Genomic DNA, 69204 nt, shown 5'->3' on the forward strand with positions numbered 1-69204 from the left:
TACCCCTACATTGTTACACTGACACCCCAAAGGGAAAGGAGACCCCCTCAGTGCCGGGCTCAGTCCAACAGGTACCCCTACATTGTTACACTGACACCCCAAAGGGAAAGGAGACCCCCTCAGTGCCGGGCTCAGTCCAACAGGTACCCCTACATTGTTACACTGACACCCCAAAGGGAAAGGAGACCCCCTCAGTGCCGGGCTCAGTCCAACAGGTACCCCTACATTGTTACATTGACACCCCAAAGAGAAAGAGCCCCCCTCAGTGCCAGGCTCAGTCCAACAGGTACATTGTTACATTGACACATTGATAACCTCAGTGCCAAGTCTTTGCTCAGTTACCCCACTGGCACCCCTATATATGCACATTGATACCCTCAGTGCCAAGTCTTTGCTCAGTTACCCCACTGGCACCCCTATATATGCACATTGATAACCTCAGTGCCAAGTCTTTGCTCAGTTACCCCACTGGCACATTGATACCCTGAGTGTGGGGGTGACTCTCAGGAGCGCAGCACTGCTGGCCGGAGCAGCCTGTGAGGGTGCAGGGGTGCCTGGATGGGGGTATTGGGGTGATTTACCTGTAGTGTAGGAAGCCTCTGTATTGGACATAAATTCCTCCCGCTGGTACTTAGAGCGAATCCACTGTTCCTTTAATACGCTGAGAATAAAGATAAAAGCACCGTGACTTACTGCAGTGCTGCGCTCTCCCCTATGGAACCCCCTCTGCCCCAAACAGCCCCAAGGTACCTATAACCATATGGCTGCTGTCCCTAGTGGGGTGACTAGATGGTAAAGGGTCACTCAGGCCCCCCCTAAATTCAGGGACGGGGGGACTGGATTTCCCATAAAGACAAACTGGAAATGATTATTAATGTGTCACTGGCCCCCAGCGGCCATGGGGCCCGCGTCCCCTATAGATATAAGCCCCCCCTACATGCAATAGTGGGCGGAGCTGGACTCACTCGCAGTCGCCGGCGCGGGGCCGATAGTAGAACGGAGGGACAAAAGCTTCATATTTCCTCTTTGCCTCCAGGTTTCCATTTCTTCTCATGAACTGCAATGAGAAAACAGGTCAGGGAACAGACCCACCCCCATTTCCTACTGTAACCATAGCAACTGCACCCACCCACTTCATCAGGTGCCAGACCAGTAACATAAACTGGTCTCAGTAGGAAGAGCTTGCAATCCATTCCCATCTAAGCTACGGGAAAACTGAAATATCCCCCCCAAAGTGAAAATATCCCAATCCGACCCTCAAACCGCGCCCCGCGTTACCTGCACCAGGCGCTCGTCTTCCCAGTTATCCAACTGTATCGACTTGACTTTCCCACTCTCCGTGAAACTGCGGTGCACCCCTGAGCACTGCAAGCAAATGAACACTCCCACTTTGCACGAGGCCCAATCAGGATCTGAGAATAAGGGAAAAGATTGGTCAGGTCATTTCTAGGATATTGAGTGGCTCTTAGCATAAGAATATAGGTTACTGTGTGCCCAGAGCATTCCTTCTCTGTATATTTGTATTTATACATATGGGTAGGGGGTGCCATAGTGTTTCCCTTAGACAGTACAGTATGGGGGTACAGCTTATTGTGTGCCCAGAACATTCCCTCTCTGTATATTTGTATTTATACATATGGGTAGGGGGTGCCATAGTGTTTCCCTTAGACAGTACAGTATGGGGGTACAGCTTATTGTGTGCCCAGAACATTCCCTCTCTGTATATTTGTATTTATACATATGGGTAGGGGGTGCCATAGTGTTTCCCTTAGACAGTACAGTATGGGGGTACAGCTTATTGTGTGCCCAGAACATTCCTTCTCTGTATATTTGTATTTATACATATGGGTAGGAGGTGCCATAGTGTTTCCCTTAGACAGTACAGTATGGGGATACAGCTTATTGTGTGCCCAGAACATTCCTTCTCTGTATATTTGTATTTATACATATGGGTAGGGGGTGCCATAGTGTTTCCCTTAGACAGTACAGTATGGGGGTACAGCTTATTGTGTGCCCAGAACATTCCCTCTCTGTATATTTGTATTTATACATATGGGTAGGGGGTGCCATAGTGTTTCCCTTAGACAGTACAGTATGGGGGTACAGCTTATTGTGTGCCCAGAACATTCCCTCTCTGTATATTTGTATTTATACATATGGGTAGGGGGTGCCATAGTGTTTCCCTTAGACAGTACAGTATGGGGATACAGCTTATTGTGTGCCCAGAACATTCCCTCTCTGTATATTTGTATTTATACATATGGGTAGGGGGTGCCATAGTGTTTCCCTTAGACAGTACAGTATGGGGGTACAGCTTATTGTGTGCCCAGAACATTCCCTCTCTGTATATTTGTATTTATACATATGGGTAGGGGGTGCCATAGTGTTTCCCTTAGACAGTACAGTATGGGGGTACAGCTTATTGTGTGCCCAGAACATTCCCTCTCTGTATATTTGTATTTATACATATGGGTAGGGGGTGCCATAGTGTTTCCCTTAGACAGTACAGTATGGGGGTACAGCTTATTGTGTGCCCAGAACATTCCCTCTCTGTATATTTGTATTTATACATATGGGTAGGGGGTGCCATAGTGTTTCCCTTAGACAGTACAGTATGGGGGTACAGCTTATTGTGTGCCCAGAACATTCCCTCTCTGTATATTTGTATTTATACATATGGGTAGGGGGTGCCATAGTGTTTCCCTTAGACAGTACAGTATGGGGGTACAGCTTATTGTGTGCCCAGAACATTCCCTCTCTGTATATTTGTATTTATACATATGGGAGGGAGGTGCCATAGTGTTTCCCTTAGACAGTACAGTATGGGGGTACAGCTTATTGTGTGCCCAGAACATTCCCTCTCTGTATATTTGTATTTATACATATGGGAGGGAGGTGCCATAGTGTTTCCCTTAGACAGTACAGTATGGGGGTACAGCTTATTGTGTGCCCAGAACATTCCTTCTCTGTATATTTGTATTTATACATATGGGTAGGGGGTGCCATAGTGTTTCCCTTAGACAGTACAGTATGGGGGTACAGCTTATTGTGTGCCCAGAACATTCCCTCTCTGTATATTTGTATTTATACATATGGGTAGGGGGTGCCATAGTGTTTCCCTTAGACAGTACAGTATGGGGGTACAGCTTATTGTGTGCCCAGAACATTCCTTCTCTGTATATTTGTATTTATACATATGGGTAGGGGGTGCCATAGTGTTTCCCTTAGACAGTACAGTATGGGGGTACAGCTTATTGTGTGCCCAGAACATTCCTTCTCTGTATATTTGTATTTATACATATGGGAGGGGGTGCCAGGGTGGGGTGTCGGAGCAGTCGGGGGACAGACTGACACTGGGATGATGTTGCTCTTGTGCAATATGAGAGTTTTTCCCCTTTCTGTCCCATCAGCAGTTTCCTGTTCTATTTCTGCGCTGGTTTCCCCTGCACAAATGCCCCAGTCCTGTAAGGGGGAAGCTCAGAGCAGCGCACAGGAAGTGGAGCAATCGCTGGCAGGGTTGGGGGACTGTATAAGATGAGAGTAAAGCCAAGATACCCTGCTGCTGTAATATAAATGCCCCACTGACAGTCGGCACAAACACATGGACTCTGCCCTAGCCCACAGCAGTCACAGTTAATGAGTATATATATATATATACATACTGGACCCGGGGGGGGGGGTACATTAGTCACAGGAATAGGAGAATCCTGGTTCCATCCTATAATATGGAGCTGAGGCTTCTGGGAAAGGGGAAGGCTGCACAGGTCTAAGGCCGGACCCCTGCAGCAGCTGGTCGGATCCTGTGCAACTATAACACTCACATGGAACCTGAGGGCAGGAGGCCTGTGCCCCCTGGCAATGCCAATCTCACACAGACCCTGGGAAAGGAGTCACGGGGAGAGAGGAAGCGGCACAGGAAGCCATTTCTGCTGATATCAGTGCATTATTGGGGAAGAAACGCACGTGGGGAGGGGACTGGGGACAAACATCACTTATAGGGAGACATTAACCAAGTGCCGCGGGGCTCATTTACTAACACGGGAACAATGAAACTCCCAGATGCCTTGTGCCCCAATGCAGCGTCGCCTCCCACAATTCCCGGAGCATAACTGCGCGTGGGGTTGGCACTCACTGTGGTACATTGCATTCATGCTGTGTGAGGGGAGAGGAACGGGCACAGAGGCACGGGCACACAGGCATGGGCACAGGAACAGAGGCACGGGCACACAGGCACGGGCACAGCACACAGGCACTTGGCCGGCCAGACCCCCAGGCTGTCAGTGAAATGGTTAAAGACATTCCTTACCTGGCAGCCCACAATCCGCACACTGGGAATTCCCGGGCAGCTTCAGGGTGTCCAACAGTCGGTTATTCCTCTCTCTATTCACCATTGTCTCACATCAGATTCCTGCCCATCCTAGTACAGCTGCAGTGGGGTGCAGATACTCTCTGCTTCCAGCCCCCCAAAAGCCTGAAAGTGTTCAGTCCCCTTAATCAAGCTACTTGCCCTGCCTGGGAGCTCTGCTGCCTGCTACTTGCCCTGCCTGGCAGCTTTGCTGCCTGCTACTTGCCCTGCCTGGCAGCTCTGCTGCCTGCTACTTGCCCTGCCTGGGAGCTCTGCTGCCTGCTACTTGCCCTGCCTGGCAGCTCTGCTGCCTGCTACTTGCCCTGCCTGGGAGCTCTGCTGCCTGCTACTTGCCCTGCCTGGGAGCTCTGCTGCCTGCTACTTGCCCTGCCTGGGAGCTCTGCTGCCTGCTACTTGCCCTGCCTGGGAGCTCTGCTGCCTGCTACTTGCCCTGCCTGGGAGCTCTGCTGCCTGCTACTTGCCCTGCCTGGGAGCTCTGCTGCCTGCTACTTGCCCTGCCTGGGAGCTCTGCTGCCTGCTACTTGCCCTGCCTGGCAGCTCTGCTGCCTGCTACTTGCCCTGCCTGGCAGCTCTGCTGCCTGCTACTTGCCCTGCCTGGCAGCTCTGCTGCCTGCTACTTGCCCTGCCTGGCAGCTCTGCTGCCTGCTACTTGCCCTGCCTGGCAGCTCTGCTGCCTGCTACTTGCCCTGCCTGGCAGCTCTGCTGCCTGCTACTTGCCCTGCCTGGCAGCTCTGCTGCCTGCTACTTGCCCTGCCTGGGAGCTCTGCTGCCTGCTACTTGCCCTGCCTGGCAGCTCTGCTGCCTGCTACTTGCCCTGCCTGGGAGCTCTGCTGCCTGCTACCTGCCCTGGAGCTCTGCTGCCTGCTACTTGCCCTCCCTGGGAGTTCTGCTGCCTGCTAGTTGCCCCCCCTGGGAGCTCTGCTACCTGCTAGTTGCCCTCCCTGGGAGCTGTGCTGCCTGCTAGTTGCCCTCCCTGGGAGCTGTGCTGCCTGCTAGTTGCCCTCCCTGGGAGCTGTGCTGCCTGCTAGTTGCCCTCCCTGGGAGCTGGGCAGTAGTCGGGAGTCGCACTGACTTGTGATAAAGAAGTTGCTAAATTCTGTTTTTCCCTCTGGCCTAAACTCCTCCCGGGGGGGGGGGGGCAGTCTCAGTACGTTTGTGCAATTTCCCTTTTTTCTAGGTCACATTGTGACTCCCGGTGTCACTTACTGACTGGCGCCTCCTGCCCCCCCTGTCTGTCACTCCCAGTACCCAGAGACAAAAAAAGCACCCCCCCAGCCCAAAAAATAGTGACTGTCTGTGGCACCTTACAGCCCCCCTGGCATTCCCAGTACCCAGAGGCACAAACAGCCCCCCCAGCCCAATAAATAGTGACTGTCTGTGGCACCTTACAGCCCCCTGGCATTCCCAGTACCCAGAGGCACAAACAGCCCCCCCCCAGCCCAATAAATAGTGACTGTCTGTGGCACCTTACAGCCCCCCTGGCATTCCCAGTACCCAGAGGCACAAACAGCCCCCCCCAGCCCAATAAATAGTGACTGTCTGTGGCACCTTACAGCCCCCCTGGCATTCCCAGTACCCAGAGGCACAAACAGCCCCCCCAGCCCAATAAATAGTGACTGTCTGTGGCACCTTACAGCCCCCCTGGCATTCCCAGTACCCAGAGGCACAAACAGCCCCCCCCCCAGCCCAATAAATAGTGACTGTCTGTGGCACCTACAGCCCCCCTGGCATTCCCAGTACCCAGAGGCACAAACAGCCCCCCAGCCCAATAAATAGTGACTGTCTGTGGCACCTTACAGCCCCCCCTGGCATTCCCAGTACCCAGAGGCACAAACAGCCCCCCCCCCCAGCCCAATAAATAGTGACTGTCTGTGGCACCTTACAGCAGCCCCCCTGGCATTCCCAGTACCCAGAGGCACAAACAGCCCCCCCCAGCCCAATAAATAGTGACTGTCTGTGGCACCTTACAGCCCCCCTGGCATTCCCAGTACCCAGAGGCACAAACAGCCCCCCCAGCCCAATAAATAGTGACTGTCTGTGGCACCTTACAGCCCCCCTGGCATTCCCAGTACCCAGAGGCACAAACAGCCCCCCCAGCCCAATAAATAGTGACTGTCTGTGGCACCTTACAGCCCCCCTGGCATTCCCAGTACCCAGAGGCACAAACAACCCCCCAGCCCAATAAATAGTGACTGTCTGTGGCACCTTACAGCCCCCCTGGCATTCCCAGTACCCAGAGGCACAAACAGCCCCCCCCAGCCCAATAAATAGTGACTGTCTGTGGCACCTTACAGCCCCCCTGGCATTCCCAGTACCCAGAGGCACAAACAGCCCCCCAGCCCAATAAATAGTGACTGTCTGTGGCACCTTACAGCCCCCCTGGCATTCCCAGTACCCAGAGGCACAAACAGCCCCCCCCCAGCCCAATAAATAGTGACTGTCTGTGGCACCTTACAGCCCCCCTGGCATTCCCAGTACCCAGAGGCACAAACAGCCCCCCCAGCCCAATAAATAGTGACTGTCTGTGGCACCTTACAGCCCCCCCGGCATTCCCAGTACCCAGAGGCACAAACAGCCCCCCAGCCCAATAAATAGTGACTGTCTGTGGCACCTTACAGCCCCCCTGGCATTCCCAGTACCGAGAGGCACAAACAGCCCCCCCCCAGCCCAATAAATAGTGACTGTCTGTGGCACCTTACAGCCCCCCTGGCATTCCAGTACCCAGAGGCACAAACAACCCCCCAGCCCAATAAATAGTGACTGTCTGTGGCACCTTACAGCCCCCCTGGCATTCCCAGTACCCAGAGGCACAAACAGCCCCCCCAGCCCAATAAATAGTGACTGTCTGTGGCACCTTACAGCCCCCTGGCATTCCCAGTACCCAGAGGCACAAACAACCCCCCAGCCCAATAAATAGTGACTGTCTGTGGCACCTTACAGCCCCCCTGGCATTCCCAGTACCAGAGGCACAAACAGCCCCCCCAGCCCAATAAATAGTGACTGTCTGTGGCACCTTACAGCCCCCCTGGCATTCCCAGTACCCAGAGGCACAAACAGCCCCCCCCCAGCCCAATAAATAGTGACTGTCTGTGGCACCTTACAGCCCCCCTGGCATTCCCAGTACCCAGAGGCACAAACAGCCCCCCCCAGCCCAATAAATAGTGGACTGTCTGTGGCACCTTACAGCCCCCCTGGCATTCCCAGTACCAGAGGCACAAACAGCCCCCCCCCCCAGCCCAATAAATAGTGACTGTCTGTGGCACCTTACAGCCCCCCTGGCATTCCCAGTACCCCAGAGGCACAAACAGCCCCCCCCAGCCCAATAAATAGTGACTGTCTGTGGCACCTTACAGCCCCCCTGGCATTCCCAGTACCCAGAGGCACAAACAGCCCCCCCAGCCCAATAAATAGTGACTGTCTGTGGCACCTTACAGCCCCCCTGGCATTCCCAGTACCCAGAGGCACAAACAGCCCCCCCAGCCCAATAAATAGTGACTGTCTGTGGCACCTTACATCCCCCCTGGCATTCCCAGTACCCAGAGGCACAAACAGCCCCCCCCCCAGCCCAATAAATAGTGACTGTCTGTGGCACCTTACATCCCCCCTGGCATTCCCAGTACCCAGAGGCACAAACAGCCCCCCCCCAGCCCAATAAATAGTGACTGTCTGTGGCACCATACAGCCCCCCTGGCATTCCCAGTACCCAGAGGCACAAACAGCCCCCCCCCCAGCCCAATAAATAGTGACTGTCTGTGGCACCTTACAGCCCCCCTGGCATTCCCAGTACCCAGAGGCACAACAGCCCCCCCCCCAGCCCAATAAATAGTGACTGTCTGTGGCACCTTACAGCCCCCCTGGCATTCCCAGTACCCCAGAGGCGCAAACAGGCCCCCCCCAGCCCAATAAATAGTGACTGTCTGTGGCACCTTACAGGCCCCCTGGCATTCCCAGTACCCAGAGGCACAAACAGCCCCCCCCCCAGCCCAATAAATAGTGACTGTCTGTGGCACCTTACAGCCCCCCTGGCATTCCCAGTACCTCAGAGGCAGCAAACAGCCCCCCCAGCCCAATAAATAGTGACTGTCTGTGGCACCTTACAGCCCCCCTGGCATTCCCAGTACCCAGAGGCACAAACAGCCCCCCCCCCCCAGCCCAATAAATAGTGACTGTCTGTGGCACCTTACAGCCCCCCTGGCATTCCCAGTACCAGAGGCACAAACAGCCCCCCCCCCAGCCCAATAAATAGTGACTGTCTGTGGCACCTTACAGCCCCCCTGGCATTCCCAGTACCCAGAGGCACAAACAGCCCCCCCCAGCCCAATAAATAGTGACTGTCTGTGGCACCTTACAGCCCCCCGGCATTCCCAGTACCCAGAGGCACAAACAGCCCCCAGCCCCAGCCCAATAAATAGTGACTGTCTGTGGCACCTTACAGCCCCCCTGGCATTCCCAGTACCCAGAGGCACAAACAGCCCCCCCCCAGCCCAATAAATAGTGACTGTCTGTGGCACCTTACAGCCCCCCTGGCATTCCCAGTACCCAGAGGAACAAACAGCCCCCCCAGCCCAATAAATAGTGACTGTCTGTGGCACCTTACAGCCCCCCTGGCATTCCCAGTACCCAGAGGCACAAACAGCCCCCCCAGCCCAATAAATAGTGACTGTCTGTGGCACCTTACAGCCCCCCCTGGCATTCCCAGTACCCAGAGGCACAAACAGCCCCCCCAGCCCAATAAATAGTGACTGGTCTGTGGCACCTTACAGCCCCCCCTGGCATTCCCAGTACCCAGAGGCACAAACAGCCCCCCCCCCAGCCCAATAAATAGTGACTGTCTGTGGCACCTTACAGCCCCCCTGGCATTCCCAGTACCCAGAGGCACAAACAGCCCCCCCCCCAGCCCAATAAATAGTGACTGTCTGTGGCACCTTACAGCCCCCCTGGCATTCCCAGTAACCCAGAGGCACAAACAGCCCCCCCCCCAGCCCAATAAATTAGTGACTGTCTGTGGCACCTTACAGCCCCCCTGGCATTCCCAGTACCCAGAGGCACAAACAGCCCCCCCCAGCCCAATAAATAGTGACTGTCTGTGGCACCTTACAGCCCCACCGGCATTCCCAGTACCCAGAGGCACAAACAGCCCCCCCAGCCCAATAAATAGTGACTGTCTGTGGCACCTTACAGCCCCCCTGGCATTCCCAGTACCCAGAGGCCACAAACAGCCCCCCCCCCAGCCCAATAAATAGTGACTGTCTGTGGCACCTTACAGCCCCCTGGCATTCCAGTACCCAGAGGCACAAACAGCCCCCCCCCCCAGCCCAATAAATAGTGACTGTCTGTGGCACCTTACAGCCCCCCTGGCATTCCCAGTACCAGAGGCACAAACAGCCCCCCCCAGCCCAATAAATAGTGACTGTCTGTGGCACCTTACAGCCCCCCTGGCATTCCCAGTACCCAGAGGCACAAACAGCCCCCCCCAGCCCAATAAATAGTAACTGTCTGTGGCACCTTACAGCCCCCCGGCATTCCCAGTACCCAGAGGCACAAACAGCCCCCCCCCCCAGCCCAATAAATAGTGACTGCCTGTGGCACCTTACAGCCCCCCTGGCATTCCCAGTACCCAGAGGCACAAACAGCCCCCCCCCAGCCCAATAAATAGTGACTGTCTGTGGCACCTTACAGCCCCCCCTGGCATTCCCAGTACCAGAGGCACAAACAGCCCCCCCCAGCCCAATAAATAGTGACTGTCTGTGGCACCTTACAGCCCCCCTGGCATTCCCAGTACCCAGAGGCACAAACAGCCCCCCCCCCAGCCCAATAAATAGTGACTGTCTGTGGCACCTTACAGCCCCCCTGGCATTCCCAGTACCCAGAGGCACAAAACAGCCCCCCCAGCCCAATAAATAGTGACTGTCTGTGGCACCTTACAGCCCCCCTGGCATTCCCAGTACCCAGAGGCACAAACAGCCCCCCCCAGCCCAATAAATAGTGACTGTCTGTGGCACCTTACAGCCCCCCTGGCATTCCCAGTACCCAGAGGCACAAACAGCCCCCCCCCCAGCCCAATAAATAGTGACTGTCTGTGGCACCTTACAGCCCCCCTGGCATTCCCAGTACCCAGAGGCACAAACAGCCCCCCCCCCCCAGCCCAATAAATAGTGACTGTCTGTGGCACCTTACAGCCCCCCTGGCATTCCCGGTACCCAGAGGCACAAACAGCCCCCCCCCAGCCCAATAAATAGTGACTGTCTGTGGCACCTTACAGCCCCCCTGGCATTCCCAGTACCCAGAGGCACAAACAGCCCCCCCCAGCCCAATAAATAGTAACTGTCTGTGGCACCTTACAGCCCCCCCTGGCATTCCCAGTACCCAGAGGCACAAACAGCCCCCCCCAGCCCAATAAATAGTGACTGTCTGTGGCACCTTACAGCCCCCCTGGCATTCCCAGTACCAGAGGCACAAACAGCCCCCCCCCAGCCCAATAAATAGTGACTGTCTGTGGCACCTTACAGCCCCCCTGGCATTCCCAGTACCCAGAGGCACAAACAGCCCCCCCCCCAGCCCAATAAATAGTGACTGTCTGTGGCACCTTACAGCCCCCCTGGCATTCCCAGTACCCAGAGGCACAAACAGCCCCCCCAGCCCAATAAATAGTGACTGTCTGTGGCACCTTACAGCCCCCGGCATTCCCAGTTACCCAGAGGCACAAAAGCCCCCCCCCAGCCCAATAAATAGTGACTGTCTGTGGCACCTTACAGCCCCCCCTGGCATTCCAGTACCCAGAGGCACAAACAGCCCCCCCCAGCCCAATAAATAGTGGACTGTCTGTGGCACCTTACAGCCCCCCTGGCATTTCCCAGTACCCAGAGGCACAAACAGCCCCCCCCCAGCCCAATAAATAGTGACTGTCTGTGGCACCTTACAGCCCCCCTGGCATTCCCAGTACCCAGAGGCACAAACAGCCCCCCCCAGCCCAATAAATAGTAACTGTCTGTGGCACCTTACAGCCCCCTGGCATTCCCAGTACCCAGAGGCACAAACAGCCCCCCCCCAGCCCAATAAATAGTGACTGTCTGTGGCACCTTACAGCCCCCCCCGGCATTCCCAGTACCCAGAGGCACAAACAGCCCCCCCCAGCCAATAAATAGTGACTGTCTGTGGCCACCTTACAGCCCCCCCTGGCATTCCCAGTACCCAGAGGCACAAACAGCCCCCCCCAGCCCAATAAATAGTGACTGTCTGTGGCACCTTACAGCCCCCCTGGCATTCCCAGTACCCAGAGGCACAAACAGCCCCCCCCCCAGCCCAATAAATAGTGACTGTCTGTGGCACCTTACAGCCCCCCTGGCATTCCCAGTACCCAGAGGCACAAACAGCCCCCCCCCAGCCCAATAAATAGTGACTGTCTGTGGCACCTTACAGCCCCCCTGGCATTCCCAGTACCCAGAGGCACAAACAGCCCCCCCAGCCCAATAAATAGTGACTGTCTGTGGCACCTTACAGCCCCCCTGGCATTCCCAGTACCCAGAGGCACAAACAGCCCCCCCAGCCCAATAAATAGTGACTGTCTGTGGCACCTTACAGCCCCCCTGGCATTCCCAGTACCCAGAGGCACAAACAGCCCCCCCCCAGCCCAATAAATAGTGACTGTCTGTGGCACCTTACAGCCCCCCTGGCATTCCCAGTACCCAGAGGCACAAACAGCCCCCCCCCCAGCCCAATAAATAGTGACTGTCTGTGGCACCTTACAGCCCCCCTGGCATTCCCAGTACCAGAGGCACAAACAGCCCCCCCCCAGCCCAATAAATAGTGACTGTCTGTGGCACCTTACAGCCCCCCTGGCATTCCCAGTACCCAGAGGCACAAACAGCCCCCCCCCCCAGCCCAATAAATAGTGACTGTCTGTGGCACCTTACAGCCCCCCTGGCATTCCCAGTACCAGAGGCACAAACAGCCCCCCCCCAGCCCAATAAATAGTGACTGTCTGTGGCACCTTACAGCCCCCCTGGCATTCCCAGTACCCAGAGGCACAAACAGCCCCCCCAGCCCAATAAATAGTAACTGTCTGTGGCACCTTACAGCCCCCCCGGCATTCCCAGTACCCAGAGGCACAAACAGCCCCCCCCCCAGCCCAATAAATAGTGACTGTCTGTGGCACCTTACAGCCCCCCTGGCATTCCCAGTACCCAGAGGCACAAACAGCCCCCCCCCCCCAGCCCCAATAAATAGTGACTGTCTGTGGCACCTTACAGCCCCCCCTGGCATTCCCAGTACCCAGAGGCACAAACAGCCCCCCCCAGCCCAATAAATAGTGACTGTCTGTGGCACCTTACAGCCCCCCTGGCATTCCCAGTACCCAGAGGCACAAACAGCCCCCCCCCAGCCCAATAAATAGTGACTGTCTGTGGCACCTTACAGCCCCCCTGGCATTCCCAGTACCCAGAGGCACAAACAGCCCCCCCCCAGCCCAATAAATAGTGACTGTCTGTGGCACCTTACAGCCCCCCTGGCATTCCCAGTACCCAGAGGCACAAACAGCCCCCCCCCAGCCCAATAAATAGTGACTGTCTGTGGCACCTTACAGCCCCCCTGGCATTCCCAGTACCCAGAGGCACAAACAGCCCCCCCCCCCAGCCCAATAAATAGTGACTGTCTGTGGCACCTTACAGCCCCCCTGGCATTCCCAGTACCAGAGGCACAAACAGCCCCCCCCCAGCCCAATAAATAGTGACTGTCTGTGGCACCTTACAGCCCCCCTGGCATTCCCAGTACCCAGAGGCACAAACAGCCCCCCCAGCCCAATAAATAGTGACTGTCTGTGGCACCTTACAGCCCCCCCTGGCATTCCCAGTACCCAGAGGCACAAACAGCCCCCCCAGCCCAATAAATAGTGACTGTCTGTGGCACCTTACAGCCCCCCTGGCATTCCCAGTACCCAGAGGCACAAACAGCCCCCCCCCAGCCCAATAAATAGTGACTGTCTGTGGCACCTTACAGCCCCCCCCTGGCATTCCCAGTACCCAGAGGCACAAACAGCCCCCCCCCAGCCCAATAAATAGTGACTGTCTGTGGCACCTTACAGCCCCCCTGGCATTCCCAGTACCCAGAGGCACAAACAGCCCCCCCCCAGCCCAATAAATAGTGACTGTCTGTGGCACCTTACAGCCCCCCTGGCATTCCCAGTACCCAGAGGCACAAACAGCCCCCCCCAGCCCAATAAATAGTGACTGTCTGTGGCACCTTACAGCCCCCCTGGCATTCCCAGTACCCAGAGGCACAAACAGCCCCCCCCCCAGCCCAATAAATAGTGACTGTCTGTGGCACCTTACAGCCCCCCGGCATTCCCAGTACCCAGAGGCACAAACAGCCCCCCCCAGCCCAATAAATAGTGACTGTCTGTGGCACCTTACAGCCCCCCTGGCATTCCCAGTACCCAGAGGCACAAACAGCCCCCCCAGCCCAATAAATAGTGACTGTCTGTGGCACCTTACAGCCCCCCTGGCATTCCCAGTACCCAGAGGCACAAACAGCCCCCCCCCCCAGCCCAATAAATAGTGACTGTCTGTGGCACCTTACAGCCCCCCTGGCATTCCCAGTACCCAGAGGCACAAACAGCCCCCCCCCCCCCAGCCCAATAAATAGTGACTGTCTGTGGCACCTTACAGCCCCCCTGGCATTCCCAGTACCAGAGGCACAAACAGCCCCCCCCAGCCCAATAAATAGTGACTGTCTGTGGCACCTTACAGCCCCCCTGGCATTCCCAGTACCCAGAGGCACAAACAGCCCCCCCAGCCCAATAAATAGTGACTGTCTGTGGCACCTTACAGCCCCCCCTGGCATTCCCAGTACCCAGAGGCACAAACAGCCCCCCCAGCCCAATAAATAGTAACTGTCTGTGGCACCTTACAGCCCCCCTGGCATTCCCAGTACCCAGAGGCACAAACAGCCCCCCCCCAGCCCAATAAATAGTGACTGTCTGTGGCACCTTACAGCCCCCCCCCGGCATTCCCAGTACCCAGAGGCACAAACAGCCCCCCCCAGCCCAATAAATAGTGACTGTCTGTGGCACCTTACAGCCCCCCTGGCATTCCCAGTACCCAGAGGCACAAACAGCCCCCCCCAGCCCAATAAATAGTGACTGTCTGTGGCACCTTACAGCCCCCCTGGCATTCCCAGTACCCAGAGGCACAAACAGCCCCCCCCAGCCCAATAAATAGTGACTGTCTGTGGCACCTTACAGCCCCCCTGGCATTCCCAGTACCCAGAGGCACAAACAGCCCCCCCCCAGCCCAATAAATAGTGACTGTCTGTGGCACCTTACAGCCCCCCCGGCATTCCCAGTACCCAGAGGCACAAACAGCCCCCCCCCAGCCCAATAAATAGTGACTGTCTGTGGCACCTTACAGCCCCCCTGGCATTCCCAGTACCCAGAGGCACAAACAGCCCCCCCAGCCCAATAAATAGTGACTGTCTGTGGCACCTTACAGCCCCCCTGGCATTCCCAGTACCCAGAGGCACAAACAGCCCCCCCCCCCAGCCCAATAAATAGTGACTGTCTGTGGCACCTTACAGCCCCCCTGGCATTCCCAGTACCCAGAGGCACAAACAGCCCCCCCCCCAGCCCAATAAATAGTGACTGTCTGTGGCACCTTACAGCCCCCCTGGCATTCCCAGTACCCAGAGGCACAAACAGCCCCCCCCCCCAGCCCAATAAATAGTGACTGTCTGTGGCACCTTACAGCCCCCCTGGCATTCCCAGTACCCAGAGGCACAAACAGCCCCCCCCCAGCCCAATAAATAGTGACTGTCTGTGGCACCTTACAGCCCCCCTGGCATTCCCAGTACCAGAGGCACAAACAGCCCCCCCCCAGCCCAATAAATAGTGACTGTCTGTGGCACCTTACAGCCCCCCTGGCATTCCCAGTACCAGAGGCACAAACAGCCCCCCCCCAGCCCAATAAATAGTGACTGTCTGTGGCACCTTACAGCCCCCCCCCGGCATTCCCAGTACCCAGAGGCACAAACAGCCCCCCCCCAGCCCAATAAATAGTGACTGTCTGTGGCACCTTACAGCCCCCCCCGGCATTCCCAGTACCCAGAGGCACAAACAGCCCCCCCCCCAGCCCAATAAATAGTGACTGTCTGTGGCACCTTACAGCCCCCCTGGCATTCCCAGTACCAGAGGCACAAACAGCCCCCCCAGCCCAATAAATAGTGACTGTCTGTGGCACCTTACAGCCCCCCTGGCATTCCCAGTACCCAGAGGCACAAACAGCCCCCCCCAGCCCAATAAATAGTGACTGTCTGTGGCACCTTACAGCCCCCCCCCTGGCATTCCCAGTACCCAGAGGCACAAACAGCCCCCCCCAGCCCAATAAATAGTGACTGTCTGTGGCACCTTACAGCACCCCTGGCATTCCCAGTACCCAGAGGCACAAACAGCCCCCCCCCCAGCCCAATAAATAGTGACTGTCTGTGGTACCTTACAGCCCCCCTGGCATTCCCAGTACCCAGAGGCACAAACAGCCCCCCCAGCCCAATAAATAGTGACTGTCTGTGGCACCTTACAGCCCCCCCCTGGCATTCCCAGTACCCAGAGGCACAAACAGCCCCCCCCCAGCCCAATAAATAGTGACTGTCTGTGGCACCTTACAGCACCCCTGGCATTCCCAGTACCAGAGGCACAAACAGCCCCCCCCAGCCCAATAAATAGTGACTGTCTGTGGCACCTTACAGCCCCCCTGGCATTCCCAGTACCCAGAGGCACAAACAGCCCCCCCAGCCCAATAAATAGTGACTGTCTGTGGCACCTTACAGCCCCCCTGGCATTCCCAGTACCAGAGGCACAAACAGCCCCCCCAGCCCAATAAATAGTGACTGTCTGTGGCACCTTACAGCCCCCCTGGCATTCCCAGTACCAGAGGCACAAACAGCCCCCCCAGCCCAATAAATAGTGACTGTCTGTGGCACCTTACAGCCCCCCTGGCATTCCCAGTACCCAGAGGCACAAACAGCCCCCCCCCAGCCCAATAAATAGTGACTGTCTGTGGCACCTTACAGCCCCCCTGGCATTCCCAGTACCAGAGGCACAAACAGCCCCCCCAGCCCAATAAATAGTGACTGTCTGTGGCACCTTACAGCCCCCCTGGCATTCCCAGTACCCAGAGGCACAAACAGCCCCCCCAGCCCAATAAATAGTGACTGTCTGTGGCACCTTACAGCCCCCCCCCTGGCATTCCCAGTACCCAGAGGCACAAACAGCCCCCCCCAGCCCAATAAATAGTGACTGTCTGTGGCACCTTACAGCACCCCTGGCATTCCCAGTACCCAGAGGCACAAACAGCCCCCCCCCCCAGCCCAATAAATAGTGACTGTCTGTGGTACCTTACAGCCCCCCTGGCATTCCCAGTACCCAGAGGCACAAACAGCCCCCCAGCCCAATAAATAGTGACTGTCTGTGGCACCTTACAGCCCCCCCCCTGGCATTCCCAGTACCCAGAGGCACAAACAGCCCCCCCCCAGCCCAATAAATAGTGACTGTCTGTGGCACCTTACAGCACCCCCTGGCATTCCCAGTACCAGAGGCACAAACAGCCCCCCCCAGCCCAATAAATAGTGACTGTCTGTGGCACCTTACAGCCCCCCTGGCATTCCCAGTACCCAGAGGCACAAACAGCCCCCCCAGCCCAATAAATAGTGACTGTCTGTGGCACCTTACAGCCCCCCTGGCATTCCCAGTACCAGAGGCACAAACAGCCCCCCCAGCCCAATAAATAGTGACTGTCTGTGGCACCTTACAGCCCCCCTGGCATTCCCAGTACCAGAGGCACAAACAGCCCCCCCAGCCCAATAAATAGTGACTGTCTGTGGCACCTTACAGCACCCCTGGCATTCCCAGTACCAGAGGCACAAACAGCCCCCCCAGCCCAATAAATAGTGACTGTCTGTGGCACCTTACAGCCCCCCTGGCATTCCCAGTACCAGAGGCACAAACAGCCCCCCCCAGCCCAATAAATAGTGACTGTCTGTGGCACCTTACAGCCCCCCTGGCATTCCCAGTACCAGAGGCACACACAAGCCCCCCCCGGCATTCCCAGTACCAGAGGCACACACAAGCGCCCCCCCCCCGGCATTCCCAGTACCAGAGGCACACAAGCCCCCCCTCAGAGCAAGCTGCTGCTATACCCAGGCGGCAGTATGACTGACAGGAATGGGCTATGGAGGAAGGGAAGTGGCGGTGCAGACAGGGGGAGGGCGGAGGATCTCACACAGACACACGGAAGGTGCCCAGTGCTTATCCCGCCGGAGAGACTGGAGGTGTGTCGCAAAATGCCGCGGAAGGGGCGGTAACGTGAAGGTGACCACGCCCCCACATGCTGCTTCCGGGGGAACTGTAGAAGCGCAGCGCTTATTGCGGGCGGATGAAGGTTGTCGGACGGACCGGAAGTAAAGTGGTTGGAGGATGATCAGGTGCCTTCAGCTCCTCAGTGCAGCAGGTAATGTTGGTCCCTTCTCTGTTATTGCCCCTCATAGAGGCAAATGTGCCTTCCCATTGTGTCCCTTACCCCTACCCCTGGGTAAGCCCCGTACCGGAGATACCGGAAGAGACCATTGCCCCTGTATAATCGGCCCTTCCCTGCTGGTAGGAATGGATATGTATGTGTGTGTTCCAGGGAGAGGAGTGCTGCTCCGCAGAGGCCCGGCCCCGCCTGCCCCGCACAGACACGTACATTGCTCGGAGTGTGCGGCCCAGTGTGCGGCCCGGTTGGACACGGAGGGAAGGGCAGACGGAGCGGAGGCCGCTGAGCCGGACGGAAGCCTGAGTTACACCGAGGAGGAAGCGGACACCATTCTCCATGTGCTCAATACTGCCCCCCACAGTGAGCTGGCTGCCATCAAGCTGCTCCGGGGCAAGAGAGCCGCCAGTATTGTGCAGTACAGGGAGCAGCATGGGCCATTCCTAGACCTGCGAAGCGTTGTCTCAGTGCCGCACTTCCAGCACAAAATCACCGTGAAAGTGTTCGACTCCATCCTCAGCCCCGGGGAGAGAGACGCCCAGAAGGAGCGGCGGCCGGAGGGCAGGGGCAGGTTCATAAAGCCCGACGTCCCCACAGAGAGGCTCCAGGTGGGCGTGGCTTTGTATTGGGGCTTATTCGCTGTGGGTCCCCCACTGACCGCAAGTCTGCGGGTGTTCGTACTTCTCAGGGCTCCCTGTGTTTCTGTAGCCCCTACTGCCACCGCATTGTATTTGGCACAGGAAGCTGGGCATTGGGAGAGTAACTTTACTCCTAGGCTGCTGGTATTGGCCAGTGCCCGCGCTCTAACGGCAAGGCCCAGGGGTTGGGTATTGGCCAGTGCCCGCGCTCTAACGGCAAGGCCTAGGGGTTGGGTATTGGCCAGTGCCCGCGCTCTAACGGCAAGGCCTAGGGGTTGGGTATTGGCCAGTGCCCGCGCTCTAACGGCAAGGCCCAGGGGTTGGGTATTGGCCAGTGCCCGCGCTCTAACGGCAAGGCCCAGGGGTTGGGTATTGGCCAGTGCCCGCGCTCTAACGGCAAGGCCCAGGGGTTGGGTATTGGCCAGTGCCCGCGCTCTAACGGCAAGGCCTAGGGGTTGGGTATTGGCCAGTGCCCGCGCTCTAACGGCAAGGCCTAGGGGTTGGGTATTGGCCAGTGCCCCGCGCTCTAACGGCAAGGCCCAGGGGTTGGGTATTGGCCAGTGCCCGCGCTCTAACGGCAAGGCCCAGGGGTTGGGTATTGGCCAGTGCCCGCGCTCTACGGCAAGGCCCAGGGGTTGGGTATTGGCCAGTGCCCACGCTCTAACGGCAAGGCCCAGGGGTTGGGTATTGGCCAGTGCCCGCGCTCTAACGGCAAGGCCCAGGGGTTGGGTATTGGCCAGTGCCCACGCTCTAACGGCAAGGCCCAGGGGTTGGGTATTGGCCAGTGCCCGCGCTCTAACGGCAAGGCCCAGGGGTTGGGTATTGGCCAGTGCCCGAGCTCTAACGGCAAGGCCCAGGGGTTGGGTATTGGCCAGTGCCCGCGCTCTAACGGCAAGGCCCAGGGGTTGGGTATTGGCCAGTGCCCGCGCTCTAACGGCAAGGCCCAGGGGTTGGGTATTGGCCAGTGCCCGCGCTCTAACGGCAAGGCCCAGGGGTTGGGTATTGGCCAGTGCCCGCGCTCTAACGGCAAGGCCCAGGGGTTGGGTATTGGCCAGTGCCCGCGCTCTAACGGCAAGGCCCAGGGGTTGGGTATTGGCCAGTGCCCGCGCTCTAACGGCAAGGCCCAGGGGTTGGGTATTGGCCAGTGCCCGCGCTCTAACGGCAAGGCCCAGGGGTTGGGTATTGGCCAGTGCCCGCGCTCTAACGGCAAGGCCCAGGGGTTGGGTATTGGCCAGTGCCCGCTTACGGCAAGGCCAGGGGTTGGGTATTGGCCAGTGCCCGCGCTCTAACGGCAAGGCCTAGGGGTTGGGTATTGGCCAGTGCCCGCGCTCTAACGGCAAGGCCTAGGGGTTGGGTATTGGCCAGTGCCCGCGCTCTAACGGCAAGGCCTAGGGGTTTGGTATTGGCCAGTGCCCTCGCTCTAATGGCAAGGCCTAGGGGTTGGGTATTGGCCAGTGCCCGCGCTCTGACTAACGGCAAGGCCTAGGGGTTGGGTATTGGCCAGTGCCCTCGCTCTAATGGCAAGGCCTAGGGGTTGGGTTTGGCCAGTGCCCGCGTTGACTAACGGCAAGGCCTAGGGGTTTGGTATTGGCCAGTGCCCTCGCTCTAATGGCAAGGCCTAGGGGTTGGGTATTGGCCAGTGCCCACGCTCTGACTAACGGCAAGGCCTAGGGGTTGGGTATTGGCCAGTGCCCGTGCTCTACCGGCAAGGCCTAGGGGTTGGGTATTGGCCAGTGCCCTCGCTCTAACGGCAAGGCCTAGGGGTTGGGTATTGGCCAGTGCCCTCGCTCTAACGGCAAGGCCTAGGGGTTGGGTATTGGCCAGTGCCCGCGCTCTACCGGCAAGGCCTAGGGGTTGGGTATTGGCCAGTGCCCTCGCTCTAACGGCAAGGCCTAGGGGTTGGGTATTGGCCAGTGCCCTCGCTCTAACGGCAAGGCCTAGGGGTTGGGTATTGGCCAGTGCCCTCGCTCTAACGGCAAGGCCTAGGGGTTGGGTATTGGCCAGTGCCCGCGCTCTAATGGCAAGGCCTAGGGGTTGGGTGTTGGCCAGTGCCCGTGCTGACTAACGGCAAGGCCTAGGGGTTGGGTATTGGCCAGTGCCCTCGCTCTAACGGCAAGGCCTAGGGGTTGGGTATTGGCCAGTGCCCGCGCTCTAATGGCAAGGCCTAGGGGTTGGGTGTTGGCCAGTGCCCGTGCTGACTAACGGCAAGGCCTAGGGGTTGGGTATTTTTAGGCTTTGCCAGTAACTGAAGGGAAATTGTGGTTGTGCCCCTAGTGCGCCCCCCCTGCTCTTACAGGGACATCGCTGACAATGAGGAGGTGCAGTACAAAGCAATTGGGCGAGACCCAGTATCACATGGCAGAGAGAGAATAAGGCCAGACCTTGGGGTAGTGTGAGTGGCTGCAGTGCCTGGGAAAGGGAAAGCTAAGCCTTAAATATAAATGACCCTTCTCTCTCTAGGCTACGGAAAGCATAGTGTCTATTGTGTTTGGAATAAAGAAAATGGCGTGGGCCCACGTGGGGCGCTCCATGACTGTGTACGAGTGGCAGCAGCAGGAATGGTTCCGCTTCATGAAGGGGCCCTACTTTGCTCACGTGTACCTGGAGGATGTGAGTAGAGCTGTGGTACATAGGCCCCGCCCCCCTACATACAGCCCCTAACAGTAAGTGGCGCAATCTCTCCCCCTACAGGTCTCGGCAGCAGTTTCCCAGTTGCCGCAGGCAGATTTCTACGTTCTGGAGAAGCCGGGAATATCGATGCAGAACAGCAGCCTGTTCCCAGTAATGTTACATATGCGCACAGTGGAAGCCATGCTCTATGCCATGCTGAGTGGGCAGCGCCCAGCCGACGGAGGGCACAGGGTACTGAGCATGGCGAGAAGCAGCGTGGGCAAGCACTTTGATCTCATGGTGGGAGAATCGCGCACCAGCGGGCTGGACATTGCCAAGCAGCTACTCACTAACAGCGCGGCCCAGGAACAGCCCAGGGTTCGATTCCCCCCAGATTCCATCTTCCGATATAGGAACCACTTGCAGCCCCGGGGGCAGAACAGGAACGAGGAGCTGTGTGATGCCCTATTGCAGGCAATTGCCTTCTATGAACTGGCCGTCTTCTAGGCCTTCAACACTGGGTTATTGGTGGGGAGCGCAGCTCTGCCCCTAGGCACGGACACCCCCCCAAACACAGGATTATAGGGCACCCTGTGGGGAGCGCAGCTCTGCCCCTAGGCACGGACACCCCCCCAAACACGGGATTATAGGGCACCCTGTGGGGAGCGCAGCTCTGCCCCTAGGCACGGACACCCCCCCAAACACGGGATTATAGGGCACCCTGTGGGGAGCGCAGCTCTGCCCCTAGGCACGGACACTCCCCAAACACGGGATTATAGGGCACCCTGTGGGGAGCGCAGCTCTGCCCCTAGGCACGGACACCCCCCCAAACACGGGATTATAGGGCACCCTGTGGGGAGCGCAGCTCTGCCCCATGGCAGTAACACCCCCAAACACGGGATTATAGGGCACTCTGTGGGGAGCGCAGCTCTGCCCCTAGGCACGGACACCCCCCAAACACAGGATTATAGGGCACCCTGTGGGGAGCGCAGCTCTGCCCCATGGCAGTTACACCCCCAAACACGGGATTATAGAGCACCCTGTGGGGAGCGCAGCTCTGCCCCATGGCAGTTACACCCCCAAACACGGGATTATAGGGCACCCTGTGGGGAGCGCAGCTCTGCCCCTAGGCACGGACACCCCCCCAAACACAGGATTATAGGGCACCCTGTGGGGAGCGCAGCTCTGCCCCATGGCAGTTACACCCCCAAACACGGGATTATAGGGCACCCTGTGGGGAGCGCAACTCTGCCCCTAGGCAGTAACACCCCCAAACACGGGATTATAGGGCACCCTGTGGGGAGCGCAGCTCTGCCCCTAGGCACGGACACCCCCCAAACACGGGATTATAGGGCACCCTGTGGGGAGCGCAGCTCTGCCCCATGGCAGTTACACCCCCAAACACGGGATTATAGGGCACCCTGTGGGGAGCGCAGCTCTGCCCCTAGGCACGGACACCCCCCAAACACGGGATTATAGGGCACCCTGTGGGGAGCGCAGCTCTGCCCCTAGGCACGGACACCCCCCAAACACAGGATTATAGGGCACCCTGTGGGGAGCGCAGCTCTGCCCCTAGGCACGGACACCCCCCAAACACGGGATTATAGGGCACCCTGTGGGGAGCGCAGCTCTGCCCCATGGCAGTTACACCCCCAAACACGGGATTATAGGGCACCCTGTGGGGAGCGCAGCTCTGCCCCCTAGGCACGGACACCCCCCAAACACGGGATTATAGGGCACCCTGTGGGGAGCGCAGCTCTGCCCCTAGGCACGGACACCCCCCAAACACAGGATTATAGGGCACCCTGTGGGGAGCGCAGCTCTGCCCCATGGCAGTTACACCCCCAAACATGGGATTATAGGGCACCCTGTGGGGAGCGCAGCTCTGCCCCCTAGGCAGTAACACCCCCAAACACGGGATTATAGGGCACCCTGTGGGGAGCGCAGCTCTGCCCCCTAGGCAGTAACACCCCCAAACACTGGATTATAGGGCACCCTGTGGGGAGCGCAGCTCTGCCCCCTAGGCAGTAACACCCCCTGGAGATAGGGCAGTGAGCTGGAATATTCTATGTGCATCCCACCCCCTCCCATAGGGGCACTGACTGCCGCCCGGAGACTATTCTATGTGCATCCCACCCCCTCCCATAGGGGCACTAACTGCCGCCCGGAGACTATTCTATGTGCATCCCACCCCCTCCCATAGGGGCACTAACTGCCGCCCGGAGACTATTCTATGTGCATCCCACCCCCTCCCATAGGGGCACTAACTGCCGCCCGGAGACTATTCTATGTGCATCCCACCCCCTCCCATAGGGGCATTAACTGCCACCTGGAGAATGACACTACAAAAGGAGGTTATTTTGTAAAACATTTAATATTATTAAAAAGGCTGCACATGATTAGATAAAATGTATTTGTATGATACAGGGTTGCCCAGGCAGAGAGCCAGCAGGGAGCTGCTATAGAAACTGTACAAAGGAAATTTACATGTATACACAGTGCACTCACCTCAGTATATTAGCAGCCGGCGGGCACACAGCTCACTATAGTGTTCCAACATGGAATAGTACAGAGTATGTGCCCTGCCATATATAGGAGCCCGGCCTTGTTTGGTACTGACCCAACACTGTTATTACAATTAGTAACACGGAGGCTCCGCTCTCTCTGATACAATTCCAAAGCCACAGAGAGACCTCCCGCAATGGAGCCGCACGTTATGGCGCAATCACACACACACACGCTATTGGGCGCCGGAAGGCGCTACAGCAGTCCCACTGGGTGGCAGTTTGAGGGGAATGTGTAGCACCGACTGCCCCAGCACAGTTAAACACATTAAGGAAAGGCTGCTGCCAGGCTGCTCACTGTTGCTTTAGATAATTCTAGATGGATGCCTTCAAAATAATGGAGAAACCTGGGGGGGAAAGAATAAAAGAATTAATTCCCAGACACAGTCCTGTTTTGTTCCCATGGGTGGGGCAATTGGGCAGATTCAGGGCAGGCTGAGTATTATTAGAAGAGAAAACCCTTGCACTACAGTATAATATGGGGGGCACGATGTGTAAGTCAGACACAAATATGTAACGACTTGCAATAGTAGCATTACTTGTTCCATAAATGCTACTATTGGTTGCAGGGAAAGTTCCAGCACAATAACTACTAGAAGCCACTAGAACGGAACTTACTGCAGTGGCAATAGGAACAGTAACAGAAATAGCCACTCGTTACTAGTCAGTAACCCACTATTGGCTCACTGACAGCTACTCGGCTTTTCAATTTTCAAAGATGTTAAAGGATTTCAATGAAAGGTTGCTGTAGGTGTCCCGCCGCTGCCGCCAAGCTGTGTTTCCTGTAACCCAGGGACCCCCAATAAAAGGTTGCTGTAGGTGTCCCGCCGCTGCCGCCAAGCTGTGTTTCCTGTAACCCAGGGACCCCCAATAAAAGGTTGCTGTAGGTGTCCCGCCGCTGCCGCCAAGCTGTGTTTCCTGTAACCCAGGGACCCCCAATAAAAGGTTGCTGTAGGTGTCCCGCCACTGCCGCCAAGCTGCGTTTCCTGTAACCCAGGGACCCCCAATAAAAGGTTGCTGTAGGTGTCCCGCCGCTGCCGCCAAGCTGTGTTTCCTGTAACCCAGGGACCCCCAATAAAAGGTTGCTGTAGGTGTCCCGCCGCTGCCGCCAAGCTGTGTTTCCTGTAACCCAGGGACCCCCAATAAAGGTTGCTGTAGGTGTCCCGCCGCTGCCGCCAAGCTGTGTTTCCTGTAACCCAGGGACCCCCAATAAAAGGTTGCTGTAGGTGTCCCGCCGCTGCCGCCAAGCTGTGTTTCCTGTAACCCAGGGACCCCCAATAAAAGGTTGCTGTAGGTGTCCCGCCGCTGCCGCCAAGCTGTGTTTCCTGTAACCCAGGGACCCCCAATAAAAGGTTGCTGTAGGTGTCCCGCCGCTGCCACCAAGCTGTGTTTCCTGTAACCCAGGGACCCCCAATAAAAGGTTGCTGTAGGTGTCCCGCCGCTGCCGCCAAGCTGTGTTTCCTGTAACCCAGGGACCCCCAATAAAAGGTTGCTGTAGGTGTGCCGCTGCCGCCAAGCTGTGTTTCCTGTAACACAGGGACCCCCAATAAAAGGTTGCTGTAGGTGTCCCGCCGCTGCCGCCAAGCTGTGTTTCCTGTAACCCAGGGACCCCCAATAAAAGGTTGCTGCAGGTGTCCCGCCGCTGCCGCCAAGCTGTGTTTCCTGTAACCCAGGGACCCCCAATAAAAGGTTGCTGTAGGTGTGCCGCTGCCGCCAAGCTGTGTTTCCTGTAACCCAGGGACCCCCAATAAAAGGTTGCTGTAGGTGTCCCGCCGCTGCCGCCAAGCTGCGTTTCCTGTAACCCAGGGACCCCCAACCTTTTTGACCTGTGAGCCACATTCAGATGTAAAGAGAGTTGGGGAGCAACACATACATGAGAACTATTCCTGGGGGTGCCAAATAAGGGCTACAATGGGCTATGTGATAACCCCTATGGGTGCCGGCAGCCTACAGGAGGTTCAGTCTGGCAGTACACCTGGGTGTACTTCCCTCAAAGCCAGCAATCTAAAAATAAGCCCCAGCTTTGAGGCCACTGGGAGCAATATCCAAGGGGTTCCCCCCGAGCCGCTGGTTGTGGATCACTGCTGTAAGCAGGCTGAGTAGCACCCCCTGCAGTTTGTGAAGTGCTGTGTGAGAATAGGGCACCCACCTTCTCTTAGTTTTCTCTTGCTCTTTCAGTCGTTGGGAGCGGCACATAGAGCGCAGGGCGGGTAGGTACTCCGTTACATTGCACTGCCTGTTGCCCAGACTGAAGAAAGATCTGCTGGACAGAACTGTCCGAACCACAGCCAGACGCTTCTCTGCCACACTGCAACACAAACAGTACAATGGAGGGGCTGTTTCTCTCCAAGCTGGTTTTATTTCCCCCCACCTGCCTCGCTGTACCCTCACCATCTCCCCACGCCTGCCCCACACCCCGACGTCTCCCTACACCTGCCCCACACCCCTGCCCATGCTATACTTTTACTCATTTCAAAGGCAGTAAAATGCTTTTAGTCAGAGGAATAAGAATTACCTGGAGCTGGTTTCCCCCTGGCAGAAGCAGACATTACCCCTCTCTTCAGACACGTGCAGAGTGAGTGCCTCAGTGGGGGGGTGGCTGGATGTTGTGCAGGTTTCCGGTGATGGAGCAATGGCTGCCGACAGGTTAGACAAACACTTCTGAAAGGCAAGAGCTTCTATGGTTGCTCTGACTTCCCCAGAGCTCTGCCTGTTGCTCCAGTCCCTGGTCTCTAGCCTGAGCCCATCACACAAACCATCTTTTATCCGACTTTCAGTCCAGTTGCCATTACAAAGCTCTGCTCGGTCCATGGGATTACATGTAAAGCAGTCTATCTGGGACATATTATCCACAAAGTCTGCAAGCGAGCCCAGGCAGTGGTGCACTGAGGCCTTCTGCCCCTCCTGTCTGTGCCTTTCAGAGGCAGGGTGTGCCCCACATTCCCCTCTATCAGCTACAGGGGGGCCTTTCTGTTCTGCCTCCTTTTGGGATTGAACACCAGATACCAAGCTAAATATTTCATCCACAGAGTCACTATCAAACAAATCACTGTCGTTCAGGATTAGGAGCTTCTTTCTCTTTTTCATCTGCACCGACATTTTCATTGGGCTCTCATCAGCCGTGCCATTCTGCTGTAGCCCTGCTGGGGGGCACTCTGAGCTCTCCAGGGGCACAGCTGGTGGGCCAACATGAACTGGCAGTGGAAGAAGGAATTCCAAATTGCTTAGTGTAAAATACACATTGTTCAACTGGAACTCAGTAAGCAGCTGCTGAAGCACATTCCCTTCTTGTTTCTGGGTATTCTAAAGGGAGAAAATATATCATATGAACTGCACAACAGGAATTGCTGGATATACATACAGTTTGTTAGAGTACAGGCGGTATGTGTAATATATACGTGTATTTGTACAGATATACAGGGACTGTGGGGTGTCACCGTGCTCCCCAGGGCACAAATAAGCCCTCACCCCAAATCCCCCCCTAACTGGCCTTCAGGGTGGGCCCCCTTAGCCCATAACAAGGTTACAGATATATAGAAACATTGGGGTAACAGATAAAACACATGAAAGTTAGTGCAGACACAGCAGAAAGTTAGAGAAATGACAGAAAACCTTAGGGAATGTGATTAGTGAGTGCAGCTGGGGCTGTGAGTTGCACCACTCAGTACAGATAATACAGGGTTAATTGAAAGGCAAATCAAAGTCACTCACCTTTATAAAGGACAGAAGACCCTCTGTCGGTGAAATGATGTTATTAAGACCCATGAAACTCTCTGTGCAGCCAATGTTGCATGTTGGGAGCTCAGTGATTGGGCCGCCCTGCTGGCCTTGTACAGGAGAGAAACAGCATTAAATGGCACAACAGACATCAATGGAAAGAATCCACATGCAGCCCCAACAAAACAAACAGAACCCCAGTTTATCTAGTGCGGGATTGCCCCCCTTGGGTCACACATACATGTACATTACAGAAGAGGCGGGTAGGTACTTACGGCAGAGTTGCGGCGGTGGCTTTTCTATCAGTGCGCCCCCCCCACTACTGGCCCAAAACTGCAGATGGAGAAGGCTCTGCCTGATGTCACACTTATTGGCAGATAGAAATGTAAGAAAATCCTTTGTTTCTGTTCTGAGGTTTTCAGCCAAGCAAAGAACTTGCAAGTAAGTGGCAACATTGGTCTGTAAAAATAAGAACATTGTCCAAACCCAAACTGCCCCTGAACCCCCCATTATATGTGAACCCACCATCTGACCTTAATAGGCAACTTACCATTGAAGGGGCTTTAAAATGAATATCTTCAAAGATGCCATCAAACATGAAGCCAAATGTAGGATCTAGAAGGGGGACACAATAGGAAGGGGACACAATGAGAGAATAGTTACTTCCTGTCCAGGGAAGACTTTCTTCCCCTACTGGCTGCTATGTTTAATGGCTACTGGCTCGTGTCTAAACTACCTAAATAGTATATTTTTTAACAGAATGTATGCCTTCTACTAGTCACACCCCATTTGCAGAAGCAGCCGATTCACAAGGTACCCTGCCTTTGCACAATGTTCTATATACAAATATACAGAGTGGCCCAGTATGCAGATTCTCTGTAAGTACTAAGTATTCAGTGGATTCATTTGGCACCTTGGGCAAAAGAACAGCCGTGGGGCTGGGCTTACCGCTCGTGGTGAGAATCACCGGCCGCTTTGTGGTGCTCATGAAAGTCTTGATCGCACTCACAAATCCAACATCATCATCAAATATTACATCTACCTGCAATGATAACACAGAGGAGAGGGCAGTGTTGCCAGACCAGTCAGGAACTTGCCAGATCCCACAGAGCAGCAGGGGCCCCAGGTACCACCATTACAGGAGCCCCTGCATTAGCGCTGTGTGGGGCAACTTAGCTTTATAATGAATAAGTGAATATACCTCTTCAAATAGAATAAGTGAGGTAGCAAATTTTCTGTGTTTTTCCTCTGATCCAGATTCTTTTTCTGCAGTTGCATCTTGACTCTTATGTGGCTTAGTTTCGGCTTCCCTCAGTCTGAGCGTACCCTTGGCAACTCCTGCAAAATGCACATAGGCCTGTTAACTGCAGATATGTAACCTCATTATTACTGTTCCAAGTGCATATTGATAAGGGGACTGCATAACAGATACAGGTGGGCCCTAACCATCTCCTTACTTTAAGTAGCACAACAGATGGGCACACTGATTGGCTCTACTATTCTAAGTCCCCTAATAAGGGAGCCTGTAAGCACAGAAAGAGTGAGATACAGGTGGGCAGTACTACTCTCCTTCCTATAAGGTCACTAAGCCCAACCATAGGGCGAGGTTGCTCGGAGATGTTAGATAAAGCCAAATAACTACAATAAGGAAATGATTTGGCCTTTCACAGTAATGCCCTGGTAAAACTAGGAAAGCATCCCGCCATGTCTGACAACTGGACACTAGAGGCCATGGTTTGAGTGCAGCCCACAGATCTGTAATAGCACCCAGTTGCCACATGCCCTTTAGCCCCCGGCCCGTTGTTAGTCAGTACCTTTAGAAGCCTCTGCAGCATTGGGTTTCTCTTCGGTCCTCTTATTAGCAGGCGGTTTGAAAAAATTTGCCAGAGACTTTGGTGCCAGCCCTTTTCTAAGTCCTGTGCCTCTGGGCGAGGCCGGCGGTTTCCTTGGGGATGAAACCACATTCTTTGGAGAGTTCAGTTTTCCTTAAAGTGAAAAAGGGTAGATAACAATCTGGGACAATATGCAACTGACTCTGTATGTATTTGCCTTTCAGATCAGGCTTTAAGCTGAAATATGAAATGACTGATTGCTGTGGTCAGTGGCACCTAACGCTGAGTGAGCATAGTGCCTCGCCCAGTGGGTAGTGCCTCACTTGTTCTTCTATTCATCGCCAGTCTACTTAGTGTGATAACAGGGCCATGCACAACCTCACTTACTGGGAGACTTTGTGGAGCTGAAACTGCTAAAGAAACATGGTTTGTGGGAGTTCGCCCCTTGCTGATCCACTTGGTGAGACTGTGTGGCTTCCTTTAGCTGTGCCAAGATCTGCCTCCCACTGCGCTGGCATGATGCGTTTACTTCAAATACCTAGAGAGAGGGTTAGAAAGGCTCTCACACAGACAAATAGAAGGATACGGCACAGGCCTGGCATAGCAGCCAGTTTATTTACCTTTAAGCCAAGCTCTTGGGCACACACTGCTGCTGTTTTACCCACTCCGGGAGGGTTAGAAAGGCTCTCACACAGACAAATAGAAGGATACGGCACAGGCCTGGCATAGCAGCCAGTTTATTTACCTTTAAGCCAAGCTCTTGGGCACACACTGCTGCTGTTTTACCCACTCCGGGAGGGATAGAAAGGCTCTCACACAGACAAATAGAAGGATACGGCACAGGCCTGGCATAGCAGCCGGTTTATTTACCTTTAAGCCAAGCTCTTGGGCACACACTGCTGCTGTTTTACCCACTCCGGGAGGGATAGAAAGGCTCTCACACAGACAAATAGAAGGATACGGCACAGGCCTGGCATAGCAGCCAGTTTATTTACCTTTAAGCCAAGCTCTTGGGCACACACTGCTGCTGTTTTACCCACTCCGGGAGGGATAGAAAGGCTCTCACACAGACAAATAGAAGGATACGGCACAGGCCTGGCATAGCAGCCGGTTTATTTACCTTTAAGCCAAGCTCTTGGGCACACACTGCTGCTGTTTTACCCACTCCGGGAGGGATAGAAAGGCTCTCACACAGACAAATAGAAGGATACGGCACAGGCCTGGCATAGCAGCCGGTTTATTTACCTTTAAGCCAAGCTCTTGGGCACATGCTGCTGCTGTTTTACCCACTCCGGGAGGGATAGAAAGGCTCTCACACAGACAAATAGAAGGATACGGCACAGGCCTGGCATAGCAGCCGGTTTATTTACCTTGAAGCCAAGCTCTTGGGCACACACTGCTGCTGTTTTACCCACTCCGGGAGGGATAGAAAGGCTCTCACACAGACAAATAGAAGGATACGGCACAGGCCTGGCATAGCAGCCGGTTTATTTACCTTTAAGCCAAGCTCTTGGGCACACACTGCTGCTGTTTTACCCACTCCGGGAGGGATAGAAAGGCTCTCACACAGACAAATAGAAGGATACGGCACAGGCCTGGCATAGCAGCCGGTTTATTTACCTTGAAGCCAAGCTCTTGGGCACATGCATATACTGCTGCTGTTTTACCCACTCCGGGAGGGCCTGTGATCAGTACTGTGTTACAGAGAGACTCCTCTTCGCTATCGGAGTCCAACGTCATAAAGTCACTCTGCTCCCAGGTGTCTTTGTAACGAGAAAGAAGCACTTAAGGCCTGCACTGTTACTAATTAAACAAAAACTTGCATGTATCAGCTCCACCATATCGGACCAACCCAACTATTCCCAAATGGTGCCCACAACGTGTCTATCCTACAATGCACACAGACAAGCAACTCTAACTGTAGGAAATACCCGATTTCTCTTTCTCTGTCTTTTGCATCTGACTTCTCTCCTCCTTGTCGGCTCTGACTTTCCAGTCTTTAAGCCAGCTGTAGAAAGGCCATAGGGAGACTGGTTATCAAACAGTACCGCAATGGCTAAATACAACAACCAGAAGAATGGATCATTCCTTACCTATATAACTTCTGAATGGCTGCAGAATTGCCAATCATTTCGCTAGTATTCTGCGGCTGATACTTCTCTGTCCACAGGACATCGTCACACACAGCATCTAATGCAAAGAAGAGAATCACCAGATTTCTAATAAGGAAACAAACTGTGAATTAGTAAAATGAAAGCCTAGATTCTTCTGGCACTGCAAGGACCAGGGGGGGGGGGGGGGCTAGCCTGTCTCTGTTGTGCGTGTGTGCACAGTTTGCTGATGGGAGAAACAGAGAGAAACATATAAACCCTAACAGAGTGATTTGACAAAATTGGAAAACTGGGCAGCAAACTGGAAAATGAGGTTCAATGTTGATAAGTGCAAAGTTCTGCACTTTGGTAGAAATAATATAAACGCAAACTATCTACTGAATGGGAGTGAGTTGGGGGGATCCTTAATGGAGAAGGATCTGGGGGTTTTTGTTGATAACAAGTTGTCTAATGCCAGGCAGTGTCATTCTGTGGCTACTAAAGCAAATAAAGTGCTGTCTTGTATAAACAGGGCATTGACTCAAGGGATGAGACATAATTTTGCCCCTTTATAGGTCCCTGGTAAGGCCTCACCTTGAGTATGGGGGCAGTAACAGTGAGTATGGGGGCAGTAACAGTGAGTATGGGGGGCAGTAACAGTGAGTATGGGGGGCAGTGACAGTGAGTATGGGGGGCAGATACAGTGAGTATGGGGGGCAGTTTTGGGCTCCAGTCCTTAAGAAGGATATTAATGAGCTGGAGAGAGTGCAGAGACTGCAACTAAACTGGTTAAGGGGATGGAAGGGTTAAACTATGAGGTGAGACTGTCAGGGTTGGGGTTGTTTTCTCTGGAAAAGAGGCGCTTGCGAGGGGACATGATTACTCTGTACAAGTACATTAGAGGGGATTATAGGCAGTTGGGGATGTTCTTTTTTCCCATAAAAACAATCAGCGCACCAGAGGTCACCCCTTTAGATTAGAGGAACGGAGCTTCCATTTGAAGCAGCGTAGGTGGTTTTTCACGGTGAGGGCAGTGAGACTGTGGAATGCCCTTCCTAGTGATGGGGTAATGGCAGACTCTGTTAATGCCTTTAAGAGGGGCCTGGATGAGTTTTTGAACAAGCAGAATATCCAAGGCTATTGTGATACTAATATCTACAGTTAGTATTACTGGTTGTATATATATAGTGTATGTATGTGAGTGTATAGATTGGTTAGTATAGGTTGTGTGCTGGGTTTACTCGGATGGGTTGAACTTGATGGACAATGGTCTTTTTTCAACCCTATGTAACTATGTAACTAGTGAAGCGTATATCCACCATTGCAATATGAAGCAGTCTCCCAGTAATATAATAAAGAAGTATTAGACAGGGGCACCTGTAGAAGCAGGTTTCCTTTCCTGGGCGGGTATATAGAAACAGAGAGAAACATATAAACCCTAACACTAGGGAAGCGTGTATCCACCATTGCAATATGAAGCAGTCTCCCAGTAATAAAATAAAGTAGTATTAGACAGGGGCACCTGTAGAAGCAGGTTTCCTTTCCTGGGCGGGTATATAGAAACAGAGAGAAACATATAAACCCTAACACTAGGGAAGCGTGTATCCACCATTGCAATATGAAGCAGTCTCCCAGTAATAAAATAAAGTAGTATTAGACAGGGGCACCTGTAGAAGCAGGTTTCCTTTCTTGGGCAAGTATATCCAGCTCTAAGGTAGTTTTGTGCTCCAAACACTTTTGCCTCCTCTGAACAGGAGCGCGGGTCTCAGCTTGGGTACTAGGTTGCAAGGAAGCCTCGTCTGGAGACGACGTTAAATCACAGATTTCATTCTGCCCAGCAGCTTTCCCATCAGATCTTTTCCTTTTGGGCTTATTGCCAGGAGAATCTTTTCTTTTCCTCTTGCCCCGAGTTCCATTCTCCCAAAGAATTACTTCTGTTACTTTGCTGCCAGCGACAGAGTTCTGGGGCTGAAATCCTGGGGAGGAGGTGGAAAGTGCTGATAGTAAGGGCACACACAGTAGTCACTAATGAACCACCCCAGTCTCTGTAAGAAGAAACACAAACCTGGCTTGTGAGAGTCCAAAAGGGCAACTGAATCACTTTGCTTTTTAAGAAATATGGAGAGAAACCTCTTTACGGGAAACTGAGGATTACTAAAGCGAATTTCCTCTAAAAGTAGGTCTCTGGCTGCATCAGAAAACACCGGCCTTTTATAAACCTGAAAGATAAAGGCGAAAAAGTGCATCCCAATTCTGTCAGAACATAACGGAAGAGCTTTGAGTGGCATTATACTGTTACAGTCTAAAGGGAAGAGAGCCAGGAAAGGGTTTGGGCAGAACAGAATATCACAAACCACAACTCACCAACCCCAAACAATGCTACTCTGCCTGTATAATTGATTTGGGGTAAAATTCCACCCCCATAGGAGGCAAAACGCTTTCACCACAACCACTTCTTCCTTATACCTCTGCCTAACTGTAATTGCCCTATTCTGCCTTGGCTACTGCAGTCTCATAGACAAATCCATTTGCTGTAACCTCACTAACCAGAGGAGCAGCCACGGGGGCGGCAGGCTTGGCCTTCACACAGGTAAACTCGCCGAGGGACATGGTCAGCTTGGCAACATCAGGCACAGCAGGGCTCCGGTCCCCTAAGCCAGCAAGATGAAGGCAGGGAGGCATGTCCCACATTTGGCTATCTATACAAGAACATGGCACAGAAAACAGAAGTTAGTATGGAGTCCAATTACACATTAGAATCATGCACATTTACTCCCAATACGCTAACAAACTGTATGTATTTTTCAGAGTGACCAACCCCCCCACACACACACACATACCGTTTCTTTGCTGCACGTGTACTAGAGTCTGAAAGGAAGAGCCAGACAGAGCATAGGCCTCCATAAGTGCTGTCGTTTTTGCAATGTGCCTCTTTAAGGAGTCTGGCAAGCCACTCATGAGGAATTCCCGTTTCGCTCGGAAGTGCTCTTCATCGAGGGAGTTTTCAGAAATCTCTGGACTTTAAAAGATAACAGTGAACAGAAGAATATGAATATATCTCCATTGCGCTGTGTGAGTATAGGAATTACATGTGCATGTTTCCTCTTTCACCATGACCTGTCTCATTAACAGATGACTGATAGTAAGGAAACTTAGAAGCCTGTGTGTGTTTAAATAAATGATATATATATATATATATATTCGCCAGTCTTGCTTTAGGACACAAATAACAGATACACTTGGGGTAAGAGCAGTAGTCTCACAAGTCATTCAGTGGGATTAATTCACTTTAATCCAAAAGATCTGCTGGTTGGAGAGGCTGATTTAACAGAAGGGGTAGAGGGCAGTTTAATATAAACCCCTTAACTTTAAAATGCTTAAAGGGGAAATCTACCCAAAAAACATTTTTTGCATAACAATGGAAAACTAAGCAACTTACCAACAATAATATATTACACCAGGGCCGGAGCGAGGGGTAGGCAGAAAAGGCATGAGCCTAGGGCACAACAGTTGGGGGGTGCTGAGTACGTACCTCCTCTGTCTGCGCTCTGCTAGTTCAGGCCTTGGAAGATCTTCAGTGCCAACAGATTTCCTGCCCTCTCCGCCCCCCCAGCATACTCGTGCACGCACTCATTATGGGGGCATACAGTAGGGGGCAGGGAAATGCACTGGGTGCCTGAGGCGCCCATCAAACTTGGCCCTGGCAAATACTCCCAACAAATACATCCACAATCGGTGCTGTGCAATATATATACTTATTGGGGAAAGCTTAACCCCAGATGTCTGCACTGACAGCACAACTGTCCCTATGGGGGGAAAAGGGTTGTTAGGTGATGGCAGCAGTTTCTGTCTCTGGGGCAGACATGTCTTGTATTGTGATTGGTGTTTGCAAGGAAGGGGTTACTGCATGAATATGTAAATTTGAAGGAGGGTATCCATGGCCTGTTGAATAAGCGAGACCCAATTATCACAATGGAGACCACTGACAAACTATCCCTACTGATAGCTCATATACAACATGGTACCCAGGCAGCTCAAGAACTTGCCCCCAAGCAATGCACAAGGCAAAGAAAAGAACACAACCCACCTGTCGTCGATGACTGTGATTAAAGGGTGCTTCTTTAGTTTCTTTCCTGAACATTTACTTTGCCCTTTGAGAGAAATGAGGAGTGAGAGAGAGAGAGAGACAGTGACAATGCTGCAACCTACACATAGCTACAAAGGCTGAACAGAAACACAAATAATGGAGGAGAGTCTGGGGGGAGGGCTGTCAGCACTAGCATCACAGCCAACTCACCCCTCATCTACACTTTAAAAACATTGTATTACTATCTACAATAAGGGTACAAGGTCTGAAGACAAGCTACCCAAGCAACTAGTATTAGACCAAGCAAATCTGTAAGAAACTTGTTTGATAAAAATGTTTTACCTTGGACACAAGGACATCTAAACTGAGGTTTCATTTGGCTATGAGAAGAGCTTAACTAGGAGACAGTTGGGGAATGGATTCCTGGTCAGGGAGACAGATACACTAGATAGTACTACAATGAGAGGAGACAGATACACTAAATAGTACTACAATGAGAGGAGACAGATACACTAAATAGTACTACAATGAGAGGAGACAGATACACTAAATAGTACTACAATGAGAGGAGACAGATACACTAAATAGTACTACAATGAGAGGAGAGAGTTGGTGAAGGAGACAGATACACTAAATAGTACTACAATGAGAGGAGAGAGTTGGTGAGGGAGACAGATACACTAAATAGTACTACAATGAGAGGAGAGAGTTGGTGAAGGAGACGGATACACTAGATAGTACTACAATGAGAGGAGAGAGTTGGTGAGGGAGACAGATACACTAAATAGTACTACAATGAGAGGAGACAGATACACTAAATAGTACTACAATGAGAGGAGACAGATACACTAGATAGTACTACAATGAGAGGAGAGAGTTGGTGAGGGAGACAGATACACTAAATAGTACTACAATGAGAGGAGAGAGTTGGTGAAGGAGACAGATACACTAAATAGTACTACAATGAGAGGAGACAGATACACTAAATAGTACTACAATGAGAGGAGACAGATACACTAAATAGTACTACAATGAGAGGAGACAGATACACTAAATAGTACTACAATGAGAGGAGAGAGTTGGTGAGGGAGACAGATACACTAAATAGTACTACAATGAGAGGAGAGAGTTGGTGAGGGAGACAGATACACTAAATAGTACTACAATGAGAGGAGACAGATACACTAAATAGTACTACAATGAGAGGAGACAGATACACTAGATAGTACTACAATGAGAGGAGACAGATACACTAAATAGTACTACAATGAGAGGAGACAGATACACTAGATAGTACTACAATGAGAGGAGAGAGTTGGTGAGGGAGACAGATACACTAAATAGTACTACAATGAGAGGAGAGAGTTGGTGAAGGAGACGGATACACTAGATAGTACTACAATGAGAGGAGAGAGTTGGTGAGGGAGACAGATACACTAAATAGTACTACAATGAGAGGAGACAGATACACTAAATAGTACTACAATGAGAGGAGAGAGTTGGTGAAGGAGACGGATACACTAGATAGTACTACAATGAGAGGAGAGATTTCCAGAGATAATAGGACTAACAGGTACAGTAGGGGAGAGAGTTCAAGGGAAACTTAACCCCTGCTCTTCTAAACCATTTTACATTTGACAATCATTTTCTATTTGTAGCGGTTTCTGAGATGAGTGCATTTCAGACTGCTCATACCAGGCATTTGCCTGAATACTGAAGTGCAGAGACAGTTAGGGTTGCTCATATTTAAAGGGCGTAGTATGCACCAATTTTTTAGGGTAAGATTGTTTTCATGAAATGAATTTCTGCATAATAGTAACCAATAAGGAAATATATTTTTTTCACTTGTTACCAGTTAATATATTTGAGTTTTTTCGAATTTTCTCTCTCTTTCCCAACACATCATTAACACTCCGTAGGCTGTTTCTCCTTCCCAGTTCACGGTCCTTGCAAGATGTTTCCGGGGTCTCATCATCCTCAATCAATATGGATCCCTACATTTGAAATATATTAGATTTGGAACAAACTCATATTTCATGCCACAGCCGCTATTTCAGATGAAGGTGAGAAAAGTGCAAGCAGCACAATATCAGGCAATGAGCAGCCCAGCCCCCCTGCTGTAACGAACCTGCAAAGCTTTCTTGTCTGCAGAACGTGCTGCTTGCCTTGCCGACAGTCTCCTGGGGGTCTCGGGCTTGCCAATATTCTGCTGAATGGCTTTTGCTTTCTCGAGCAGCTTCTTTGCCTTCTTTATTTTTTTGGAACTAGCCAAAACCTGTATTAAGGAAATGGTCATTAAATCCCAACTACCGAGCTTGGAAGAGCATTTTGCTGAAATATGGGCAAGCTGAATAAACAGAACAAGACAGGTTTTCTGTGCTTATCCTTAATATTTAATACTTAACTTTAATTCATCTTACTTTAAAAATAATTCATAATATAAATACACAAAAATCACTGAATGAGATCTCAATTCATTAATCCATAACACACTATGGAATAAATTAAGGTTAAAAACACAAACATATGCTCTGTATTGTTCAGTTCAATTCAATAGTCTATCTTTACAATATAAATAATTTCAGAGCATAACTTAATAAGACAGACGCATGGGTGCCTAATTAATGTGTCCGCTCTATCTATATATATATATATATATATATATATATATATATATATATATATATATATATATATATATACACACACACGGAAAGCTAAAGCAGATTATTAGCACATGATAAGAGAAGGGTTGTTAATTCAGAATCAATTATTTCATGAGGTAGTGATATGCCAAGTTTCCCCAAACGCCTCCCCAACGATATCATGAGCCGCCAACTCCGTCCCACTTCCTAGGCTACCCTCAGCGCTACGCCGCCCACACGTGACTTCTTCAGGGGCAATCATTGGATGGATCTCATGCTTCAAAATCTATATATAGTGTCAGTGAGTAATGATGTAAGTACTTCCAAAGTGATTATTAAAGCACCCACTACTGCCTATTATGTACATTGACACCATTCATATACAAACTACATTCATTGCTCATTCTACCCCAAGTAAGGGAAAAAAAACCAAAAGTAAGTGATTCAAAAAACTAGTAGTAGTAAATAATGGTTTTACCTACAGAAAAATAATAATAAATTGACAAACAGAAAGTAAGGAAGCAAATCCCAATATCTTTGAACCTTGCAGGCATATTGGTAAGAAAAACCAACCATTTACCTGGTTACTTCTTGGGGTGAATAGATCATCTGGCCCAAAGCTTTGATTTCTTCCTCTAGCTCTGGAACTAAGGCGGGTAAATCTCATTCTGTAAGAGACACAGCCATAGATTAGATATAGATATATTAACACCAACGAACAGCAGCAGGAAAGCTTTATCTTTAGCAAAGAATTCACGTACAGTCGCTTTCTACTAGGATCCCAAACTCCCTACTGCTGCCAATGGGAAGTAACTATAAAGCAGGGGGTGCAATATCAGAAAAGGGGAGTGAAGCTTTGAGTAGGAGGCTGAAATCCTGAGCTGCATGTATAAGAGGCGAGTGTGCCGTGTTCGTATATAGATATAAAGATCCCAGCTGAGAGTAATAATGGGCTGCTGTACATTTACTTACCTGATGGGACTATCTGCCTCTGTGGATATACTAATGACCTCGGCACGGTAAATATCACTTTTCCGGCAGGGGACTCTTCCTTTTGGGGTGGACATTTGTAAAGGAAGGTCAGTCATGGAATGTCCCTTGGCTGGTGAGTTTAGAGCAGGTGTCTCACATGTGCGAAGCCTTGAACTCCTTCTCAGGTTAATGGCACTAGCCGGGCATTCGGAAGGCTCAGAAACCCTGCCACGGGGCACTTTTAGCTTTTTGCCTTTCGGTTTAGGGGCAGCACTTCCTGCAGTCTTTGAAGTAAATGCCTTAACAGCCAGGGTTTCTTCATGATCATCGGCACCCTGGTTGGTTTGATGCCCTTCAGATCCTCCCTTATTGGCCAATGCCCTCTGTTGCCCCTCATCAGGCCCATCCTGTGCAGAAACCTCAGCTGGATTCTTGTTCTTGAGAGATTTCTTGCCAGCACTTTTCCCTGCTTCCCCGGGTTGCCTGAAAGCTTTCATAAACTGCTGCCTTTCAGCCACAGTGCTCTTGTGCTTAGCGTAATTGATGTTTTCTACTTCCACCACTGATAACTCCAAGTCATCCTCCAGGATAACCACGTTTGATTTGCGTTTTTGTACCACGAGATCAGCAGGCTCTTGCTCACAAACAGGCTCGGCTGCTTTTTTATCCACCTCGGATTCTTTTTTTTTCAGGAAAATGGAGGCGATTTTTTTTGTCGCTGTTGTGGCTGAATAGGAATGGGACAGTGGAGGAGAGACATGAACCTGAGCGTGTACAGTTACAGTTTTAGGAGAAGGCTTCTGGGCCCATTTCTCGTTTCTCAGAGGGTTCTCATTTGGAACATCTTCTCCTGACAGACTGGACGTTATATCATTTCCCTCTAAAGCTGATTCTGCCTCCTTTTCCCCCTGACTTTTTATGAATTCTTCAAAAGAAACAACCAAAACACTGTCCTTTCCATGTAAGCTGTCCCCTACATTTACCTCCAGGCTTGAGTCTATAGCATCGCCGGTGCTGTCCAGAGACGTGAGCGGAGTGACGAGTGGTTTCTGTGCCTCACAGTCCTGCATCACCGGCTGGGCCTCTTTAGCTTTTGCCTGTTTGGCTTTCCGTAGCTTGGACTGAATGTTGGTATTAGATGCAGCATTATGTAGAGCATCATTTACTCCTGGGGTACTAGCAGTGGTGGAAGCCACAAGCCCATCCTGAAGGTCACATTTGTTACTGCAGATCTCAGCAAGCAATGCGGCTGTATCGCTACCCATGAAGCCAGTTTTGCCACAAACATTCTCACTCTCTGGCTCTTGGCTCTTGGCAAGGTCACACTCCGTCCTTGGCTTCACCCCACCCAGTTTCTTAGCTAAATTAGTCCTTTTCCTGCTCCTGGAAGGCCTGCCGCTTGTTCCTGTAGATTCGGTGATGGCTGCCGGAGGGGTGTCTTGCTGGCTAGCTGCCTTTTTGGCTTTTGGAGTGTGCTCCTTGTCACTGGTGGGAGAATTTCGTTTAAAGTAGTCTGCTATGTTGTTGGACCTGGGAGATGAAAGCACCTTCTCTTGGCTCTTGGACACTGGGGAGAAATAGTTTGTGATGGTTTTGATGGGAGCCGCCACCTCCTCCTCCTTCCTCGGCTTCTTGCACGGCTGGGGGAGTAAATAAAGGTTAGATGCACCCTGGGAAACACATTACCCATAAAAGCTGGAGAGAAACACCATGTATTATAGCTGTACATTGCTGCACCCTGGAGCAAAGCCACTGTGCAAGGGCTACTAATGGAGTAGCCTCAAACATTCACTTGCACAGCCGCTCCCATACAGCAACACACACAGTAAGGACAGATGAGCAGTCAGTGTTCTCTAATGGCAAAGCCCATACAGTAAATATTCTCTGCCCCTTATTGCATTAGAGGGAAGCCAGCATTCCAACTAAGTGCTAACAATCTCTAAAAGCAACTCCCATATAACTACTGCTGCCCCCAGCTGGGCCCCCCATACCAGTAGGAAAGGCACAGTACCCAGCTGCCCCCCCCCCATACAAAGCACCCCCCCCATACCAGTAGGAAAGGCACAGTACCCAGCTGCCCCCCCCCATACAAAGCACCCCCCCATACCAGTAGGAAAGGCACAGTACCCAGCTGCCCCCCCCCATACAAAGCACCCCCCCCATACCAGTAGGAAAGGCACAGTTCCAAGCTGGGCCCCCATACCAGTAGGAAAGGCACAGTTCCCAGCTGCCCCCCATACCAGTAGGGAAGGCACAGTTCCCAGCTGCCCCCCCCCCCATACCAGTAGGGAAGGCACAGTTCCCAGCTGCCCCCCCCCCCATACCAGTAGGGAAGGCACAGTTCCCAGCTGCCCCCCCCCCCCCCATACCAGTAGGGAAGGCACAGTTCCCAGCTGCCCCCCCCCCATACCAGTAGGGAAGGCACAGTTCCCAGCTGCCCCCCTCCCATACCAGTAGGGAAGGCACAGTTCCCAGTTGCCCCCCCCCCCCATACCAGTAGGGAAGGCACAGTTCCCAGTTTGCCCCCCCCCCCATACAGTAGGGAAGGCACAGTTCCCAGCTGCCCCCCCCCCATACCAGTAGGGAAGGCCACAGTTCCCAGCTGCCCCCCCCCCATACCAGTAGGGAAGGCACAGTTCCCAGCTGCCCCCCCCCCCCATACCATTAGGGAAGGCACAGTTCCCAGCTGCCCCCCCCATACCAGTAGGGAAGGCACAGTTCCCAGCTGCCCCCCCATACCAGTAGGGAAGGCACAGTTCCCAGCTGCCCCCCCCCCCCCCCCCATACCAGTAGAGAAGGCACAGTTCCCAGCTGCCCCCCCATACCAGTAGAGAAGGCACAGTTTGCCAGCTGCCCCCCCCATACCAGTAGAGAAGGCCACAGTTGGTGCCCCCAGCTGGGCCACCCCCCCCCCATACCAGTAGGGAAGGCACAGTTCCCAGCTGCCCCCCCCCATACCAGTAGGGAAGGCACAGTTCCCAGCTGCCCCCCCCCCCATACCAGTAGGGAAGGCACAGTTCCCAGCTGCCCCCCCCCCCCATACCAGTAGGGAAGGCACAGTTCCCAGCTGCCCCCCCCCCCCATACCAGTAGGGAAGGCACAGTTCCCCAGCTGCCCCCCCCCCATACCAGTAGGGAAGGCACAGTTCCCAGCTGCCCCCCCCATACCAGTAGGGAAGGGCCCCCCATCAGTGGGTCCCAGCTGCCCCCCCCCCATACCAGTAGGGAAGGCACAGTTCCCAGCTGCCCCCCCCCCCATACCAGTAGGGAAGGCACAGTTCCCAGCTGCCCCCCCCCCATACCAGTAGAGAAGGCACAGTTCCCAGCTGCCCCCCCCCCATACCAGTAGGGAAGGCACAGTTCCCAGCTGCCCCCCCCCCATAACCAGTAGGGAAGGCACAGTTCCCAGCTGCCCCCCCCCCCATACCAGTAGGGAAGGCACAGTTCCCAGCTGCCCCCCCCCCCCCATACCAGTAGGGAAGGCACAGTTCCCAGCTGCCCCCCCCCCCCCCATACCAGTAGGGAAGGCACAGTTCCCAGCTGCCCCCCCCCCATTACCAGTAGGGAAGGCACAGTTCCCAGCTGCCCCCCCCCCATACCAGTAGGGAAGGCACAGTTCCCAGCTGCCCCCCCCCATACCAGTAGGGAAGGCACAGTTCCCAGCTGCCCCCCCCCATACCAGTAGGGAAGGCACAGTTCCCAGCTGCCCCCCCCCCCCATACCAGTAGGGAAGGCACAGTTCCCAGCTGCCCCCCCCCCATACCAGTGGGGAAGGCACAGTTCCCAGCTGCCCCCCCCATACCAGTAGGGAAGGCACAGTTCCCAGCTGCCCCCCCATACCAGTAGGGAAGGCACAGTTCCCAGCTGCCCCCCCCCCCATACCAGTAGGGAAGGCACAGTTCCCAGCTGCCCCCCCCCCCATACCAGTAGGGAAGGCACAGTTCCCAGCTGCCCCCCCCCCATACCAGTAGGGAAGGCCACAGTTCCCAGCTGCCCCCCCCCCATACCAGTAGGGAAGGCACAGTTCCCAGCTGCCCCCCCCCCATACCAGTAGGGAAGGCACAGTTCCCAGCTGCCCCCCCCCCCCCCATACCAGTAGGGAAGGCACAGTTCCCAGCTGCCCCCCCCCCCATACCAGTAGGGAAGGCACAGTTCCCAGCTGCCCCCCCCCCATACCAGTAGGGAAGGCACAGTTCCCAGCTGCCCCCCCCATACCAGTAGGGAAGGCACAGTTCCCAGCTGCCCCCCCCATACCAGTAGGGAAGGCACAGTTCCCAGCTGCCCCCCCCCCCATACCAGTAGGGAAGGCACAGTTCCCAGCTGCCCCCCCCCCATACCAGTAGGGAAGGCACAGTTCCCAGCTGCCCCCCCCATACCAGTAGGGAAGGCACAGTTCCCAGCTGCCCCCCCCCCCATACCAGTAGGGAAGGCACAGTTCCCAGCTGCCCCCCCCCCCCATACCAGTAGGGGAAGGCACAGTTCCCAGCTGCCCCCCCCCCCCATACCAGTAGGGAAGGCACAGTTCCCAGCTGCCCCCCCCCCATACCAGTAGGGAAGGCACAGTTCCCAGCTGCCCCCCGGGGGGCCGTCCCCCCCCCCCCATACCAGTAGGGAAGGCACAGTCCCAGCTGCCCCCCCCCATACCAGTAGGGAAGGCACAGTTCCCAGCTGCCCCCCCCCCCCCCATACCAGTAGGGAAGGCACAGTTCCCAGCTGCCCCCCCCCCCCCCATACCAGTAGGAAGGCACAGTTCCCAGCTGCCCCCCCCCATACCAGTAGGGAAGGCACAGTTCCCAGCTGCCCCCCCCCATACCAGTTAGGGAAGGCACAGTCCCAGCTGCCCCCCCCCCCATACCAGTAGGGAAGGCACAGTTCCCAGCTGCCCCCCCCATACCAGTAGGGAAGGCACAGTTCCCAGCTGCCCCCCCCCCCATACCAGTAGGGAAGGCACAGTTCCCAGCTGCCCCCCCCCCCATACCAGTGGGGAAGGCCACAGTTCCCAGCTGCCCCCCCATACCAGTAGGGAAGGCACAGTTCCCAGCTGCCCCCCCATACCAGTAGGGAAGGCACAGTCCCAGCTGCCCCCCCCCCCATACCAGTAGGGAAGGCACAGTTCCCAGCTGCCCCCCCCCCCATACCAGTAGGGAAGGCACAGTTCCCAGCTGCCCCCCCCCCATACAGTAGGGAAGGCACAGTTCCCAGCTGCCCCCCCCCATACCAGTAGGGAAGGCACAGTTCCCAGCTGCCCCCCCCCCATACCAGTAGGGAAGGCACAGTTCCCAGCTGCCCCCCCCCATACCAGTAGGGAAGGCACAGTTCCCAGCTGCCCCCCCCCCCATACCAGTAGGGAAGGCACAGTTCCCAGCTGCCCCCCCCCATACCAGTAGGGAAGGCACAGTTCCCAGCTGCCCCCCCCCATACCAGTAGGGAAGGCACAGTTCCCAGCTGCCCCCCCCATACCAGTAGGGAAGGCCACAGTTCCCAGCTGCCCCCCCATACCAGTAGGGAAGGCACAAGTTCCCAGCTGCCCCCCCCCCCATACCAGTAGGGAAGGCACAGTTCCCAGCTGCCCCCCCCCATTACCAGTAGGGAAGGCACAGTTCCCAGCTGCCCCCCCCCATACCAGTAGGAAGGCACAGTTCCCAGCTGCCCCCCCCCCCCATACCAGTAGGGAAGGCACAGTTCCCAGCTGCCCCCCCCCCATACCAGTAGGGAAGGCACAGTTCCCAGCTGCCCCCCCCCCCCATACCAGTAGGGAAGGCACAGTTCCCAGCTGCCCCCCCCCCCATACCAGTAGGGAAGGCACAGTTCCCAGCTGCCCCCCCCCATACCAGTAGGGAAGGCACAGTTCCCAGCTGCCCCCCCCCCATACCAGTAGGGAAGGCACAGTTCCCAGCTGCCCCCCAATGACAAGCGGGCAAGAGACTGGCGGGCAAGAGACTGGCGGGCAAGAGACAGGCGGGCAAGAGACAAGCGCAGCTCCAGTCGCAGTGAGAGAGAGGCCCCACCTGGCATCCATACTGCTCCAGGGACGCGGCCATAGCGAGTATCCCGACCATCTCCCCGGTACGCTCAGTCACACACAGCGGCTCATACCGACACCCCCAGTCCGGAGCCGGAGCCACAAGCAGAATAGAATTTCCCGCGCAAACCTGCCCCACGGGAGCGCGCACCAACCAACTGCCAATCCCACACAAGGCGCGCTCCCGAACAACGCTCAGCGAGCAACCCCATTGGCTGGCACTATTCTGACATCATCAGTAAGCGCCCGGAACGCCTCAAACTGGAACTTCCCGCCTAAACCTGCCACTTCCGGGAAGAATTGAATGAGAGGAAACAATTGCTTGGAACGGTGTCTGGCAGCTACAGAACCTCATAGTATGGTGTGTGTGTGGGGATTGGTACAGCAGCCCTGTGCCCCAACTGTGCCCCATGCATACAACTGAGCTGTTATCAGATGTGTATCCAATGGTTAGCCAGTGTACCAGAGAGACTGGCACCCAGCCCCTTCCGCCAGGCACTTCCAATATCACATACAGCCTGCCCCCATGTGGCTGTTAGTAGGCGGGGCTAAAGTTTAAGATGGCACTCACAATACATACAGCCTGCCCCCATGTGGCTGTTAGTAGGCGGGGCTAAAGTTTAAGATGGCACTCACAATACATACAGCCTGCCCCCATGTGGCTGTTAGTAGGCGGGGCTAAAGTTTAAGATGGCACTCACAATACATACAGCCTGCCCCCATGTGGCTGTTAGTAGGCGGGGCTAAAGTTTAAGATGGCACTCACAATACATACAGCCTGCCCCCATGTAGCTGTTAGTAGGCGGGGCTAAAGTTTAAGATGGCACTCACAATACATACAGCCTGCCCCCATGTGGCTGTTAGTAGGCGGGGCTAAAGTTTAAGATGGCACTCACAATACATACAGCCTGCCCCCATGTGGCTGTTAGTAGGCGGGGCTAAAGTTTAAGATGGCACTCACAATACATACAGCCTGCCCCCATGTGGCTGTTAGTAGGCGGGGCTAAAGTTTAAGATGGCACTCACAATACATACAGCCTGCCCCCCATGTGGCTGTTAGTAGGCGGGGCTAAAGTTTAAGATGGCACTCACAATACATACAGCCTGCCCCCATGTGGCTGTTAGTAGGCGGGGCTAAAGTTTAAGATGGCACTCACAATACATACAGCCTGCCCCCATGTGGCTGTTAGTAGGCGGGGCTAAAGTTTAAGATGGCACTCACAATACATACAAAGAGGAGAAAGAAGTAAGAGAGAGCCAAGAGCAAGGCTTGATGGTGTTAGTGACACCATGGAATTATTTGGGGTGACACTGACAAGACTCGGGGAGACAGGGATAATGGCTTGATCTGAGGGAACAATCTGGGTTGTTTTAGAGAATATGCTGTTAAAGAACGTACCCCCTTAAGCCTGCACCGGCCCCTCCCTCACTAGGCTGACACCGCCCCTCCCTCACTAGGCTGGCACGGCCCCTCCCTCACTAGGCTGACACCGCCCCTCTCTCACTAGGCTGGCACCGGCCCCTCCCTCACTAGGCTGGCACGGCCCCTCCCTCACTAGGCTGGCACCGGCCCCTCCCTCACTAGGCTGACACCGCCCCTCCCTCACTAGGCTGGCACCGCCCCTCCCTCACTAGGCTGGCACGGCCCCTCCCTCACTAGGCTGGCACGGCCCCTCCCTCACTAGGCTGACACCGCCCCTCCCTCACTAGGCTGACACCGCCCCTCCCTCACTAGGCTGGCACGGCCCCTCCCTCACTAGGTTGACACCGCCCCTCCCTCACTAGGTTGACACCGCCCCTCCCTCACTAGGCTGACACCGCCCCTCCCTCACTAGGCTGGCACGGCCCCTCCCTCACTAGGCTGACACCGCCCCTCCCTCACTAGGCTGGCACGGCCCCTCCCTCACTAGGCTGACACCGCCCCTCCCTCACTAGGCTGGCACGGCCCCTCCCTCACTAGGCTGGCACGGCCCCTCCCTCACTAGGCTGACACCGCCCCTCCCTCACTAGGCTGGCACCGACCCCTCCCTCACTAGGCTGGCACGGCCCCTCCCTCAGTAGGCTGGCACCGACCCCTCCCTCACTAGGCTGGCACCGCCCCTCCCTCACTAGGCTGGCACCGCCCCTCCCTCACTAGGCTGACACGGCCCCTCCCTCACTAGGCTGGCACGGCCCCTCCCTCACTAGGCTGGCACGGCCCCTCCCTCACTAGGCTGGCACGGCCCCTCCCTCACTAGGCTGGCACCGGACCCCTCCCTCACTAGGCTGGCACGGCCCCCTCCCTCACTAGGCTGGCACGGCCCCTCCCTCACTAGGCTGGCACGGCCCCTCCCTCACTAGGCTGGCACGGCCCCTCCCTCACTAGGCTGACACGGCCCCTCCCTCACTAGGCTGGCACCGACCCCTCCCTCACTAGGCTGGCACGGCCCCTCCCTCACTAGGCTGGCACGGCCCCTCCCTCACTAGGCTGACACGGCCCCTCCCTCACTAGGCTGGCACCGACCCCTCCCTCACTAGGCTGGCACGGCCCCTCCCTCAGTAGGCTGGCACCGACCCCTCCCTCACTAGGCTGGCACCGCCCCTCCCTCACTAGGCTGGCACCGCCCCTCCCTCACTAGGGCTGGCACCGCCCCTCCCTCACTAGGCTGGCACGGCCCCTCCCTCACTAGGCTGACACGGCCCCTCCCTCACTAGGCTGGCACGGCCCCTCCCTCACTAGGCTGGCACGGCCCCTCCCTCACTAGGCTGGCACCGCCCCTCCCTCACTAGGCTGGCACGGCCCCTCCCTCACTAGGCTGGCACGGCCCCTCCATCACTAGGCTGGCACGGCCCCTCCCTCACTAGGCTGGCACGGCCCCTCCCTCACTAGGCTGACACCGCCCCTCCCTCACTAGGCTGGCACCGCCCCTCCCTCACTAGGCTGGCACGGCCCCTCCATCACTAGGCTGGCACGGCCCCTCCCTCACTAGGCTGGCACGGCCCCTCCCTCACTAGGCTGGCACGGCCCCTCCCTCACTAGGCTGGCAACGGCCCCTCCCTCACTAGGCTGGCACGGCCCCTCCCTCACTAGGCTGGCACGGCCCCTCCCTCACTAGGCTGGCACCGCCCCTCCCTCACTAGGCTGGCACCGACCCCTCCCTCACTAGGCTGGCACCGCCCCTCCCTCACTAGGCTGGCACCGCCCCTCCCTCACTAGGCTGGCACCGCCCCTCCCTCACTAGGCTGGCACGGCCCCTCCCTCACTAGGCTGGCACGGCCCCTCCCTCACTAGGCTGGCACGGCCCCTCCCTCACTAGGCTGGCAACGGCCCCTCCCTCACTAGGCTGGCACGGCCCCTCCCTCACTAGGCTGGCACCGCCCCTCCCTCACTAGGCTGGCACCGCCCCTCCCTCACTAGGCTGGCACCGCCCCTCCCTCACTAGGCTGGCACGGCCCCTCCCTCACTAGGCTGGCACCGACCCCTCCCTCACTAGGCTGGCCACCGCCCCTCCCTCACTAGGCTGGCACCGCCCCTCCCTCACTAGGCTGGCACCGCCCCTCCCTTCACTAGGCTGGCACCGCCCCTCCCTCACTAGGCTGGCACGGCCCCTCCCTCACTAGGCTGGCACCGGCCCCTCCCTCACTAGGCTGGCACCGACCCCTCCCTCACTAGGCTGGCACGGCCCCTCCCTCACTAGGCTGGCACCGACCCCTCCCTCACTAGGCTGGCACGGCCCCTCCCTCACTAGGCTGGCACGGCCCCTCCCTCACTAGGCTGGCACCGGCCCCTCCCTCACTAGGCTGGCACCGCCCCTCCCTCACTAGGCTGGCACGGCCCCTCCCTCACTAGGCTGGCACCGACCCCTCCCTCACTAGGCTGGCACGGCCCCTCCCTCACTAGGCTGGCACGGCCCCTCCCTCACTAGGCTGGCACCGCCCCTCCCTCACTAGGCTGGCACGGCCCCTCCATCACTAGGCTGGCACGGCCCCTCCCTCACTAGGCTGGCACGGCCCCTCCATCACTAGGCTGACACCGCCCCTCCCTCACTAGGCTGACACCGCCCCTCCCTCACTAGGCTGACACCGCCCCTCCCTCACTAGGCTGACACCGCCCCTCCCTCACTAGGCTGGCACGGCCCCTCCCTCACTAGGCTGGCACCGCCCCTCCCTCACTAGGCTGGCACGGCCCCTCCCTCACTAGGCTGGCACCGCCCCTCCCTCACTAGGCTGGCACGGCCCCTCCCTCACTAGGCTGGCACGGCCCCTCCCTCACTAGGCTGACACCGCCCCTCCCTCACTAGGCTGACACGGCCCCTCCCTCACTAGGCTGACACCGCCCCTCCCTCACTAGGCTGGCACGGCCCCTCCCTCACTAGGCTGGCACGGCCCCTCCCTCACTAGGCTGACACGGCCCCTCCCTCACTAGGCTGGCACCGACCCCTCCTTCACTAGGCTGGCACCGCCCCTCCCTCACTAGGCTGGCACGGCCCCTCCCTCACTAGGCTGACACGGCCCCTCCCTCACTAGGCTGGCACCGACCCCTCCCTCACTAGGCTGGCACGGCCCCTCCCTCAGTAGGCTGGCACCGACCCCTCCCTCACTAGGCTGGCACCGCCCCTCCCTCACTAGGCTGGCACCGCCCCTCCCTCACTAGGCTGGCACCGCCCCTCCCTCACTAGGCTGGCACGGCCCCTCCCTCACTAGGCTGACACGGCCCCTCCCTCACTAGGCTGGCACGGCCCCTCCCTCACTAGGCTGGCACGGCCCCTCCCTCACTAGGCTGGCACCGCCCCTCCCTCACTAGGCTGGCACGGCCCCTCCCTCACTAGGCTGGCACGGCCCCTCCATCACTAGGCTGGCACGGCCCCTCCCTCACTAGGCTGGCACGGCCCCTCCCTCACTAGGCTGACACCGCCCCTCCCTCACTAGGCTGGCACCGCCCCTCCCTCACTAGGCTGGCACGGCCCCTCCATCACTAGGCTGGCACGGCCCCTCCCTCACTAGGCTGGCACGGCCCCTCCCTCACTAGGCTGGCACGGCCCCTCCCTCACTAGGCTGGCAACGGCCCCTCCCTCACTAGGCTGGCACGGCCCCTCCCTCACTAGGCTGGCACGGCCCCTCCCTCACTAGGCTGGCACCGCCCCTCCCTCACTAGGCTGGCACCGACCCCTCCCTCACTAGGCTGGCACCGCCCCTCCCTCACTAGGCTGGCACCGCCCCTCCCTCACTAGGCTGGCACCGCCCCTCCCTCACTAGGCTGGCACCGCCCCTCCCTCACTAGGCTGGCACGGCCCCTCCCTCACTAGGCTGGCACGGCCCCTCCCTCACTAGGCTGGCAACGGCCCCTCCCTCACTAGGCTGGCACGGCCCCTCCCTCACTAGGCTGGCACCGCCCCTCCCTCACTAGGCTGGCACCGCCCCTCCCTCACTAGGCTGGCACCGCCCCTCCCTCACTAGGCTGGCACCGCCCCTCCCTCACTAGGCTGGCACGGCCCCTCCCTCACTAGGCTGGCACGGCCCCTCCCTCACTAGGCTGGCACCGGCCCCTCCCTCACTAGGCTGGCACCGCCCCTCCCTCACTAGGCTGGCACGGCCCCTCCCTCACTAGGCTGGCACCGACCCCTCCCTCACTAGGCTGGCACGGCCCCTCCCTCACTAGGCTGGCACGGCCCCTCCCTCACTAGGCTGGCACCGCCCCTCCCTCACTAGGCTGGCACGGCCCCTCCATCACTAGGCTGGCACGGCCCCTCCCTCACTAGGCTGGCACGGCCCCTCCATCACTAGGCTGACACCGCCCCTCCCTCACTAGGCTGACACCGCCCCTCCCTCACTAGGCTGACACCGCCCCTCCCTCACTAGGCTGACACCGCCCCTCCCTCACTAGGCTGGCACGGCCCCTCCCTCACTAGGCTGGCACGGCCCCTCCCTCACTAGGCTGGCACGGCCCCTCCCTCACTAGGCTGGCACCGCCCCTCCCTCACTAGGCTGGCACGGCCCCTCCCTCACTAGGCTGGCACGGCCCCTCCCTCACTAGGCTGACACCGCCCCTCCCTCACTAGGCTGACACCGCCCCTCCCTCACTAGGCTGACACCGCCCCTCCCTCACTAGGCTGGCACGGCCCCTCCCTCACTAGGCTGGCACCGACCCCTCCCTCACTAGGCTGGCACGGCCCCTCCCTCACTAGGCTGGCACGGCCCCTCCCTCACTAGGCTGGCACCGCCCCTCCCTCACTAGGCTGGCACGGCCCCTCCCTCACTAGGCTGACACGGCCCCTCCCTCACTAGGCTGACACGGCCCCTCCCTCACTAGGCTGGCACCGACCCCTCCCTCACTAGGCTGGCACCGCCCCTCCCTCACTAGGCTGGCACGGCCCCTCCCTCACTAGGCTGACACCGCCCCTCCCTCACTAGGCTGGCACCGACCCCTCCCTCACTAGGCTGGCACGGCCCCTCCCTCAGTAGGCTGGCACCGACCCCTCCCTCACTAGGCTGGCACCGACCCCTCCCTCACTAGGCTGGCACCGCCCCTCCCTCACTAGGCTGGCACCGCCCCTCCCTCACTAGGCTGGCACCGCCCCTCCCTCACTAGGCTGGCACGGCCCCTCCCTCACTAGGCTGACACGGCCCCTCCCTCACTAGGCTGGCACGGCCCCTCCCTCACTAGGCTGGCACGGCCCCTCCCTCACTAGGCTGGCACCGCCCCTCCCTCACTAGGCTGGCACGGCCCCTCCCTCACTAGGCTGGCACGGCCCCTCCATCACTAGGCTGGCACGGCCCCTCCCTCACTAGGCTGGCACGGCCCCTCCCTCACTAGGCTGACACCGCCCCTCCCTCACTAGGCTGGCACCGCCCCTCCCTCACTAGGCTGGCACGGCCCCTCCATCACTAGGCTGGCACGGCCCCTCCCTCACTAGGCTGGCACGGCCCCTCCTCACTAGGCTGGCACGGCCCCTCCCTCACTAGGCTGGCAACGGCCCCTCCCTCACTAGGCTGGCACGGCCCCTCCCTCACTAGGCTGGCACGGCCCCTCCATCACTAGGCTGGCACGGCCCCTCCCTCACTAGGCTGGCACGGCCCCTCCCTCACTAGGCTGACACCGCCCCTCCCTCACTAGGCTGGCACCGACCCCTCCCTCACTAGGCTGGCACCGCCCCTCCCTAACTAGGCTGGCACCGCCCCTCCCTCACTAGGCTGGCACCGCCCCTCCCTCACTAGGCTGGCACCGCCCCTCCCTCACTAGGCTGGCACGGCCCCTCCCTCACTAGGCTGGCACCGCCCCTCCCTCACTAGGCTGACACGGCCCCTCCCTCACTAGGCTGGCACCGACCCCTCCCTCACTAGGCTGGCACGGCCCCTCCCTCACTAGGCTGGCACGGCCCCTCCCTCACTAGGCTGGCACGGCCCCTCCCTCACTAGGCTGGCACCGACCCCTCCCTCACTAGGCTGGCACGGCCCCTCCCTCAGTAGGCTGGCACCGCCCCTCCCTCACTAGGCTGGCACCGCCCCTCCCTCACTAGGCTGGCACCGCCCCTCCCTCACTAGGCTGGCACCGCCCCTCCCTCACTAGGCTGGCACCGCCCCTCCCTCACTAGGCTGGCACCGCCCCTCCCTCACTAGGCTGGCACGGCCCCTCCCTCACTAGGCTGGCACGGCCCCTCCCTCACTAGGCTGGCACGGCCCCTCCCTCACTAGGCTGGCACGGCCCCTCCCTCACTAGGCTGACACCGCCCCTCCCTCACTAGGCTGGCACCGCCCCTCCCTCACTAGGCTGGCACCGCCCCTCCCTCACTAGGCTGGCACGGCCCCTCCCTCACTAGGCTGGCACGGCCCCTCCCTCACTAGGCTGGCACGGCCCCTCCCTCACTAGGCTGGCAACGGCCCCTCCCTCACTAGGCTGGCACGGCCCCTCCCTCACTAGGCTGGCACGGCCCCTCCATCACTAGGCTGGCACGGCCCCTCCCTCACTAGGCTGGCACGGCCCCTCCCTCACTAGGCTGACACCGCCCCTCCCTCACTAGGCTGGCACCGACCCCTCCCTCACTAGGCTGGCACCGCCCCTCCCTCACTAGGCTGGCACCGCCCCTCCCTCACTAGGCTGGCACCGCCCCTCCCTCACTAGGCTGGCACCGCCCCTCCCTCACTAGGCTGGCACGGCCCCTCCCTCACTAGGCTGGCACCGGCCCCTCCCTCACTAGGCTGGCACCGGCCCCTCCCTCACTAGGCTGGCACGGCCCCTCCCTCACTAGGCTGGCACCGACCCCTCCCTCACTAGGCTGGCACGGCCCCTCCCTCACTAGGCTGGCACCGCCCCTCCCTCACTAGGCTGGCACGGCCCCTCCCTCACTAGGCTGGCACGGCCCCTCCCTCACTAGGCTGGCACGGCCCCTCCATCACTAGGCTGGCACGGCCCCTCCCTCACTAGGCTGGCACGGCCCCTCCCTCACTAGGCTGGCACGGCCCCTCCCTCACTAGGCTGGCACGGCCCCTCCCTCACTAGGCTGACACCGCCCCTCCCTCACTAGGCTGGCACGGCCCCTCCCTCACTAGGCTGGCACGGCCCCTCCCTCACTAGGCTGGCACGGCCCCTCCCTCACTAGGCTGGCACGGCCCCTCCCTCACTAGGCTGGCAACGGCCCCTCCCTCACTAGGCTGGCACGGCCCCTCCCTCACTAGGCTGGCACGGCCCCTCCATCACTAGGCTGGCACGGCCCCTCCCTCACTAGGCTGGCACGGCCCCTCCCTCACTAGGCTGACACCGCCCCTCCCTCACTAGGCTGGCACCGACCCCTCCCTCACTAGGCTGACACCGCCCCTCCCTCACTAGGCTGGCACCGACCCCTCCCTCACTAGGCTGGCACCGCCCCTCCCTCACTAGGCTGGCACCGCCCCTCCCTCACTAGGCTGGCACCGCCCCTCCCTCACTAGGCTGGCACCGCCCCTCCCTCTCTAGGCTGGCACGGCCCCTCCCTCACTAGGCTGGCACGGCCCCTCCCTCACTAGGCTGGCACCGACCCCTCCCTCACTAGGCTGGCACGGCCCCTCCCTCACTAGGCTGGCACCGACCCCTCCCTCACTAGGCTGGCACGGCCCCTCCCTCACTAGGCTGGCACGGCCCCTCCCTCACTAGGCTGGCACCGCCCCTCCCTCACTAGGCTGGCACCGCCCCTCCCTCACTAGGCTGACACGGCCCCTCCCTCACTAGGCTGGCACCGACCCCTCCCTCACTAGGCTGGCACGGCCCCTCCCTCACTAGGCTGACACCGCCCCTCCCTCACTAGGCTGGCACCGACCCCTCCCTCACTAGGCTGGCACGGCCCCTCCCTCACTAGGCTGACACCGCCCCTCCCTCACTAGGCTGGCACGGCCCCTCCCTCACTAGGCTGGCACGGCCCCTCCCTCACTAGGCTGGCACGGCCCCTCCCTCACTAGGCTGGCACCGCCCCTCCCTCACTAGGCTGGCACGGCCCCTCCCTCACTAGGCTGGCACCGCCCCTCCCTCACTAGGCTGGCACGGCCCCTCCCTCACTAGGCTGGCACGGCCCCTCCATCACTAGGCTGGCACGGCCCCTCCCTCACTAGGCTGGCACGGCCCCTCCCTCACTAGGCTGGCACCGCCCCTCCCTCACTAGGCTGGCACCGCCCCTCCCTCACTAGGCTGGCACGGCCCCTCCCTCACTAGGCTGGCACCGCCCCTCCCTCACTAGGCTGGCACGGCCCCTCCCTCACTAGGCTGACACCGCCCCTCCCTCACTAGGCTGGCACGGCCCCTCCCTCACTAGGTTGACACCGCCCCTCCCTCACTAGGCTGGCACGGCCCCTCCCTCACTAGGCTGACACCGCCCCTCCCTCACTAGGCTGACACCGCCCCTCCCTCACTAGGCTGGCACCGCCCCTCCCTCACTAGGCTGACACCGCCCCTCCCTCACTAGGCTGGCACGGCCCCTCCCTCACTAGGCTGGCACGGCCCCTCCCTCACTAGGCTGGCACGGCCCCTCCCTCACTAGGCTGACACCGCCCCTCCCTCACTAGGCTGGCACGGCCCCTCCCTCACTAGGCTGGCACGGCCCTCCCTCACTAGGCTGGCACGGCCCCTCCCTCACTAGGCTGGCACGGCCCCTCCCTCACTAGGCTGACACGGCCCCTCCCTCACTAGGCTGGCACGGCCCCTCCCTCACTAGGCTGGCACCGCCCCTCCCTCACTAGGCTGACACCGCCCCTCCCTCACTAGGCTGACACCGCCCCTCCCTCACTAGGCTGACACCGCCCCTCCCTCACTAGGCTGACACCGCCCCTCCCTCACTAGGCTGGCACGGCCCCTCCCTCACTAGGCTGGCACGGCCCCTCCCTCACTAGGCTGGCACGGCCCTCCCTCACTAGGCTGGCACCGCCCCTCCCTCACTAGGCTGACACGGCCCCTCCCTCACTAGGCTGGCACGGCCCCTCCCTCACTAGGCTGGCACGGCCCCTCCCTCACTAGGCTGGCACGGCCCCTCCCTCACTAGGCTGGCACGGCCCCTCCATCACTAGGCTGGCACGGCCCCTCCCTCACTAGGCTGGCACGGCCCCTCCATCACTAGGCTGGCACGGCCCCTCCCTCACTAGGCTGGCACGGCCCCTCCCTCACTAGGCTGACACCGCCCCTCCCTCACTAGGCTGGCACCGCCCCTCCCTCACTAGGCTGGCACGGCCCCTCCCTCACTAGGCTGGCACGGCCCCTCCCTCACTAGGCTGGCACGGCCCCTCCCTCACTAGGCTGGCAACGGCCCCTCCCTCACTAGGCTGGCACGGCCCCTCCCTCACTAGGCTGGCACGGCCCCTCCATCACTAGGCTGGCACGGCCCCTCCCTCACTAGGCTGGCACGGCCCCTCCCTCACTAGGCTGACACCGCCCCTCCCTCACTAGGCTGGCACCGACCCCTCCCTCACTAGGCTGGCACCGCCCCTCCCTCACTAGGCTGGCACCGCCCCTCCCTCACTAGGCTGGCGCCGCCCCTCCCTCACTAGGCTGGCACCGCCCCTCCCTCTCTAGGCTGGCACGGCCCCTCCCTCACTAGGCTGGCACCGGCCCCTCCCTCACTAGGCTGGCACCGACCCCTCCCTCACTAGGCTGGCACGGCCCCTCCCTCACTAGGCTGGCACCGACCCCTCCCTCACTAGGCTGGCACGGCCCCTCCCTCACTAGGCTGGCACGGCCCCTCCCTCACTAGGCTGGCACCGCCCCTCCCTCACTAGGCTGGCACCGCCCCTCCCTCACTAGGCTGACACGGCCCCTCCCTCACTAGGCTGGCACCGACCCCTCCCTCACTAGGCTGGCACGGCCCCTCCCTCACTAGGCTGACACCGCCCCTCCCTCACTAGGCTGGCACCGACCCCTCCCTCACTAGGCTGGCACGGCCCCTCCCTCACTAGGCTGACACCGCCCCTCCCTCACTAGGCTGGCACGGCCCCTCCCTCACTAGGCTGGCACGGCCCCTCCCTCACTAGGCTGGCACGGCCCCTCCCTCACTAGGCTGGCACCGCCCCTCCCTCACTAGGCTGGCACGGCCCGGCCCCTCCCTCACTAGGCTGGCACCGCCCCCTCCCTCACTAGGCTGGCACGGCCCCTCCCTCACTAGGCTGGCACGGCCCCTCCCTCACTAGGCTGGCACGGCCCCTCCCTCACTAGGCTGGCACGGCCCCTCCCTCACTAGGCTGGCACGGCCCCTCCCTCACTAGGCTGGCACGGCCCCTCCCTCACTAGGCTGGCACGGCCCCTCCCTCACTAGGCTGGCACGGCCCCTCCCTCACTAGGCTGGCACGGCCCCTCCCTCACTAGGCTGGCACGGCCCCTCCCTCACTAGGCTGGCACGGCCCCTCCCTCACTAGGCTGGCACGGCCCCTCCCTCACTAGGCTGGCACCGCCCCTCCCTCACTAGGCTGGCACGGCCCCTCCCTCACTAGGCTGGCACGGCCCCTCCCTCACTAGGCTGGCACGGCCCCTCCCTCACTAGGCTGGCACGGCCCCTCCCTCACTAGGCTGGCACCGCCCCTCCCTCACTAGGCTGGCACGGCCCCTCCCTCACTAGGCTGGCACGGCCCCTCCCTCACTAGGCTGGCACGGCCCCTCCCTCACTAGGCTGGCACGGCCCCTCCCTCACTAGGCTGGCACCGCCCCTCCCTCACTAGGCTGGCACGGCCCCTCCCTCACTAGGCTGGCACGGCCCCTCCCTCACTAGGCTGGCACGGCCCCTCCCTCACTAGGCTGGCACGGCCCCTCCCTCACTAGGCTGGCACCGACCCCTCCCTCACTAGGCTGGCAGCAATAAAGTTGAGTGAAGTTCCCGCCCCGAGAGCTCCGCCTATGGGCGCAGGGGATTATGGGGCTTGTGGTTCCCGGCACTTCCGCATCCGCTGGGTTAGGGAGGGGAGTGAGGGACACGCCGCCTGTCAGGGCTTGGGATGGAGGGGCCAGAAGTGGGGGCCCTGATACAGGAGGCCCGGGAGAGTATAGAGGCGGCTCGGAACTACAGGAATGAACTGCAGCAGCGAATGGGCGCCCTGGCACTGGCACGGACACAGGTCAGGCGTGGCACTGGGGTCCCACCGGGGGGGAAGGGAGACTGGCATCAGGGTCCCACCGGGGGGGAAGGGAGACTGGCATCAGGGTCCCACCGGGGGGGAAGGGAGACTGGCATCAGGGTCCCACCGGGGGGGAAGGGAGACTGGCATCAGGGTCCCACCGGGGGGAAGGGAGACTGGCATCGGGGTCCCACCGGGGGGGAAGGGAGTCTGGCATCGGGGTCCCACAGGGAAGGAGGGGGAGAGAGACTGGCACTGGGGTCCCACAGGGAAGGAGGGGGAGAGAGACTGGCACTGGGGTCCCACAGGGAAGGAGGGGGAGAGAGACTGGCACTGGGGTCCCACAGGGAAGGAGGGGGGGAGAGACTGGCACTGGGGTCCCACAGGGAAGGAGGGGGGGAGAGACTGGCACTGGGGTCCCACAGGGAAGGAGGGGGGGAGAGACTGGCACTGGGGTCCCACAGGGAAGGAGGGGGGGAGAGACTGGCACTGGGGTCCCACAGGGAAGGAGGGGGGGAGAGACTGGCACTGGGGTCCCACAGGGAAGGAGGGGGGGGGAGAGACTGGCACTGGGGTCCCACAGGGAAGGAGGGGGGTCACACATACTGGCACTGGGGTCCCACAGGGAAGGAGGGGGGGGAGAGACTGGCACTGGGGTCCCACAGGGAAGGAGGGGGGGAGAGACTGGCACTGGGGTCCCACAGGGAAGGAGGGGGGGAGAGACTGGCACTGGGGTCCCACAGGGAAGGAGGGGGGGAGAGACTGGCACTGGGGTCCCACAGGGAAGGAGGGGGGGAGAGACTGGCACTGGGGTCCCACAGGGAAGGAGGGGGGGGAGAGACTGGCACTGGGGTCCCACAGGGAAGGAGGGGGGAGAGACTGGCACTGGGGTCCCACAGGGAAGGAGGGGGGGAGAGACTGGCACTGGGGTCCCACAGGGAAGGAGGGGGGGAGAGACTGGCACTGGGGTCCCACAGGGAAGGAGGGGGGGAGAGACTGGCACTGGGGTCCCACAGGGAAGGAGGGGGGGAGAGACTGGCACTGGGGTCCCACAGGGAAGGAGGGGGAGAGAGACTGGCACTGGGGTCCCACAGGGAAGGAGGGGGGGAGAGACTGGCACTGGGGTCCCACAGGGAAGGAGGGGGGGGGAGAGACTGGCACTGGGGTCCCACAGGGAAGGAGGGGGGTCACACATACTGGCACTGGGGTCCCACAGGGAAGGAGGGGGGGAGAGACTGGCACTGGGGTCCCACAGGGAAGGAGGGGGGTCACACATACTGGCACTGGGTCCCACAGGGAAGGAGGGGGGGAGAGACTGGCACTGGGGTCCCACAGGGAAGGAGGGGGGGGAGAGACTGGCACTGGGGTCCCACAGGGAAGGAGGGGGGGGAGAGACTGGCACTGGGGTCCCACAGGGAAGGAGGGGGGTCACACATACTGGCACTGGGGTCCCACAGGGAAGGAGGGGGGGAGATACTGGCACTGGGGTCCCACAGGGAAGGAGGGGGGTCACACATACTGGCACTGGGGTCCCACAGGGAAGGAGGGGGGGAGATACTGGCACTGAGGTCCCACAGGGAAGGAGGGGGGTCACACATACTGGCACTGGGGTCCCACAGGGAAGGAGGGGGGTCACACATACTGGCACTGGGGTCCCACAGGGAAGGAGGGGGGGAGATACTGGCACTGGGGTCCCACAGGGAAGGAGGGGGGTCACACATACTGGCACTGGGGTCCCACAGGGAAGGAGGGGGGGAGATACTGGCACTGGGGTCCCACAGGGAAGGAGGGGGGTCACACATACTGGCACTGGGGTCCCACAGGGAAGGAGGGGGGTCACACATACTGGCACTGGGGTCCCACAGGGAAGGAGGGGGGTCACACATACTGGCACTGGGGTCCCACAGGGAAGGAGGGGGGGAGATACTGGCACTGGGGTCCCACAGGGAAGGAGGGGGGTCACACATACTGGCACTGGGGTCCCACAGGGAAGGAGGGGGGGAGAGACTGGCACTTGGGTCCCACCGGGGGAGAGACTGGCATTTCTGCTTTAGCCAGCAGTGCCGTATTGGGACATATAAAGAAGCAATGCGTTGGGCCCTATGGGCACCACCCCTGGGCTCAGTTACCCTGTATGCCTTTGGGCACCATCTCTCATGGTTGGTAGTGGCTCAGAGCAGGTTAATGGTTATGGACCCAACATGCAATTCTGCAGTCCGACCTGCTAAAGGAGGGGCCCATGTACCCCAATGTGTGAGTGAATAACTTCCCCTTTAATAGAACACCCAGACAGGATTTATATGAGATACACACAGCTCCCCCGTAGGCCAATCAGCAGCCGGGGCTTTAGCTTCCCCCCTCTGTGTCTCTGCGAGGAAGCGTTTCCTGCTCCAGTTCTAAAGATGCACCCCCCCCCCCCCCGACCAAAGGCTTCCTGTGCAACGGGCGGCCCACTTGTGTGATCTTCCTGTCAGCCCGACATCCAGCTGAGCAGAAAGAGGAAGAGTAAATGTGAGCTCAGTACAACAGCACCCTGTGGCCCCACATCAGGCACCCACCCTGCAGCTGTGCTCCTTAGTTTGCCCCTGGCACCCTGTGGCCCCATGTCAGGCACCCACCCTGCAGCTGTGCTCCTTAGTTTGCCCCTGGCACCCTGTGGCCCCACGTCAGGCACCCACCCTGCAGCTGTGCTCCTTAGTTTGCCCCTGGCACCCTGTGGCCCCACATCAGGCACCCACCCTGCAGCTGTGCTCCTTAGGTTTGCCCCTGGCACCCTGTGGCCCCACATCAGGCACCCACCCTGCAGCTGTGCTCCTTAGGTTTGCCCCTGGCACCCTGTGGCCCCACGTCAGGCACCCACCCTGCAGCTGTGCTCCTTAGTTTGCCCCTGGCACCCTGTGGCCCCACATCAGGCACCCACCCTGCAGCTGTGCTCCTTAGGTTTGCCCCTGGCACCCTGTGGCCCCACGTCAGGCACCCACCCTGCAGCTGTGCTCCTTAGGTTTGCTGCTGGCACCCTGTGGCCCCACATCAGGCACCCACCCTGCAGCTGTGCTCCTTAGTTTGCCCCTGGCACCCTGTGGCCCCACATCAGGCACCCACCCTGCAGCTGTGCTCCTTAGGTTTGCCCCTGGCACCCTGTGGCCCCACGTCAGGCACCCACCCTGCAGCTGTGCTCCTTAGTTTGCCCCTGGCACCCTGTGGCCCCACATCAGGCACCCACCCTGCAGCTGTGCTCCTTAGGTTTGCCCCTGGCACCCTGTGGCCCCACGTCAGGCACCCACCCTGCAGCTGTGCTCCTTAGTTTGCCCCTGGCACCCTGTGGCCCCATATCAGGCACCCACCCTGCAGCTGTGCTCCTTAGTTTGCCCCTGGCACCCTGTGGCCCCATATCAGGCACCCACCCTGCAGCTGTGCTCCTTAGTTTGCCCCTGGCACTCTGTGGCCCCACATCAGGCACCCACCCTGCAGCTGTGCTCCTTAGGTTTGCCCCTGGCACCCTGTGGCCCCACGTCAGGCACCCACCCTGCAGCTGTGCTCCTTAGGTTTGCTGCTGGCACCCTGTGGCCCCACATCAGGCACCCACCCTGCAGCTGTGCTCCTTAGGTTTGCCCCTGGCACCCTGTGGCCCCACATTAGGCACCCACCCTGCAGCTGTGCTCCCTAGATTTGCCCCTGGGACCCTGTGGCCCCACATTAGGCACCCACCCTGAAGCTGTGCTCTTTTGGTTTGCCCCTGGCACCCTATGGCCCCAGATTTGGCACCCACCCTGCAGCTGTGCTCCTTAGGTTTGCCCCTGGCACCCTGTGGGAAGGTGCCAGTCCTGTTATTTTCATAGTATTTCTAAGGTAGATTTGGTAGACTACTCCTACTCACTGATAGGGGTCTGGTTCTCTCTCACCAACGGGGGTCTGGTTCTCGGTTGCTAATGGAGGCCTGAGCTCAGGGGGCAGGTGCAGTTACGAGAGGAGCAGGAAGGCACAAGCTGAGTGTTCTGTTGCCCACAGTGTGGGGGAGGGGCTACTTATTTGCCCCTCTGGTTCAGTTGCCTGTTCCAGGCAGGAGGGGACGATGCTGCACGGTGTGACAAGAGGGGTGGTGGCACTTATGGAAGGGTGCCACACCCAAGCAAAGAGAAGTAGGGAAGATGAGCCCTATATGATCATGTTGCAGATTAAAGAGAGTGCGGCCCAGACGTGCCATGCCCTGCGCCAACACTTTATCGATCTGAAGGCCTCCATAACCAAACTGCTGGACGAGCGCCAAGAGACCCTGATACAGGAGGTGAGCGCCATCGAACAGGACAATATTAAACCCCTGGATGATTGTCAGAAGCTCTTGGAACAAGGGGTCAACACGGCTGATGACTTGCTGAAAGAAGGTAGGTGAGGAGCTGCCATAATGCCACCTGTGCCGCGCATACAGGGGGTGCCAGAATGGAACGGGGGTCAGTGTGTGTCTCTGGAGCCGGCGCTTACCACCAATCCTTCCGTTTCAGGTGAAATGGCTGTTTCAGGCATTGCTGGAAATAACGAAAACCTGTATAACTTTACAAACAAGGCGCTTCACAATCAGCTGGACAGGTAAGTCATCAATATCCAGTCAGCCTGTTCCCCTCGCCTGAGAAGCTAACGCTCACATTATTCCGTCAGTTTGCCGGAGGTGCCGTCTCTGGTGGAAGTGCCGTGTCTCTCGGCGCAGTTGGACGATATCTTCCTACCCCTGGTGCGAGACCTTATATGTAAGCTGGGAAGCGTGGCATCCAGGCCGCCGGTACAAATGGAGGAGCTGATAGAGAGGCCGGGGGCAATCCTGGTGAGGTGGTGTAAGGTTGGTATGCCCACCCCCATACTGTATACACACACACATCTACACTTCTGCTTCTCTTACTATGGGGGCAGTTACTGGGGTTCCGTGACTTTGGGGAAGATGTGCCAGAGGAATACAAACACTAAGCCCGCCACTTGGTGGATTGGCCTTCCCTTGCCAGTGTGAGTGCCCATTGTATAGGCATAGGGAACCCTAGCTGCTGATTGGATGGCTAATACACTGGCACTTACCCATAGGCAAGCTGTACATAAAACACTGCCCCCTAGAGGCAAAGACAGTTCCAAGAGGAACCACCCCTGTATGTTTTTACCCGTCAGTCTCCTCCCTCTTATTCCTGGCTGTACCAATGAAATTCTGTTCCCCTCCATAGTGTGATGATGACTTTGTGGCCCAGGACTACCGGCTCCAGTACCGCAAGAACACCGGCAGCCACTATGAAGATGTGTACGTGGGCAGTGAGTCGGAATTCCTAGTGCTGCAGATTGACCCCCACGTGGACTATCAGTTCCGAGTGTGCGCTCGGGGGGATGGGAGGCAGGAATGGAGCCCATGGAGTGTCCCGCAGACTGGCTGCACCACCCTGGTCCCCCATGGTAAGCTCAATATATCCTCTCTCCGGCTGAGCAGGGGGGGGGGGGGGGGAAGCAGCCCCCCACTGCTCTTTAGGTAACTTAGTGCTTCCTTTCCCAGAGTGGAGCCCCGGCTATGACGGTTACAGTTTAAGCAGCAGGAGGAACATCGCCCTTCGGAACGACTGTGTGAGCCACGGAGCCCTCTATTCCAAAGCTGCCACCTACCTGCCTGGGCAAACCCTGACATTCCGGTGAGATAGTGACCCCCCCATACCCTCAGTATAACTTGTGTGGCTAGCAGTGCTTCTTGTCTGGGCCCCCCCCCCCCCGTTACTTCTAAATCCCATCTGCCCCCATGCTACTTCTAAATCCCATCTGCCCCCATGCTACTTCTAAATCCCATCTGCCCCCATGCTACTTCTAAATCCCATCTGCCCCCATGCTACTTCTAAATCCCATCTGCCCCCATGCTACTTCTAAATCCCATCTGCCCCCATGCTACTTCTAAATCCCCTGTTACATCTATATTCCCTGTCTGGCCACCCTTACTTCTAAATCTTCTTTCTTCTCCCCCGTTACAGCTAAATACCCTGTCTGCCCCTCCCCCTTACATCTAAATCCCCTGTCTGTGCTGTAGAGGCTGGGGGGCTGCAGTGGGAAACAAATGCTGGCTCCCTCTGGCACTAACTCTTAAAGGAGAAGGAAAGGTACAAACTCAGTAGCTTTAACAGAAAGGTGTAAGTAAATACAACCATAAGCACTCACAGGAACACTGCTCTGAGTTCTCTGTCAAAAGATTTGTTAACTGAGCATGTACAGGGGTCTTGGTGCAGGAGCGAGGCATTATGGGAACTTTCTTTACACAGCTTAGTGTTTTTTTTCCTATGAGGTTTCTGATCATCTGAACGGGAGAAATATGGGGAGACTTAAGGGCACTATTGGGAGAACTGATGGTATGCCTGCAGCTTGGGATTAACTCTTTATTAGCCTTTCCTTTTCCCCCCCACCAGTCCTGATCATATTAGAAAATTGCCTCACAGCTTCCCCGTTGGAGTCCAAACAAGAGCAGCTTCTGACGGGAGATGTAGCATGGTTCCATAATGGCTTGGGCTCCATGTGATCCCTGCACTGGCAGTTCTGAGTAATGACACAGGCTTGGCACCCAGCGTCTCTCCTTCCCGTTACAGGATCTAATGTGACCCTGGTGCTGCTCGCTAGTCCCATAATGGCGCAGGCTTGGGCTCCATGTGATCCCTGCACTGGCAGTTCTGAGTAATGACACAGGCTTGGCACCCAGCGTCTCTCCTTCCCGTTACAGGATCTAATGTGACCCTGGTGCTGCTCGCTAGTCCCATAATGGCGCAGGCTTGGGCTCCATGTGATCCCTGCACTGGCAGTTCTGAGTAATGACACAGGCTTGGCACCCAGCGTCTCTCCTTCCCGTTACAGGATCTAATGTGACCCTGGCGCCGCTCGCTAGTCCCATAATGGCGCAGGCTTGGGCTCCATGTGATCCCTGCACTGGCAGTTCTGAGTAATGACACAGGCTTGGCACCCAGTGTCTCTCCTTCCCGTTACACAATCTAATGTGACCCTGGTGCTGCTCGCTAGTCCCATAATGGCGCAGGCTTGGGCTCCATGTGATCCCTGCACTGGCAGTTCTGAGTAATGACACAGGCTTGGCACCCAGCGTCTCTCCTTCCCGTTACAGGATCTAATGTGACCCTGGTGCTGCTCGCTAGTCCCATAATGGCGCAGGCTTGGGCTCCATGTGATCCCTGCACTGGCAGTTCTGAGTAATGACACAGGCTTGGCACCCAGCGTCTCTCCTTCCCGTTACACAATCTAATGTGACCCTGGCGCCGCTCGCTAGTCCCATAATGGCGCAGGCTTGGGCTCCATGTGATCCCTGCACTGGCAGTTCTGAGTAATGACACAGGCTTGGCACCCAGCGTCTCTCCTTCCCGTTACACAATCTAATGTGACCCTGGTGCTGCTCGCTAGTCCCATAATGGCGCAGGCTTGGGCTCCATGTGATCCCTGCACTGGCAGTTCTGAGTAATGACACAGGCTTGGCACCCAGCGTCTCTCCTTCCCGTTACAGGATCTAATGTGACCCTGGCGCCGCTCGCTAGTCCCATAATGGCGCAGGCTTGGGCTCCATGTGATCCCTGCACTGGCAGTTCTGAGTAATGACACAGGCTTGGCACCCAGCGTCTCTCCTTCCCGTTACAGGATCTAATGTGACCCTGGTGCCGCTCGCTAGTCCCATAATGGCGCAGGCTTGGGCTCCATGTGATCCCTGCACTGGCAGTTCTGAGTAATGACACAGGCTTGGCACCCAGCGTCTCTCCTTCCCGTTACAGGATCTAATGTGACCCTGGTGCTGCTCGCTAGTCCCATAATGGCGCAGGCTTGGGCTCCATGTGATCCCTGCACTGGCAGTTCTGAGTAATGACACAGGCTTGGCACCCAGCGTCTCTCCTTCCCGTTACACAATCTAATGTGACCCTGGTGCTGCTCGCTAGTCCCATAATGGCGCAGGCTTGGGCTCCATGTGATCCCTGCACTGGCAGTTCTGAGTAATGACACAGGCTTGGCACCCAGCGTCTCTCCTTCCCGTTACAGGATCTAATGTGACCCTGGTGCTGCTCGCTAGTCCCATAATGGTGCAGGCTTGGGCTCCATGTGATCCCTGCACTGGCAGTTCTGAGTAATGACACAGGCTTGGCACCCAGTGTCTCTCCTTCCCGTTACAGGATCTAATGTGACCCTGGCGCCGCTCGCTAGTCCCATAATGGCGCAGGCTTGGGCTCCATGTGATCCCTGCACTGGCAGTTCTGAGTAATGACACAGCCTTGGCACCCAGCGTCTCTCCTTCCCGTTACAGGATCTAATGTGACCCTGGTGCTGCTCGCTAGTCCCATAATGGCGCAGGCTTGGGCTCCATGTGATCCCTGCACTGGCAGTTCTGAGTAATGACACAGGCTTGGCACCCAGCGTCTCTCCTTCCCGTTACAGGATCTAATGTGACTCTGGCGCCGCTCGCTAGTCCCATAATGGCGCAGGCTTGGGCTCCATGTGATCCCTGCACTGGCAGTTCTGAGTAATGACACAGGCTTGGCACCCAGTGTCTCTCCTTCCCGTTACAGGATCTAATGTGACCCTGGCGCCGCTCGCTAGTCCCATAATGGCGCAGGCTTGGGCTCCATGTGATCCCTGCACTGGCAGTTCTGAGTAATGACACAGGCTTGGCACCCAGCGTCTCTCCTTCCCGTTACAGGATCTAATGTGACCCTGGCGCCGCTCGCTAGTCCCATAATGGCGCAGGCTTGGGCTCCATGTGATCCCTGCACTGGCAGTTCTGAGTAATGACACAGGCTTGGCACCCAGCGTCTCTCCTTCCCGTTACAGGATCTAATGTGACCCTGGTGCTGCTCGCTAGTCCCATAATGGCGCAGGCTTGGGCTCCATGTGATCCCTGCACTGGCAGTTCTGAGTAATGACACAGGCTTGGCACCCAGCGTCTCTCCTTCCCGTTACAGGATCTAATGTGACCCTGGCGCCGCTCGCTAAATGGAGACGCTGCTATCACTTGCTGGCATGTAACAGGCACGAAGCTGCCGCTCTATGTTACCCAATACCCCCTCATGGGGCTCCTTACCCCCCCCCCGTGCCGTTTGTGCCAAGCTGGCAGTGTGTCCTGTCACGCTGTATCTGGGCATCACCTACCCACCCACTGGGCACACTATAGCCAATGACTCTCTGGGATATACAGATCTTGCCCAGGGAGCTTACAGTCTAGTGTAGGGGTGTTTGTTCAGATCCAGCCCTACAGATACCAGCATGAGTTTGGGCTGAGATGGGCCTGCACCCCCCAGGGGTAGGTGACATAACAGCAGGCACTGATTGGTGTGTTTGGCACACAGGGTGGAGAGCGTGGGGCAGATGGACAAGCGTGACAGTATCGGGGTGTGCGTGGAGCGGCGCTATGACTGTGAGTCGCTGCAGCGGGACGCGGCCGTATGTGTCAGTACCAGCGGTAGGTTTGGGGGAACAGGTCATGCACATATTCATTCTGCAGCCCCTGGGGTAAGTCACATGTGAATAAAGAGAGAATGGGGTACAGATCAGGGAACCCCCATATTAATAGCAAACGATACAAATACGGAAATGGAGAAATTCTATCGTTTTCTGAAAAATCTCTGCTTGCTTTGTATTGATGTAGTGGGAATGCCCCCCAAATCCACTGTTGCACCCACAAATGCCGCCCATATGTGAGGGTATGGTGGGGCATTAGGGCACAGGGAGCTGGCACATCTGAGGGCACAGGGGGGAATTAGGGCACAGGGAGCTGGCACATCTGAGGGGCATTAGGGCACAGGGAGCTGGCACATCTGAGGGGCATTAGGGCACAGGGAGCTGGCACACCTGGGGGGGTAGTAGGTTCTGTGTTTACACCAAGTGCTGCTCTAAGCTGATTAGCTCCTGTCTTCCCATCAGGTGCTGTTTATGTGAATGGAAAAGAAATGACCAACCAGCTCCCCCCTGTTTCCCCTGGATGCCCCATCACCTTCGACATGGAGATCATGACCTCGGGACAAGCCAACAACAACGAGGGCCCCCTCCAAAAACGGAGAGTAACAATCAGTTCCAGCAACCGGGAAGTGGTGTTTGATTGGTTGCTAGAAGAGTCATGTGACTCCCTCTACTTTGGTTGTTCCTTTGTTCACCCTGGCTGGAAGGTGCTGGTGTTCTGAGCCCCCTGATAAGGACAGGATAGAGGTCAGAGCGGCCCCCTCAGAATTGCCCATCAGTGTTAGAGCTGTTCCCATAAAGCCACGTGTCTGCCCCATGTAGCTCAGGGTCTAAAAGTGCCTCCCCCTTCCACGATTGCCATTGCTGTGCCTGGGTATTGGGCAGCTAGAGAACTACAGGGAGATGTAGTTCTGGGAGATGTAGTTCTGTGCTGTTCCCTGGAGGAGGGACTAGAGCTCTGCTAATGAATCCTCTTGTGCTATGCAAGTCAGTCCCAGACTATTACTGCTGGCTCTCTGGGCTGGACCTGTAGCTCAGGCATATTGGAATAGCCCCCAAGTGAGGTTGCAGGGGGGCAGCACCCTTGCTTTGCTGCTGCTGGGGTATGAGTGCAGCTCAGGGTATAAGAAAAGTTCCTATATATACATATATTATTGTTACAGATGTATTTTTATACACTTATTTACTTGTTTATGTGAATGGGTCAGTGCCAAACGCTGCTCCAACTGTCAGTTCCCAGGGGAACAGCCCATGTCACTATGGGATGGTGGGGGGAGATCTGCTGGGCTTCAGTCTAATCTGTACTCCAACCCTGCTACCCAGGGGAGGGAACTAATACCGCTGCCTTCTCATGTTCAGTTGGGATTGGGGGGGGGGGGTCTGCTGTTAGGGCCTTTACTTGTTGCCCCTAATACAGTGTTTAACCCTGTAATGTGAATGTCAGTGAGGAATGAGCAGGATGGTGTATGGCAGTTCAGCTGTGCCAGACATTCCGATACCCCATATATCTATCTGGGCCGGGGTAGGGGGGGTCACGCCTTTGCTGTGTGTAGCTCTGTGTCTGCTGATTGGCCCCACAGGGTAATACAGGTGGCACCAGTGGGTAAGGGATGATGCTAAGCGTAAGCTCCCCAGGTAGGCAGCATGTACCCAAGAGCTGACTGTTAGGGGCAGATTTATCAATGTGTGAGTCTTTAATCCCCCCACTCTCTAAAACTTATACCAATCGATAAATATACCTTTTAAAATCACTTACGAATGGGGGGAGGGGGGGAGATTTAATTTCCCAGTGTGATGAATCTGTCCCTTAGTATGCAGGGATGATGGTACTGAGCCATTAATGTGACATTTTGCCTCTGAGCTTCTAATGAATTCACCCCAGTGGTTATTGCTCGTGACAATCCTACCCCCGCCCGGGGCTGGTTATTGTGCCTTGGGTAATGTAGAAATGGCTTGCGCAGCTTCTCCATGTTCTTTTCTATGAATAAAGTGCTTTTCTCTAGCCCTGCTTCCATTATTCACACACACACACACTATACAGGAGGCCCCACTAATGAATGGAGGTAAGAAACAAAGATGTAGCCAATAAAATCAATGCTACAAGCCCAGCAAGAGAGCGACTATGGATCATTCTATGGATTAGGAGACAAATACAGACCGACGCCAATCA

The 69204-nt window shown here is 57.1% G+C and overlaps 4 protein-coding genes across 5 annotated transcripts in view; 2 read left to right on the forward strand and 2 right to left on the reverse strand.

Annotated features, from left to right (window-relative positions):
- The window catches only part of adap2 (ArfGAP with dual PH domains 2), an 11191-nt gene extending 6286 nt beyond the window's left edge, over positions 1-4905 (reverse strand). The window contains exons 1-4 of the mRNA XM_031894679.1: positions 4307-4905; positions 1279-1412; positions 966-1057; positions 582-661 (exon numbers count right to left, since the gene is read on the reverse strand). Coding sequence (XP_031750539.1) covers positions 582-661; positions 966-1057; positions 1279-1412; positions 4307-4391 — 391 coding nt within the window. The 5' untranslated portion in view covers positions 4392-4905. The remainder of the gene's footprint in view (positions 1-581; positions 662-965; positions 1058-1278; positions 1413-4306) is intronic.
- Positions 4906-17734: 12829 nt separating this feature from the next.
- Positions 17735-22579, forward strand: tefm (transcription elongation factor, mitochondrial). The gene is made up of 4 exons (XM_002943287.5): positions 17735-17859; positions 18037-18488; positions 20979-21128; positions 21210-22579. Exons 1-4 carry the CDS (start codon positions 17826-17828, stop codon positions 21633-21635), a joined length of 1062 nt encoding a protein of 353 aa, XP_002943333.1. The 5' UTR covers positions 17735-17825; the 3' UTR covers positions 21636-22579.
- A 904-nt stretch (positions 22580-23483) lies between these two features.
- On the reverse strand, positions 23484-45588 carry atad5 (ATPase family, AAA domain containing 5). Its single transcript, XM_031894542.1, has 23 exons — positions 45043-45588; positions 39036-40675; positions 38644-38731; positions 37547-37693; positions 37271-37412; positions 35419-35482; positions 34172-34350; positions 33879-34030; positions 33397-33550; positions 32999-33307; positions 31335-31431; positions 31173-31249; positions 30862-31004; positions 29629-29779; positions 29224-29394; positions 28611-28747; positions 28358-28451; positions 27960-28024; positions 27685-27868; positions 27404-27519; positions 26208-26995; positions 25842-26000; positions 23484-24039 (listed from the first exon to the last, which is right to left on the reverse strand). Exons 1-23 carry the CDS (start codon positions 45091-45093, stop codon positions 23961-23963), a joined length of 5187 nt encoding a protein of 1728 aa, XP_031750402.1. The 5' UTR covers positions 45094-45588; the 3' UTR covers positions 23484-23960.
- Positions 45589-57385: 11797 nt separating this feature from the next.
- crlf3 (cytokine receptor-like factor 3) lies at positions 57386-69036 on the forward strand. Of its 2 annotated transcripts, XM_002943285.5 has the most exons (8): positions 57388-57593; positions 61768-61975; positions 62093-62177; positions 62247-62424; positions 62795-63017; positions 63115-63247; positions 66926-67038; positions 67500-69036. In XM_002943285.5, exons 1-8 carry the CDS (start codon positions 57474-57476, stop codon positions 67754-67756), a joined length of 1317 nt encoding a protein of 438 aa, XP_002943331.1. In that variant the 5' UTR covers positions 57388-57473; the 3' UTR covers positions 67757-69036. The 2 variants fall into 2 exon arrangements, with proteins under 2 accessions (XP_004916370.1, XP_002943331.1); XM_004916313.4 differs by lacking the exon at positions 66926-67038 and having other exon boundaries at positions 57386-57593.
- Positions 69037-69204: the final 168 nt, after the last annotated feature.

This window comes from Xenopus tropicalis, chromosome 10, assembly GCF_000004195.4.
Source record: "Xenopus tropicalis strain Nigerian chromosome 10, UCB_Xtro_10.0, whole genome shotgun sequence".
In the NCBI taxonomy this organism is placed as follows: Eukaryota; Metazoa; Chordata; class Amphibia; order Anura; family Pipidae; genus Xenopus; species Xenopus tropicalis.

Bases quoted from the DNA above. Each gene is read 5' to 3' on its own strand.
- crlf3 (XM_002943285.5), top strand. From the start codon at position 57,474: ATGGAGGGGCCAGAAGTGGGGGCCCTGATACAGGAGGCCCGGGAGAGT. The intron at 57,594-61,767 runs GTCAGGCGTGGC...ATCATGTTGCAG, and splicing joins TGGCACTGGCACGGACACAG to ATTAAAGAGAGTGCGGCCCA. The intron at 62,178-62,246 runs GTAAGTCATCAA...TTATTCCGTCAG, and splicing joins CTTCACAATCAGCTGGACAG to TTTGCCGGAGGTGCCGTCTC.
- tefm (XM_002943287.5), top strand. From the start codon at position 17,826: ATGATCAGGTGCCTTCAGCTCCTCAGTGCAGCAG. The intron at 17,860-18,036 runs GTAATGTTGGTC...TGTGTGTTCCAG, and splicing joins TCAGCTCCTCAGTGCAGCAG to GGAGAGGAGTGCTGCTCCGC. The intron at 18,489-20,978 runs GTGGGCGTGGCT...TTCTCTCTCTAG, and splicing joins TCCCCACAGAGAGGCTCCAG to GCTACGGAAAGCATAGTGTC.
- atad5 (XM_031894542.1), bottom strand. From the start codon at position 45,093: ATGGTCGGGATACTCGCTATGGCCGCGTCCCTGGAGCAGTATGGATGC. The intron at 38,732-39,035 runs GTAAGTAAATGT...TGTCTCTTACAG, and splicing joins GAGGCAGATAGTCCCATCAG to AATGAGATTTACCCGCCTTA. The intron at 35,483-37,270 runs GTAACAAGTGAA...TTTCTCTCAAAG, and splicing joins AAACTCAAATATATTAACTG to GGCAAAGTAAATGTTCAGGA.